At 40.3% G+C, this 60,948-nt stretch overlaps 1 protein-coding gene and 1 pseudogene across 1 annotated transcript; both read right to left on the bottom strand.

The window, feature by feature from the left end:
* Nucleotides 1-4,321: 4,321 nt before the first annotated feature.
* On the bottom strand, nucleotides 4,322-4,871 carry LOC132229386 (glutaredoxin-2, mitochondrial-like). The gene has a single exon (XM_059686050.1). It carries the CDS (start codon nucleotides 4,864-4,866, stop codon nucleotides 4,396-4,398), a length of 471 nt encoding a protein of 156 aa, XP_059542033.1. The 5' UTR covers nucleotides 4,867-4,871; the 3' UTR covers nucleotides 4,322-4,395.
* Nucleotides 4,872-44,830: 39,959 nt separating this feature from the next.
* LOC132229701 (phosphatidylinositol 3-kinase regulatory subunit beta-like) lies at nucleotides 44,831-52,196 on the bottom strand (annotated as a pseudogene).
* Between the last annotated feature and the right edge of the window lie 8,752 nt (nucleotides 52,197-60,948).

Raw genomic sequence — 60,948 nt, forward strand, 5'->3', positions numbered from 1 at the left:
GAGAGTGGGCATCCCTGTCTTGTTCCTGTTCTTAGGGGAAATGGTTTTAGTTTTTGCCCATTGAGTATGATGCTGGCTGTGGGTTTGTCATATATGGCTTTTATTATGTTGAGGTATAATCCTTCTATTCCCACCTTGCTGAAAGTTTTTATCAAAAATGGGTGTTGGATTTTGTCAAATGCTTTTTCTGCATCAATTGATATGACTATGTGTTTTTTTTCTCTCAATTTGTTTATGTGATGTATCATGTTTATTAATTTGTGGACATTGTACCATGCTTGCATCCCTGGAATACATCCTACTTGGTCATGGTGTATGATCTTTCTGATGTACTGCTTGATCCGATTTGCTAGAATTTTGTTGAGGATTTTGGCATCTATGTTCATGAGGTATATTGGCCTGTAATTCTCTTTCATTGTGTTGTCTTTATCTGGTTTTGGTATTAAGGTTATGCTGGCTTCATAGAATGTGCTTGGAAGTGTTCCTTCCTCTTGAATTTTTTGGAATAGTCTGAGGAGGATAGGTTTTAGTTCTTCCTTGAATGTTTGGTAAAACTCCCCTGTGAAGCCGTCTGGCCATGGGCTTTTGTTTGCTGGAAGCTTTTTGATTACTGCTTCAATTTCTTCCATAGTTATTGGCCTATTGAGATTTTTAGATTCTTCCTGATTGAGTTTTGGAAGCTTGTGTTTTTCTAGGAATATGTCCATTTCCTTCAGGTTGTCTAGTTTGTTGGAATAGAGTTGTTCATAGTATTTTTTAACAATCCTTTGTATTTCTGTGGGGTATGTTGTTATTTCTCCTCTTTCATTTCTGATTTTGTTTATTTTGGGTCCTCTCTTTTTTCTCTTGGTGAGCCTGCCTAGAGGTTCATCAATCTTGTTTATCCTTTTAAAGAACCAGCTCTTGGTTTCATTGATCTTTTGTATTGATTTCTTGGTCTCTATGTCATTTATCTCTGTTCTGATTTTTATTATTTCCTTCCTCTGCTTACACTGGGCTTTTCTTGTTGCACTGTTTCTAACTCTGAGTTGTAGGGATAGGTAATTTATTACCATTGTTTCTTGTTTTTTGCAGTAGGCTTGTAGAGCTATGAACTTCCCTCTCAAGACTGCTTTCGCTCTGTGCCATAGATTTTGGATTGTTGTGTTTTCGTTGTCGTTTGTTTCCATAATGTTTTTTTATTTCTTCTTTGATCTCTCTGGTAACCCCAGTCATTGTTTAATAGTATGCTATTTAGTCTCCATGTGTTTGATTTTTTGGATTGTTTTTATTGTAGTTGATTTCCAGTTTTATGCCATTGTGATCTAAGAAGATGCTTGATATGATTTCTATTTTTTTGAATTTGAAGAGACTTTGCCTGTGACCCAATATATGGTCTATCCTTGAAAATGACCCATGTGCACTTGAGAAGAATGTATATTCGGTGGCTTTGGGTTGAAATGTTCTGAAGATGTCAATTAATTCCATCTGATCTAGTGAGTCACTTAGGATTGATGTTTCTTTGCTGATTTTTTGTTTAGAGAATTTGTCCAATGGTTGATAGTGGGGTATTAAAGTCCCCTACTATGATTGTATTGCTATCAATCTCTCCCTTGATATCCTCCAAAAGTTTTTTTTTTTTTTATGTATTTGGGTGCTCCTATTTTAGGTGCGTATATGTTTACCAGAGTTATTTCTTCTTGTTGGATTGCTCCCTTTAGTATTATGAAGTGGCCTTCCTTATCTCTTTTAATGTCCTTCACTTTGAGATCTAATTTGTCAGATATAACTATTGCTACCCCAGCTTTTGTTTCATTTCTATTTGCCTGAAAAACCTTTTTGTGTTCCTTCAACATCAGTCTGTGTGTGTCTTTTTTTCTGAGGTGGGTTTCCTGTAGACAGCAGATATATGGGTCATGTTTTCTTATCCACTCAGTTACCCTATGTCTTTTGATTGGGGCATTTAATCCATTTACATTTAAAGTTATTATTGATAGATACTTGTTTGTCGCCATTTTTATTCTTTACCCCTCTGTTCCTTCTTCGTTTCCTATTTTTTCTTTTTACACCTGACCCTTTAGCATTTCTTGCATTGCTGGTTTGATGGTAATAAACTCCCTTAGTCCTTTTTTGTCTGTGAAGCTCCTGATTTTACCCTCAATTTTGATTGATAGCCTTGCTGGGTACAGTATTCTTGGATTCAGACCCTTCCTTTGTATGACTTTGTATATTTCATTCCATTCTCTTCTTGCCTGATGTGTTTCTGTTGAGAAATCAGTCACTAGTCTGATGGGGGATCCTTTGTAGGTATCTTTCTGTCTCTCTCTGGCCACTTTTAAGATTCTTACTTTATCGTTGGTGTTTGCCAATCTTACTAATAATAGACAAACATGTAAATTGACCATACCTTCACTATGCTAACCAGCCAATCAGGAGAGTATGCATATTAACCTAACAAAGATGGTGGTCAATTTGCATATGTAGGCTCCAAGCGGCAGAGTGAAGCCTGACAGCCTGGGGGCCAGAGACAGGTTGCTTGCCTCCATTTCGTTTACTTCCTTTTCTGGTGATGCCTGCTTTTCTTTCATATGCGGGCTGTTTCCTTGTCTCCCTGTGATCTCTCTTCTCCAGGTGTCTGGTTATGTAGTTCTCTCTCTCCTTATCCCAGGTGAAATCTGACCTTTCTGTGATGGGGTGCAGAGCTCCTTAGAATCCACATGCTCGCACCGCTTGGGGACTGGTGTTCCTGGGTCCGCAGCTGTTTGCTTGGTGCCGTTGTTGTAGATTCATGGGATTTTCAGGCTTCCGACAGCATCCACTCTCCCCAACTATCTTGCAGTCTGCCATCCCGTCGGCAGCCATCTTCCTTCTCTGAAGTTCAAGTTTTTATTTCCTCTTACCTGCACTACTGGGGTTTTGGGGATCTCTGTGGGGCAGTGTTGTCTTGGCCTTGGAAAATGCCAGGTATTCCCTGAGGAGGTGGGCGACCCCTTAATCACCTGGTTATCTTGGTCTTGGCTATAGGTCTCCTGGACTGTGTATTCATGGCACTGCCCTTCTGGCCAGAATCTGCCAGCAGAGCTGCTCTGAATGTTGACCCAGTTGCTTCTACCAGGCTCTGCTACACAGACAGGTGAGAGAAGCAGGCTTGCACATCTACAGCTCTGTTATTTCTAGTGGGTTTAGCTCCATTGAGTACCGACCACTTAGGCTAGAAAGTTGTTTTCTGACTTTTCACAATTTTCTGAGTGTGGCTTTTACTGCTGAGCAGACCACAAAAGAATGGAAGGGGGGCAGGTTCCCTCATTTGAAAATTTTTTTGTGTGGTGATGGTAGTTTGTGACATGCTGTCACCCTGTGCATCACTTCTCTGCCCCTTACCCTGGGCTCAGCCTCAATGTATGCTTGCCACCCAGGCCCCATTCCAGTTTCTGACCCTCCTATTTTCCCAGTGGGGGTTGCACCCTGACCTTTCACTGCTATCACATTTGCTATAGTGAGCACCATACTGGGATTCCCATCCCTGTCCTTTCCCCCATCCCATCTCCCTTGTTCACTTTGATATGCCCACCTTCAGATGTCTCAATGCACAGATCTCTCAGACATATGTCTGTGTTGAGCAGGGAATGCACTGTTGAGTTATAGCTGTCCAATTTGTAACTTTAAAGGGAGCGATATGAAGGTCCTCTCACACTGCCATGATGCTGATGTCACTCTGGGTTTATGTAAAACATAAAACAGACTTCTTTATCATGATATTATTTTTTTAAGTCCTATGGGATTTTTTTTCCTAGTGCTTTCTTGTTTCAATTTATTTTTCATATTTAAATCTTTAATTTGCCTGGACATTATTTTGGTATGACATGTAAGATAGAAATCCAACTTTATTGTTTTAACAAATTATTGTCTAGTTGTTTGCTAGTGAATAATTCATCTTTTCTCCACTGATCTGAAATACTATATTCCTGTAATTATTTTGGCCTGTTTTTGGGTAATCTATTCTGCTTTTCTAATCTCTATATTCATAATCCATATTATAACTACATAATAGTTTTGATGTCAAGTAGTGCTTAGTTCTCATTGATAAAATTCTTGGCTATGTTTGTTTTTTTACAATAATTTAAAAAATTAATTTATTTAGTACAAACTATCATCTTGGTATTTATTGGGTCATGTTAAATGGATATTTGGATTTAGGGGAAAATATATTTTTTTGTTCAAGTCTCTATTTTTATCTGTCAGTGACATTCCAGTCTTAGAAATTTCTTATTTATTATATTTCTGGTATTTTTTATTACTTTCACAAATGGTAACTTTTATTTCATTATGGGGTTTTTTTTTTTTGAGGTTTCCACAGTGATTTATTGGTCATTATTTTAAAGTTTTCATGAGGATTGTTCACATAGTTAGACAGCCTCAAACACTGTCACCAAAATGCTTCTTGCTTTTTTTCAAATAACACTGATGAGCCAGTGGAAGCAGTTTCCCTTCCTGGTGGAGCCTGTGGGTGTCGGTGGCACCTCCAATAAAAGTCCCATTGACAAGTATCCTTGGCATGGTTCTCTCGCTAGTTGTCTTGGAAAGCGCGTCTTGAAACTGGTTTCCATATTCAAGCAGGTCCAGTTCCACCGCTTTGTAGTTTATGCTCATGTTGTGAAAAAGCTTCTTTGCCATGTTGCAGTAGGAACAAGATGTTTTTGAGTAAATCACCACACAGTTGTCAGAAATGGTTTCCTGGATCTGATTCATGGGAGCAGCTGCCGGCTTCCCCCAAGTCCACGATGTGCTGTTGCCCATCCTCGAGGCCGCCCTGCCGAGCCGACCAGCCAAGCCACTCCCGCTCCAGGCGAGCAGCGTCCCCGCAAGGACCGCGCAGTGCCATATCATGGTCAGAGAGCCTCATCATGTTTTTTAAAATGTACTTATTATAGAAATTTCTACTCAGCCATTTTTAGCTATTATTTGTAATAACTTTAGATCAGCTGTTAGATTTCTTAGTAAAATAACAATATCATCTGCAAATAATAATTATTTTATTTTTAATTTTCTAATTTTAATTTCTTTTTTATTCTCTAATTGAATTTCTAGTATCTGTAGAACAATTCTAAATAAAAGTGATGATAAAGGACATCTTTCTTTTTTTGTTTCTGAATTTTTTAAAAATGTTATTACCAAAGAATTCATCTCCTCATCAATTGTTGCTTTTAAATACAAGGATGGATTTTGGTTATTTGATTTTATAAAACTTTAGTTATCTATGGAGATCATATACTTTTTTTTATTTTGACATTTTTATATGGTAAATAATATTAATAGATTTCCTAATATTGAACCATCCTTGAATTCTTGAGATAAGCCCACTTGTCTGTGACATATTATTATTTCAATATTTTCCTGGACTCTGTGGACTAATTGAGAAGTAAAGGTTAATCTGTCCAAGACTGATCTATGGAAATCTGGTCTTCAAGAGCTACTCTTTCAAGCTACATGGAAAGTAGTAATAGTCCAGTTTTTATGGCATCAATGCTTGTCAACTGCAAGGTCTAGATCAAGCTCCTGATTAGACTAAGATAGGAGCTGCTATTTTCCCTAAACTGAATGCTGATATTATTACAAGACTAGAGGCCCAGTGCAAGAATTTGTGCATGGTGGGGTCCCCTGGGGTGGCCTGTGGAGATCGGGCTGAAACTGATAGTCCCACACTGCTTGCCACTCCTGCCTACTGGTCTGTCGGTGCCTGGCCCATTCTCCAGAGATTGGAAGAGATTGGACCTGCAGGACTACTGAGGGAGTGAGTGGCTGCCGCCAGGCTGGTGGGCTCCTGGGACGGGTCAATCAGCTGAGTGGCACTCCCACTATGGGAGCACACTGACCATCAGGGGGCAGCTCCTGCATTGAGTATCTGCCCCCTGGTGGTCAGTGCTCATCATAGCGACCAGTCAACTAGTCGACTGGTCATTCGATCGCTTAGGCTTTTATATATTTGGATAGCAAGAAACTAGGAAAAATTTCAAGGCAGTAGGAGTAGGAAAACTGAGATAATAAAATTAAACAAAGCCAAAGAGTTTGCCAGTCTACAGCCAGCTTGTAAATAGCAAGCCCTTATCTTCCCCCAGTCAAGGACATTTGAGAGCAAATGGCTAATGTCTCTCCTAATAATGTAAGAGAAGATGGGGATGGGGAAGGATGAGTTCAGTCTTATCTTATCCCATCCCCTAAAAGAAAAGCCAGCAGTCTCAGGGTTTGACAAGATAAAATTTCCAAGTGCTTCTCACAAATTCTGAGAAAGCCATAACAAGGTAAAAGGGGGACCTTGAAAATTAATCTGTATCAAGATGTCTGGCAGAGGAATTTTAAGATTTAAAGACATAAAAGTATATAAGGTAGAAATTTCCCACCCCACTGGCTCTTGGGAATGCTGAGAGCCCATCTGAGTTTTATGCTGGGTGATATATTTGCTTTCCTTACTCCTTTAATAAATTTGCATGTTTTGCTTTCTTAATAAATTACTTTCTTACTAAATTCACTTTAACACAATACAGTTATCTGGAGTCACTCATTTAAATTCATTCCCATGAAAAGACAAGAACTGAGGAGGGGACAACTCTCTCCCTCTGACTCAGGGGGCTGACAATAACAGCTCTCTGGTGTTTTGATAGGTGACTGGAACAATATGACAAATCCTGCTGTTACCTTGCTCCTTCATATAGCTCTAGCTGCAAGGTTTGATTTCCAATTTCTTTCTCAACAGAAGAGATTCTGATGTTTTCCCTCCTAGTCCATGAACCTTGGGCTGGCAGAATAGAACTGAAGCCAAGTTTCCATTACACCATATTCATTCTTGGTCCCTGATCACATCAGGCAAGGGGCTGGTGCCTCTGTAGCATTGTGGCATAAAACTTCCTCTGCATAGGAGTCAGGGTCTTTCCTCTGGAGTATTATATCAGGCTCTGCCAAAGTTTCAGGCAGTGCTTTAGAGTGTGATAGATAATAAAGGACCACACATTCACTATAGATTCTGTCTATCTCAGAGTCCCCAGTGCATCCTGGCCTAGCAGGGACATTTTCCCTGTTTGCATGACTTTATGTAGGTCTTCTATGTTGGTATTCATGTGAAATAAGCCTATAGTTTTCTTTTATGTGATGACTAGAGGCCTGGTGCACAAAAATTTGTGCACTCGGGGGGGGGGGGTCCCTCAGCCTGGTCTGTGCCCTCTCGCAGCCCGGGACCCTCGGGGGAATGTCCACCTGCTGGCTTAGGCCCGCTCCCCAAGGGATAGGGCCTAAGCTGGCAGTCAGACATCCCTCTGGCAGCCTGGCAGTCCTTGGGGGATGTCCACTTGCCAGCGGGGAGCAGGCCTAAGCTGCAGTCAGACATCCTTAGTGCTGCTAAGGAGGCGGGAGAGGCTCCCACCACCACTGCTATGCTGGCAGCCATCAGCCTGGCTTGTGGCTGAGCAGAGCTCCCCTGTGGGAGCGCACTGACCACAAGGGGTCAGTTCCTGCATTGAGCGTCTGCTCCCTGGTGGTCAGTGTGTGTCATAGTGACCAGTCATTCCCAGTCGTTCTGCTGTTAGGGTCATTCTGCATATAATCCTTTTATTATATAGGATATTGGGCAAGTTTTGTTATCAATGTTATGCTGTTTGCATAAAGAGAATATGAATACTCTGAAACAAATTAAGTAGCACTGAAATTATCTATTCTTTCAAGTTTGGTAGAAATCTGTGAAACTGTCCAGACTTGGTTATTTTAGGGAGCAGATCTTTAATACTTTTAGATCTTCTATGTTAATTAATCTGAATGTATTTTTCTATTTTGGGCTAAATTTTGATAATTAACGCACACTTATTTGGGTGACATTTTAAAGTTAGCCTTATATAATTAAAAAAAAATTTACTCTGAATTTGCATTATCATTTCTAATTTTTATATTTGTATGTATATTCTCATCTTTCCAATATTTTTTAATGTTAATATTACTAAACCCAGCACTTGAATTTCTTTAGTTGTATTATTATTTTTTGTTTTTGTAATTTATTGATTTTTTTTATTTGTAGTAATTTCTTCTTTCTGCTTTCCTTAAGTTCATTCTGTCGTTGTTTTTTCAAGTTCTTAAACTGTATGCTTAATATGCTCATTTTTCATATTTTCTTTGTAACAATATAAGCATCTAATGCTACTATTTTCCTCTGAACACTGCTTTTATTTTTCCCTGTAGGTTTTTTGTTTTCTTTTTTTAGAGAGAGAGAGAGAAAGGGAAAGGGAGAGAGAAACATCAATGTGAGAAAAGCATCGATCAGGGATTGAACTCGCAACTTGGGTATGTGCCCTGACCAGAATTGAACCCATAACCTTTTGGTGCAAGGGACGATGCTCCAACCAACTGAGCCACACCAGCCAAAGAAACCCATAGGTTTTGATATATGTTGTCTTCTAAATATTCTACTATTTTGGTTTTGATTTTTAGTGACTGAAAATGAAGAATTTTTGTTGTTGTTTTGGAAAAAAAAAATTTTGTTAATCCTCACCCAAGGATACTTGAGGATATTTTTTCCATTGATTTTTTTTTTTTAAAGAGAGAGTGGCAGTGAGGGAAGAAGGGGAGAGAGAGAGAGAAAGATCAATAGGTTGTCCCCTGCACTTGCCTTGACTGGGCCAGGGATTGAATATACAACCTAAGGAATTGAACCCGAGACCCTTCAGTCTGCCAGCTGATACTCTAACCACCTTGCCACATTGACCAGGGCAAAAAAAATTAAATATTTTAGATGGTAGGTTTGTTTTTTTTCTAGCATCTACTTTTATTACTAATTTCTCATTTTATTGCATTATGATCAGAAAATATTATTTCTATTTTTATCATAAAACTAGAGGCCTATTGCACGAAGAGATTCATTCGTGCAATAGGCCTTCCCTTCCCTTGGCTGCTGGCACCAGTTTTCCTCTGGCACCCGGGACCCAGGCCTTCCTCTGGCTGGGCTCCGGCCAGAGTCTGCCCCTCCCCTCCCTGCCCCCCCCCAGCTGTCAGGCTTCATCGCTCCACTGATCCCAGGGCCGTGAGGCCTCGCAGCTCCACAAATCCTGGGACCCTGAGGCCTCGTGGCTCCGCCGATCCTGGGGCCGTGAGGCCTTGCTGCTCAGCTGGCTTCGGGTACATTTGGCTTCGCTCCACCGCTTGGAGCCTATGTATGTAAATTAACTTCCATCTTTGTTGGTGGTTAATTTGCATATCGCCCTGATAAGCCAATGGGAAGCGTAGCAAAGGTACGGTCAATTACCCTTTTTGTCTTTTATTAGATAGGATATGTATTGAGATCTACTTTCTGGATGACTAGAGTCAATTTTTGTGACTATTACTAGGTCATCTCTAAAAAAGTTATTCTCTGGTTTTAGGGTATAAAATTCAAGATATAGCAATTACCTCATTATTTGTGGTGTAGCTCATCTGTGTATGTGTGTGTGTCTTTTTGATATTATATGAACTGAGCCTTCTACTATAAGTAAATTTTTGCATATTTCTTTTTGTACTTCTTGTGGATTTTACACTATGACTATTAATGCTATGCTATATACAGTGCTTATTCATAATTCTTGGGGATTGAAAGCTCAATTATTATAGAGTGTGTTTCTTTGTGAAATCTATGATACTACCACTTAAAGCACATGTGCTTGAGGGAATATTTTTATGTCACAGCTGTTGTGCAATCACAGACCATCCAGGACCAGATAAAAACAAGACCTTGATATTTTTTTGAATTTATGATAATAGAACTAAATTTCTACTATAAAATAATGTGCTTCACCAGGTCTCAAAAAATAACTTCAGTTTATGTAGCATTATCTTTTAGAAAAATAATTGTATCTGTACATATGTGAACCTCCTTCAACAACACACATACACACAACAAAATAAAGTGAAAGGATTTAAAGAGCACATTACTCACAGCTGATAATCAAACCACAGTTGCAATTTTCCTTCCTTCCTTCATTTGGCCATCACCTCCTCCATTCCTCTCAATCCTCACCCTTTCTCTCTGTGTGTCTTGACATACATCCCTTGAAGAAATATGCTCTTTCTGAGGAGCCCTTGACTCCTGCTCTCTCACAACCAAGATCATTTGAAACTTGGGGCATTGTCACACGGGTGCCCTTGGACTCACTGAGTATGCAGTGTGATCCCCCAGAAGTAGAAAACAGTGGAATGATCTCTCTAAACCCTGACACATCACACATTCCATTTTTTACCCTTCAGAGTTTTCATTTATTTAAATTCTTTTTTCTCTCTCACTTTTATCACGTGCCACCCGTTTCTATACATGCATTTTGCAAAGGCAACAAAATCCGAGTCTGACAGGTCATCATGTCTCTCCAGATCAGATGAGCTCAGAGCAACTTCTTGGCCCTGACATTTATGCACAGTCACAAGGCCAACCTTGGAAAGCACAAATGGGGGAAATTTGGAAATAAATAGTGTTGTCTCATAACTCCTAATATAACTTAGATTAACACATTGGAACCTGGTGGTTAAATTTCTTGTATTGTGGTGAGCATGTGTCAACCAAGATCCTCAGAACACTGAGCTACACAGTGCATAAAGGGACCAGGAAAAACCTGATGCCACTAGCAGGTTCTAGTCTTGCCTTCTCCTTTCTGTTTACTAGAATATGTGAGGATTCATCCATACATGTAACTATTAGAGCAAGAGCACAGAATAGTTCTGGGTTGCCCCACCCAGATCAGGCCAGGTAACCATGGATTTTGAAAAAAATTAGTATGTTGCAGTTTTTGGTTACAAATGTGCTTCTAAGGAAAATAGTCTAATTTTAAACAACCATAAGTAATTGAGAATTGTAAATGTTTTACTCTTTTATTATGGGGTATTACATATTAACATTTTTATTTCAGAAATTTTAGCAAGATATGAAATTAAGAATGGATAAACATCTAGATTATTTTTAAAATTTCATGTTAACTGGTGGAAAGTAATAGCAGAAAAAGAGAGTGACAAAGGTCCGGTTTGTTTTACTTATTTAAGAATACTGGCTGAATTTTGACAATTACAAACCCGTAAGCTTGAAATCTATTCCCAGCTACATTCTAGAATAGACAAGCAAATGAATATTGGCTAGTAGAGATCACCTATGGAAAGAGCAGACAGACCCATCACTTCTTCTTCCATTGGAGTTGCAAGAAAAAACTTATAGATGGGGACACAGAGTGAGTATCTCACATCAGAATTTCCACAAAACATTCAAACTTTCTGTTGTGATAGCTGTCAAAATCCAACCTGAATGAGGAAGGATAGATGATTCTAAAATTTTTTAAATATTTTTGCCTAAATAATAGTATTGATAATGGCTTTTGTCAACTGGAATGAAGAGCCTAACCCACTACCTAACTGCCTACTGCACTTGGGAATGAAAGGAGCAAAGGGAGTAAAAGTGTAGGTGCTGGAATCTAACGACCTGGATTTTGAACCACTCATGCTCTGCTGCGACTTTGAAAGGTTTTTATTTTATTCATGAATTAATTAATTGTTTCAACAAATATTTATTAAGCTCCTAATGTAGGCTAGGTACATTTGTATGGTTGGAGGAATCAGCAGTGAATTGTAAATAGACAAATGAATGAAGTCCTGTCCTCTTGAAGTTTATATCATGAAGCTTATATCATGGGCAATAAAATAAATACATAAGCTAACTATGATGTATGATGGTGATTGGCACTAGACTAAGAGTAAACTTGCATCCTCATGTTTATTGCAGCATTATTTATAACTAGGGGCCCAGTGCACGAATTCGTGCACCTTGAAAGGGACTGTGGGCTGCAGATCTTGGCCCATCCTCCACACCCCTGCCCTGCCCCTCCCCCCTCAGCCTTCTGTCCCGCCTGCCGGCAGCCCCACTCCCTTTGCTGCTGCTCCCATGAGCTAATGTTGCTGGCCCTGCTCACACCCGCTGATGGTGTGGAGCGATTGGGGCTGGCACTGTCAGTGGATGTGAGTGGTGGCTGCTGCCCCAATCACCCCTCAGGAGCAGGGGGAGGTAGAGAAGCCCTGAGGGGTGATCGGGGCTGGCAGCTGCAGTTCGCACCTGCTGACGGGGCCAAGTGATTGGGGCTGGCACCAGGCGCAGGCAGTGGGTATGAGCAGTGGCTCCGGCACTGGTAGTGGGTGCGAATGGGGCTGGCACCGGCAGCAGCTGCAAGCACTGGACAGAACCCCAGTGCATGGGAGCAAGGGATTTTCATTAACCACCAGAGGCTCACCCCGATGACAGCAACCAGTGCCCTCCCTTGGTCTGGTGATCCCGCTCACCTGTTCCACCAACCCGCCATGGCTGACCCCTGCCATGTTCCATGCCCTGCTGCCTGCTTCCCATGCCCACCATGTTCTGCGCGCTCCCCCTGGTGGTCAGTGCACACTGACCAGTCGTTCAGCTGTTCCGCCGTTCGGTCTATTTTCATATTAGGGTTTTATATATATAGATAGACAAGACATGGAAGCCATGTAATTGTCCATTGATGGATAAATGGACAAAGATTTGTGGATATTAGCCTAGTGCCAAAGATCATATCTGTATCATCCCACTATTTGTGACCATATGGATGAGCCCTGAGGGCATTATACTTTATTCAAAATCAGACAGAGAAAGACTGTATCATCTCACTTCTTTGTGAAATCTAAATGGAAAAAAAAATTAACTCATGGAATCAGAGAAAAAACTGATGGTTGCCAAAGTGATAGGAAAAAAGTGGGTGAAAGGTACAAATTTTCAGACATATGATGAATAAATTCTGAGGATGTGATGTACAGCATGGTGACTATAGTTAACAACACTGTAGTGTATATTTAAAAATTGTTAAGGGAGCAGATTTTAAAAGTTTTCATCACAGGTAGAACAAAAAAAATTACAACCAGGTGCGGTCATGTGTGTGTTAACTAACCTTATTTTGGCAATCATTTAACAATATATACATATTTCAAATTATTACATTGTACACCTTAAACTTACACAATGTTATATGTTAATTATATATATCAAATCTTAGAGAAAATAAAGAAGTGAAAAGATGTGCAATAAAATGTCTTCTTCCTACCTCTATCTGTCATGCGCCCCATGTCCATAAAACTTTTGTTTCTTGTGCATCTTTCCAGAGTTTTTAACATAAATATATATAATCTTTCCTTTTATTGTTACACCAAAGGAACATGCTATATACTCAGTTTTTTCACCTTGCTTTTTCACAAAATTATATATTTGGAGATTTTTCCATGAAGTTCCAAATAACTGCATGTTCCATATTTTATTTAAATAATCCCCACTACTGGACATTTGGGGTGTTTCCAGTCTTTTGTTATAAACAATGCTGCAATAGAAAACCTTATATAGGTGTCATTTTGTGTGCATGCAAGTATATCTGCAGGATAAAGTTCAGAATAAAATTACTAGGTTAAAGGGTGACACGTGATTATAAGGTTGATAGCTGTTGCCAAATAGACCATCACTGGAGCTGTGCACTCCCAGCAGCAATGCATGACAGGACCTGCTTCCCTGAAGCTTCACACCAATGGAAAGTAGTAACAATGTCTGGATGTTTGCCAATGTTATTGATGAAGAATAGCATCACACTATAGTTTTTACTTGCATTTCTCTTATGCTAAGTGCAGCAAGCATCTTTTCATATGTCTAAGAGACAGTTATTTTTCCTTTTCTGCAGATTGTCTGTTCCTATCCTTTGCCCATTTTTCTATTGGATTGTTGGTCTTCGCTCTGTTGTAACTCAAAATGAGAAATGTTAAGCGCTAGAAATTATTTGGGGATCTAAAAAACCCATTGCATTTTTAATGTTGTAAAACTTACAATAAGCCTGCAACTTCAATACTAGTAAATTTGTCTTATTATGCTACAAAATGCACTCTTTGTTCAGAGGCTGAAATTAGAAATTTTGAACATGGCTTATATGGATGTGTATGTGTGTGTATAATGATGCCCTGCTTATAAAGTTACACAAGGCTATAAAACTTTACTTTAAACAAGGAAATCCAACTCAAATGAGGTCTCTGGAATATACCTATTCTGAGCTTAAAAATAAAGTTCAGATTAGTCTAAGCATTGCACACACTGAAGGGGATAACATTTCTAATTATTTTAAGCCCATTTGTTGAACTGTTTCCAGTCTAAATCATTAGTGTCAAACTACATTTCTACATTGGCTATTTAGATGGTGTATAGTTAATTACTGGTATATTTATATTAAACTCCATTTTATTGAGAATTTTTAAAGGAACAATGGACATTAACATCATGAAATAGAATGTCAGAGCTTGTCATCTGTCTCCCCTCATTTCACATAGGCCATTGGTATGGGCTGTGATTTCCACCCCTGGCTTTTACTTTTTCTTACCTTTGTAAATGCTTTCAGTGCTTATCATAGTGCGGTTGTAAGACAGGTCCCCTGAAGTCTATGTTGCATGGTGCTATACAAACCTAAATATACCCAGAGTCATTCTTACTTATTCCTTGGCTACTCCAAATTTTAATAGTCACTGGAAAATGTTTCTAAGAGAGTAAATACTGTATTTTTTGAGTTGATAGGCTTTAGATTCCCGTGGGTTAATTAAGGACTTTTTATTAGATGTCCTCTAAAGTTCCCTAAGATCCAACCATCTGTGAGATTGTGAGAGAATTAAAAGGTGGGTGACAGATTCCTCCACTCTCCCCAAGGACAGGGCTGCCCTGCTATGGAGTAAGTTAATATTTCTGCAGAGCTTTGCTACATTCTGTTTCCCGAGGTCATAACCATCTGGGTTTCAGTTACATTCCTAGAATAATGAGTCTATTACAGTAAATGAACATTTTCAAGTGCAACTGAGTAGCCATCTATTGAATGCACTGGCACCTAATAATTCTCTCCTTGGTGGGAGGAGAGAAGGAGGCATTTGAGTGACAGGAAGTAGCCTGTAAAACGGGATAGAGAAAAGGACCATGAGAATGGGAGGCAGCTCTCTCACAGCTGCTGTCAGAGCAAGGCGATGGCCGTTTTCTGCAGATGGGGAGGCTCCCTAACTCCAACCGCTTCAAGGTTGGTGCTCACCGGACCTCTGTAGTCACCTCATCTAAATCAGCCTCCTTTCTCCTTTTTGAAAGTCATTATTGATATCAAATGACAATTCAGTATCCTGACTTTATCGGATTCCAGCTACCACAAAACATGGAGTTGGATCAAGTAGCCTGTGTTGAGAGAGTAAGTTTTAGAAATAGATAGATTTTATATGTTAAAAACATAAATTTCAATAAAGCATGTTATATGTAACTGTATTGCCCTTTGACTTTATGGTATTTTCATATGGTTTTTATCAAGACAACTTTGTGAACATACACATAGCAGGTGTTCCTCTTAAAGAGGCAAAGAGAAAACTGGTTGGCAACTGTCAGAGTAGAAAGTCCTGGTGCAGAAATGCCCTGACAGGATATAAATAAAGGCCCCAAAGCAAGGATGGAAAAGAAAAATGGTGTTAAGACATCATCTACAAGTACCTATGCATGCTTTTCTTATCAGTAATTGCCAATCTTGCAAATTTTAACACAGTGGAAAGAACAATGTTTTAGAGTAGGATTACGTGTCTATGTCTGGCTGCACAGTCCTATATAATAAAAGCCTAATATGCAAATCAACTGAATGGCAGAATGACTGGTGGCACGACAGGTTGCCATGATGTACACTGATCACCAAGGGACAGATGCTCAAAGCAGTAGCTGCCCCCAGCCCTCAGGCGCCAGATCAGCCAAGCCGGGTGCCAGCGGGGGCTCCCCGATCTCCCCGCCAGTCATCCCACAGAGAGAGGCAACCAGTGGCAGCAGCAGGGCAATCGGGGGGCAGGACCAGCTGACGAGGGGGTGGCGCCACCCCCTGATTGCCCTACTGGTTGCCTCCAAGGCGGGTACCAGTAGGGGCCCACTGATTGCACCACCAATTGCCCCACAGATCAGCCCAGATCGCCAGCCAGGCCTAGGGACCCTACCTGTGCACAAATTTTGTGCACCAGGCCTCTAGTGTTTTATAAAAAAAGTTAAGTTTCAAGGAAACTCCATACTGTTTTCTATAGTGGCTGCACCAGTCTGCATTCCCACCAGCAGTGTACTAGGGTTCCATTTTCTCCACATCCTCACTAGCACTTGTCATTTGTTGATTTGTTGATGGTAGCCATTCTGTCAGGTGTGACGTGATACCTCATTGTCTTTTTAATTTGCACCCCTCTGATGATCAGTGACTTTGAGCATTTTTTCATATGTTCACTTTGGAGAAGTATCTATTTAGGTCCAAAGCCTATTTTTTAATTGTATTGTTTGTCTTTCTTCTGTTAAGTTGTATGAGTTCTTTATATATTTTGGACATTAACCCTTTATCAGATGTATCATTGCCAAATATGTTCTCCCATACAGTGGGCCCCCTTTTCATTTTTTTGATGGTTTTTATTTTTGCTGTAAAGGAGCTTTTTATTTTGATGTAGTCCCATTTGTTTATTTTTTCCTTAGTTTCCTTTGCCCTAGGAGATGTATCTATAAACACATTGCTATGAGAGATGTCTGAGATTTTCTGCCTATGGTTTCTTCTAAGATTTTTATGGTTTCATGACTTAGATTTAAGTCTTTTATCCATTTTGAGTTGTATACTCCATTGTATATTCTTGCCTCCTTTGTCAAAGATTAATTGAGTGTAATGGCTTGGGCCCATTTCTGGGGTCTCTATTCTGTTCCATGGATATATATGCCTGTTCTTGTGCCAATACCAGGTTGTTTTGATTACGGTGGCTTTGTAGTACAACTTGATATCTGATTTTGTGATTCCTCCAACTTTGTTCTTTCTCAAGACTGCTGTAGCTATTCGAGGTCTTTTTTGGTTCCAGGTAAATTTTTGAAGTATTTTTTCTAGATCTGTGAATATGCTGCTGTATTTTAATAGGGTTTGCATTAAATCTGTATACTGTCTTGGGTAGTATGGACATTTTAATTATGTTGATTGTACCAATCCATGAGCATGGTATAGTCTTCCACTTGTTTGAAGTTTCCTCAAAAAATTAAATATGAAATTGCCATTTGACCCAGTGATCCCACTTCTAGGAGTATATCCTAAGAAACCTGAAACACCAATCAGAAAGAATGTATGCACCCTTATATCCATAGCAGCACAATTTACAATAGCTAAGATCTGGAAACAGCGCAAGTGCCTATCAGTAGATGAGTGGATAAAAAAGGTGGTACATTTATACCATGGAATACTATGCAGCAGTAAAAAAAGAAGGGTCTCTTACCCTTTTAGACAGCATGGAGGGACCTGGAGAGTATCATGCTAAGTGAAATAAGTCAATCAGAAAAAGATAAGTATCACATGATCTCACTCATATGTGGAATCTAATTAACAAAATAAACTGATGAACAGAGAAGATCCAGAGACATGGAACTGAATTCGAATTCTCAGAGGGAAGGTGGGATAGGGTGGGTGGGAGGTAATCCACCAAAGACCTTATATGTATATATGCATAACCCATGGACACAGACAATTAGGTAGTGAAAGCCTGGGGCAGGGGGCGGGGGTTGGCTGGAAGGGGTTATTGAGAGGAAAGGGAAACATATATAATAATTTCAACAATAAATATTTTTTAAAACACACAAAAAATAATCAAGTTTTCTATCTTTTCTGTATCTGTGTAGACCACCCAAGCTCAACTAAGAAGTAGCTCCATTTGCAAATATTGTGCTTGGGGCTAGATGTAGTGTTGTTGCTACAGCACATTCTACTGATTTGTAGTCTTTTGTAGGAATCAGAAAGTTTATATTCATGTGGAATAGACAACAACATTCACTTGTAATTTGTCTCAGGACTATGCTAGCTTTCCTGCCCTCAGTATCAGTCCAAGGAAATATGGACCACTCACCCTCTGCAAAATATCACATTAATTCATTACACTGATGGCATCATACTCTTTGGACAGGTCAAACAAGTGATGGCTAGTATGTTGCAGGCATTAATAAGATATACGTGTTTCAAAAGGTGAGGATTAAACCATACAAAAATTCTAGGGTCATTTGAGTAGAGTTTTTAGGGGTCCAGTTGTGCCTAGATATCCCCTCCAACGTAGCAGATAAACTGCTGTATCTTGCTTCCCTACCACACAGAAGGAAGTGTTCTGCAGGCTACATTGTATGCCTAGGATATTCTCTATATCAGATGATACAGAAAGCTACCAATTTTAAGTGAAGCCTGGAGCAGGAAAGGGCTCTACAATGGGTCATACAACATTCAGTCCTGCTACTGGTACGACATACTGTGGCAGACCCTAGTGTCAGAGGCATCTGTGTGAATTTGTGTTAAACCCCAGTTGAGGAATCAGAAAGGCAGACCAAAGACAAACAGATCTGGAACAAAGACATGCAACTGGGGAGAAGGCAAAAGGATTAAGATTTTATATCACATGTTGATGTCCACCATTAATTATACATGCAGAAATAGGCAAATAATTCAGCCAGTTCAGAAAGCCTTTATCATTGGCCTCCTTAAAGCTGGTACAATGGCTCAAGTGCTTAAATTATCATTTAACAAGGCCAGCCTAGCTACTGCTGTCTCTAAACATCCAATCTGTCAGCAACAGAGACCTATGCTGGGCAAACATTATGACACTATTTCTTAAATAGACCAATCATCCTTTTGGTGGCACGTCTACTACATTGGACCCCTTCCATCTTGGAAGAGCAGTAGTTTGTGCTACTGGGGATAGATATCTTTTTTAGGTATAGTTCTCCTTTCCCTCAGAGCTTCAGTCAGCACCACTATTCAGGTGCTGTTTGCAGAAAGCCTGATCCCATAGGGTTGGAATCCCATACAGTACAACAGTCAACCAGGAAACCCATATCAGAGCAAAGGTGGTGCAAGAGTGGTCTCGGAACCATGGGATCCACTGGCTGTATCACAACCTTGCCTTAAAGAAACAACTGGTCTTGTAGATCACTGGAATCACCTTCTGAAGGCTGAAATGAAGTGCTAGGTTAGAGGAAACACTAAGGGATAGGTGCTACCCTTCAGGACACAGTGTATGTATTAAATCATCAACCTTTACATTATGCCATATCCCCAGCAAAAGGAGGTAAGGTTGCTGTTACACAAAGGAGGCAGAGGAATGTGTGTGGAGCTCAGGTGATCTATGGGGGTACCCTATTATAATCTGGAATGGGAAGGTGCAGTAATCCTGATGTGAAAGGGTATGATTATCAATGGCTCAGACTCCCTAGAAATGAAGGCTTGAATCACACCACCATGCCATCAAGGCCACCATGACAACCAATAGTGAGAGGAATGGGTACAGTAGAAGGGATGATGAGTACCAATACTGGGCCAGCAACCAACTGTATTGGTAGGGGGTTTGTTCATCCCAATGAACTCCTTCTTCTAAATTTCCTCTCAAGAATAGCCCACAGGAACCACAGAGTAACTGCTAGACAGGGCATGGAGAAAAGGTTATGCAGCAGCCATGATGATGTATGTATTAGATCTCCTTAAGGAAAATCTGTTATGGAGAGCATAATTGACTAACAACCTCAAACCATGGTCCTTTTGAACCTACAGGGTTATCATGACTGAGCATGGCAGGAATACTAAGAGTGGCCCATTCTTGCCAGACATGGAATCCTTCCAGCGTGCAACATTTACTCAAAGACTCACTAGCCTGGCTGAGACTGTCTCTGCTTTAGGAGGATCTGAGCTGATGTGGATTAGAAATATATGCAAAGACAAGAAGTTAGTTAATAGATAAAGTCAGTCTTAAGCTTTTAAAGTAAAGGGTTTTATTCTGTCTTATACTTGTGCAGTTACCAGTTGAGTCAGATTTTTAGTTTGTGGAGATGTAGTCATATGTTGTTAAGATACTAAGAAAATAATTTTTTGAGAACCATGCCAACCTAGCTTTGACATTCTTTGACTTTGGGTGAGTTGTTTAAGTCCTCTATTCTTGGTTCCCATGTAAGAAAACTAGGTGTATCAGCCAAAGTGCAGTCAGGAGGTATAAAGTATACAAGGTATTTATTTATTTGTTTGTTTGTTTATTTTATTAATCCTCGCCCGAAGATGTTTTTCCCATTGATTTTTTAGAAAGAGTGGAAGGGAGAGAGGAAGTGGGGAGAGAGAGGGGGGAAGAGAATGAGAGGAAACCATCAAGGTGAGAGAGACAAATCTATTGCTTGAGGCCAGGGATTGAACCTGTAACCCAGGTACATGTCCTTGACTGGGAATCAAACCCAGGAACATTAGATGCACAGGCTGACACTCTAACCACTTAGCCGCACCAGTCAGGGCTATACAAGATATTTTAACAGATAGAATTTAAAATAAAGAATCTTTATCTTGGCATAAATTTAATTATATAAATCAAAAGACAAAAGGAAAAAAAACATATGATATCATAAGGACAATGATTTTGTGAAGCATCTACCTTCTTCCAGACTGGAGGAATAAAGAGCAAAGGTTGGAATTACTAAATTTAGAAACTTGGAGGAAGGGCCCTGTATTAGTTTGATAGGGCTACCATAGCAAAGTACCACAGTCTGGGTGGCTTAAACAAACAAACAAAATGTATTGTTTCACAGTTTTGGAGTCTGGAAGTCCAAGATCAAGGTGTCAACAGAGTTGGTTCCTTCTAAGGTCTGTGACGGAAAATCTGTTCAGGTATCACTCCTACTTTAAGATGTTTTGCTGGCAATCTGTGGCATTCCTTGGCTTGTAGAAGCACCACCCCAATTTCTGCCTTCATCTCACTTGTTGTCATCCCTGTGTATGTATATGTCTATACTGAATTAGAACCCAACTTAATGACCTCATTTTAACTACTTACATCTGCTATGATCCCTCTTTCTAAATAAAATCACATTCTGAGGTACTGAGAATTAGACTTCAACATATGAGTTGAAGTTTAACCCATAACAGGCTTGTAGAGTCAAAATGGACCCCTGAGGAGGATGTGCTACTTGGCTGTGTATCTCTGAGTTTAGAGGAGGGGTCCTACTGACCTGAAATCAAGACCCCTGAGAAGGCAACACAAGCTGGTTGGTGCTTGTGGCTTAGAAAAACTTCAAACTTGTTTCAGCTGCTGCTTCAAGAAGAAAGTGTACCTTCTGCTTTGAAGAAGTGTTGTTAGGATGGCAATCAAAAGAACAGCAAGCAGACAGGAAGCCAACAGAACAGAGCAAATTCATCTTTCTACCCTGTCGTTCAAGTCTCTGCCAAGTAACTCCAGTGGGCATAGCCTACCATGGAGTGAGCTGAAAATCCAGAAATGATTTTGCAAAGTCCTAACCCCTGCATCATAGAGCAGAGGGTAGAAGGGGGGAAAATTTGGTGGTAAGACCCAATAGCACAGTCCATCCCTTTTGTTTACTCACCATCCAGACACCCTGCTACTATTTCCATTTCTGTTCTTTGCCAAAAACAACTCTGTTTCCACCCAACAATATGCAACTGTATTTGAAACAAAGATATTCTTACCCTCTACTCAAAATGAGTAAAAACAATGCCATTGCATTTATCTTGGGGAAAGGGGCATGCTATCCATCTCTAGGCTGTGTTAATTATTCCTCAATGCAGCAACAATCCAATATAAATGTTTTGTCATTTAAAGACTAGATTATAAAGTTTCCTTACATCAAAATGTGTATAAAATAATAAAGGGCATGAGGGATTCTCCTAGTCAAAATGGCAGACTACATAAGCTCTGTGCTTGTTTCATTTCATGATCACATCAAAATTACAACCAAATTATAGAACAGCCATCAATGAGAACTACCTGAAACTAGCAAGACAGGACTATATCTAAGGATATAAAGAAGAAGCCATGTCGAGACTGATAGGAGGAGTAGAGATGCAGAAAAGGCAGGTCCAACATGGTGTTGTGATTAAGGATTAAAAGGTATATCTCAGCTGCAGAGGTTCCTCTTGAGGACTGATGGGTCCCAATCCACACTGAGCTCAGTAGCCTGGGACACCAATGCAGGGAAGAAGAATCCTTTTAACATCTGGCTGTGGAAAACTGAGGATTTCATCTGAAAAAGACAAAGGGCTGCAGGAGATCAAAGCACTGCTCTAAAAGGACCCATGCACAGACGTGCTCATGAACAAACTCACTTGCTCTGAGTTCCAGTGCAGGGGAAGCAGCTCAAAAAGCACCAGGGACATATAGGGAACAATTAAATTTACTGCCCTGACCGGTTTGGCTCAGTGGATAGAGCATCAGCCTGCGGACTCAAGGGTCCCAGGTTTGATTACAGTCAAGGGCATGTCCTTGGTTGCAGGCACATCCCCAGTAGGGAGTGTGCAGGAGGCAGCTGATCGATGTTTCTCTCATTGATGTTTCTAACTCTCTATCCCTCTCCCTTCCTCTCGGTAAAAAAATCAATAAATATATTTTTTAAAAAAATTTACTAACCCAAGGGTGAGGACTGAAAGGACAGAGATTGGAGCAACTCTCTCTGGGGATGGAAACACTGGCAGGTGCCATTGCTCCCTTGTTGAGCTCTTCTCCCATCCAGCTGGCCCAGCACAGGTGGGCACAAATTTGTGCTCTCTGTTAACCTGACTAATGCCTTTGTCCCACCCTGGTGATTCCCTGAGACCCCACCCCAACCAACCAACTTACTCAGCCCAAGCCTCTTTAGTGGCTCCTCTTCAGAGTGGCCTTTCTCAGCTTGTGTTGCCAATTTTCCCAAAATTTCTCAGATGTCCACAAATCCCAAACAAGCAGCAACTAGCCTCAGTGTACCTTGTCACTCTTGCTAAGAGGTTCCACACACAATGTAATTAGTGACTGGTCTCTAATAACCCCATCAGGTGGCCTGAAGCCTGGCATAAATTGTGGTCAGTCGGCCATGAACAGCTTCAACTAAATGGCCATAAGCCTGGAAAAAGTGGAGACTTGCCTCAGCTCACATCGTGGTGCTCATAAAAGGATATCTAGCCTGGCCTAAGTGGCAGCCAGCCTCAGCTCACAGCATAGCCTCTCCCAAACCCAGCACAGTGGCAACAAACCACATATCACTTTGTAGATCCTACCAAGTGGCCCCAAGCCTGGCACAAATGGGGCCTGACCCTAGCCAGTAGCAGATCCCCTCCTAATAGTGCCACTTCTGGTCACCAGCTTCAGACCACAACAGAGCACAACATAACCAGCTCCACAAACTCCACACCCAAAGAGCAACACAGCTGGCACCAGAGTCCTCCTAACATCACACTCACTCCATGGGGTCAGACCCCACACAGCAGCTTATCTACGGTGGTCATGGTTAGCCATCACAGCCAATGAACCTGAGGGTCACCACACTCACCACTCACTGATGTGCCAACAAAAACAGAAGGGCACACACACAGAGGATTCCCCTGGAGAACCCAGCCCAAGTGAACAGGAATGCTGTATCACTGGACTTAATAGGGCACCCTCCACATAAAGCAATGGTTCTCAACCTTCCTAATGCCACGACCCTTTAATACAGTTCCTCATGCTGTGGTGTCCCCCAACCATAAGATTATTTTTGTTGCTACCTCATAACTGTAATTTTGCTACTGTTATGGATCGTAATGTAAATATCTGATATGCAGGATGTATTTTCATTGTTACAAATTGAACATAATTAAAGCATAGTGATTAGTCACAAAAACAATATGTAATTATATATTGTGAAATATTTATTTCTAATTACAAATATGTGTTTTCCAATGGTCTTAGGTGACCCCTGTGAAAGGGTCGTTCCACTCCCAAAGGGGTCACGACCCACAAGTTGAGAACCACTGACATGAAGGCTGTCTCTGTCAAGACCAAGACCCATAGCAGATCTGCCTAGTGCATAATAAAAAAGGCAAGGAGTCAACCAAAATGAGGAGACAAAAAAATATGTCCCAAAAGAAAGAATAGGACAAAACTTCAGAAAAAACAAAAACAAAACAAAACGGAGACAAGCAATCTATCAGATACAGAGTTCAAAACAATGGCTATAAGGAAGCTCAGTGAATTTAGGAGATGAATTGATGACCTCAGTGAGAACTTCAACAAAGATAGAATAGATAAAATCCTATATAATAAAAAGCTAATATTCAAATCGACCAAAGGATGGAACAACTGATTGCTATGATGCGCACTGACCACCAGGGGGTAGACGTTCAACACAGGAGCTGCCCCCTGGTGGTCAGTGCACTCCCAGAAAGGGAGCGCTGCTCAGCCAGAAGCCAGGCTCAAGGCTGGAGAGCCCAGAAGCGATAGTGGGAGCCTCTCCCACCTCCGCAGCAGAGCTAAGGATGTCCGACTGATGGCTTAGCCCCGGGGAGCAGTCAGTCGGACATCACTCCAAGGGATCCCAGACTGCAAGAGGGTGCAGGCCAGGCTGAGGGACCCCCTCCAAGTGCACAGATTTTGTGCACCGGGCCTCTAGTGGAGATATAAAACATAAAAAGTACCAGTCAGAAAGAAAGAATACAATAATTGAAATAAAGGATACACTAGAGGAATCAACAACAAATTCAATAAAGCAAATGTTCAAATCAGTGGTCTAAAAGACTAGGTGGTAGAAAATTCCCAATTGGAACAGAAAAAATAATTTAAATGAGGATAGCCCTAGTTGGTTTGTCTCACTGGTTAGAGCAATGGTTCCCAACATGGGGCACATGCCCCATAGGTGGGCAATTTTATTTTTAAGGGGGGCAATTAGAGAATGAGTTATTAACAGTGAATTATTTGCATTTCTTATGGTTCTAGGGACCTTGTATACAGCATATAAATATATATTGTGACATCAGCATATAAATATATATTGTGACATATTTATGTATTTCAGTTCTCTATTATATGTTTTGAAAGTTTATTTGCTATTTTTTCATATTACTTCATATTATTATTTTTTTTTAAATATATATTTTATTGATTTTTTACAGAGAGGAAGGGAGAGAGATAGAGAGTTAGAAACATCGATGGGAGAGAAACATCAATCAGCCACCTCCTGCACATCTCCCACTGGGGATGTGCCCGCAACCCAGGCACATGCCCTTGACCGGAATCGAACCTGGGACCCCTCAGTCCGCAGGCTGACGCTCTATCCACTGAGCCAAACCGGTTTTGGCAACTTCATATTATTATTATTATTTAACAATTTCTTAGTGATTTCTTCCTCAGTACTTCAACTGTCCATTTGTTCTTTTACTTTTCTCTTTCATAGATGGAAGCTTGTTTAGACCAAGTTAATGGCCTTTTAGGCTTCCTCCATGGGAATAAGAGTTCACTTTTTGAATAATAAGAATTATATGTCATGTGGAGGGGGGGCATAAGGATTTTAGAGATGCTTAGATGGGGCATGGTTAAATAAAGGTTGGGAATCACTGGGTTGGAGCATAGGCCCATGGACCAAAGGGTCATGGGTTTGATTCCTGATCAAGAGCATGTACTTTGGTTGCAGGTTTGATCCTTAGCCTGGGTTAGAGCATATTTAGGAGGCAATCAATTGATGTGTCTGTCTCTCATTGATGTTTCTTTCTCTCTCTCCCTCCCTCCCTCCCTCCCACTCTCTCTAAAAATTAATGGAAAAATGTTCTTGGGTAAGGATTAAGAAAAAAAAATAAAAATAAATAAATAAATAAATAAATAAATAAATAAATAAATAAATAAAATGAGGATACTTTAAGGCAGCGGTTGACAACCGCTCGGACCTCATGGACCACCAGTGGTCCATAGACCACTGGTTGGCGACTGCTGCTTTAAGGGCAACTGGCCCAACCTCAAGTGTAACAACATTTGCCTCAGAGGGATACCAGAAGGACAAGCGAGTGAGAAATGAATCAAAAAGCTATTTGAAGTGGGATCACAGGGTCAAATGGGAGTTCCATTTTCAGTTTTTTAAGGAAACTCCATACTGTCTTCCATAGTGGCTGCACCAGTCTGCATTCCCACCAGCAGTGCACGAGTGTTCCTTTTTCTCCACATCCTCTCCAGCACTTGTCGTTTGTTGATTTGTTGATGATAGCCAGTCTGACAGGTGTGAGATGGTACCTCATTGCTGTTTTGATTTGCATCTCTCGGATGATTAGTGACTTTGAGCATGTTTTCATATGTCTCTTGGCTTTCTGGATGTCCTCTTTTGAAAGGTGTCTATTTAGGTCCTTTGCCCATTTTTTGATTGGATTGTTTATCTTTCTTTTGTTAAGTTGTATGAGTTCCCTATAAATTTTGGAGATTAGGCCCTTATCAGATATGTCATTGGCAAATATGTTTTCCCACACAGTGGGTTTTCTCGTTGTTTTGTTGATGGTTTCTTTTGCTGTGCAGAAGCTTTTTATTTTGATGTAGTCCCATTTGTTCATTTTTTCTTTAGTTTCAAGTGCCCTAGGAGCTGTATCAGCGAAGAAATTGCTTCTGCATATGTCTGAAATTTTGTTGCCTTTGGATTCTTCTAGAATTTTTATGGTTTCCCGTCGTACATTTAAGTCCTTTATCCATTTTGAGTTTATTTTTGTGTATGGTGTAAGTTGGTGGTCTAGTTTCATTTTCTTGCATATATCTGTCCAATTTTCCCAGCACCATTTATTGAAGAGACTATCTTGGCTCCATTGTATGTTCTTGCCTCCTTTGTCAAATATTAATTGAGCATATTCGTTCGGGCCAATTTCTGGGGTCTCTATTCTATTCCATTGATCTATATGCCTATTCTTGTGCCAGTACCAGGCAGTTTTGAGAACAGTGGCTTTGTAATACAACTTGATATCTGGTATTGAGATCCCACCTACTTTGTTCTTTTTCAGGATTGCTGCAGCTATTCGGGGTCTTTTTTTATTCCAGATGAATTTTTGGAGAGTTCCTCTTCTAGGAATATATCCCAAGAAACCAGAAACACCAATCAGAAAGGATATATGCACCCCTATGTTCATAGCAGCACAATTCACCATAGCTAAGATCTGGAAACAGCCTAAGTGCCCATCAGTAGATGAATGGATTAGAAAACTGTGGTACATCTACACGATGGAATACTATGCTGCTGTAAAAAGGAAGGAACTCTTACCATTTGCAACGGCATAGATGGAACTGGAGAGCATTATGCTAAGTGAAATAAGCCAGTCAATAAAGGAAAAATACCACATGATCTCACTCATTCATGGACAATAGAGACCATTATAAACTTTTGAACAATAATAGATACAGAGGCAGAGCTGCCTCAAACAGATTGTCAAACTGCAGCGGGAAGGCCGGGGAGGGTTGGGGGGCAGGAGGTAGGGGGGTAAGAGATCAACTAAAGGACTTGTATGCATGCATATAAGCATAACCAATGGACATAAGACACTGGGGGATAGGGGAGGCTAGGGGACTGTCTAGGGCGGGGGGATAAAATGGATACATATGTAATACCCTTTGTAATACTTTAAGCAATAAAAAAAAGCTATTTGAAAAATAATGATATTTATGAGGTATTTTTATGTCTATTTCCTTCACTGGGTCTCTAACCTAGTGAAGGAAATAGACATACAAGTCCAGGAAGCACAGAGAGTCCCATAAATATGAACTCAAATAAGCCCACACCAAGACACATGGTAATTAAAATGCCAAAAGATAAAGACAAAAAGAGAATCTTAAAAGCAATAAAAAAAAAGCAGTTAGTTATATACACAGAAGCTCTCATAAGACTACTGATTGGTTTCTCAACAGAATTTTTCTAGGCCAGAAGGGAATGGAAACAAAAATTAAAAGATGAAAAGCAAAGACCTACAACCAAGATTACTGTACCCAGCAAGGCTATCATTTAGAATCAAAGAGGAGATCAAGAGTTTCTCAGATAAGAAAAAGGTAAGGAATTCATCACCACTCAACCAGTATTCCAAGAAATGTGAAAGAGACTTTCTTAAGTAGAAAGAAAAAGATAAAAAATGTGAATAAGAAAATATTAGAAAAAAAATATTCCCACTGACAATGGCAAACCTTTAGTAAAAGCAGTAGGTCAACTAACTATAAAGCTAGTAAAAAGTTTAAAGGGGGAAAGTAGGAAGATTGTGTGTAATTACAACAATAAAATAAGATATACTCACAAATATACACACATAAAAGAAGAAAAAATGCCAAAACCATAAACATGGAGTGGAAGGTAAAATCTGTAGTGATTTTGGAATATTCAAACTTAAGTAAGCATCAACTTAAAATAGACTGTTATAACTATAGCTTGGTATATATGATGCACATGACAGCTACATACCAAAAATATATAAGATTTATAAGAAATAGAGAAGGGAATCCAAACACAACACTATATAAAGTCATCAACATATAACAGAAGAGAGCAAGAAAATAAGAAAGTAACAGAGAACTACAAAAATAATAAGAAAACAATAAAATGGCAATAACTTCATACTTATCAATAATTACTTTAAATGAAAATGGACTGAATACTCAATTCAAAAGATATAGACTGGCTGAATGGCTAAGAAAAACAAAACCAAAAAACCCTCACATCTATACATATGCTGCCTACATAAGACATACTTTAGACTAAAAGACACACACAGACCAAAAATAAAGTGATGAAAAAATATATTTTATGCAAAAGGAATGAAAAAAAAAAGCTGGAATAGCTATACTTATATCAGACAAAATAGACTTTAAAACAAAGGCTATTAGAAGAGACAAAGAAGGGCATATTATAATGGATCAATCTCACAAGAAGATATAACTCTTAAAAACATCTACCCAACAACGTTAGGAACACCTAAATAAAAGGGTGAGCAAAAGTAGTTTAGAGTTGTGAGTATGGAAAACACAGAGAGTTTTCTTGTATTATTATTTATTAACTAGAGGACCAGTGTATGAATTCTTGCACCAGTGGGGTCCCTTGGCCTGGCCTGTGGTATTGGGCTGAAACCAGCTCTTGACATCCCCCGAGGGGTCCCAGATTGTGAGAGGATGCAGGCCAGGCTGAGGGACCCCACCAGTGCACTATTGGGGCCGAGGAGGGATGCAAGAGGTTGGTCAGCCGGGGAGGGACTGCAGGAGGGCTCCAGGGCTTGTCCGGCCCAACTCGTTCAGTCCTGATCGGCCAGACCCCAGCAGCAAACTAACCTACCGATTGGAGCATCTGTCCCCTAGTGGTCAATGTACATCATAGGAAGCAGTTGAGCAGCCTTAGCATATCATTAGCATATTGCACTTTGGTTGAACAGACGACCGGATAACCTGACACTTAGCTTATTAGGCTTTTATTATATAGGATTATTGTATTATTTTTTTGTATTACAACTGTAAACTTACTTTTAACCCTCTTTGCATATGTACTTCTTTATTCAGTCTTTTATTGATGGACACTTAGATGGCTTCTATATCTTGGCTATTGTAAATAATGCTGCAATGAACACAGGATTTCATATATCTTTTCTAATTAACTAGAGGCCTGATGCATGAAAATTCGTGCAAGAGTAGGCCTTTCTTCCCCTGGCTGCTGGCACCAACTTTCCTCCAGCACCGGCTTCCCTCTGGCACCCAGGACCAGACTGCTTCCCTCCTCTGGCCACTGGCAGGCACTCAGGACCTGGGCCAGCTTCCCTTGGACTGCCCACAGGCACCTGTGACCCAGGCTGGCTTCCGTCTGGCCCTGGGTTTGTCAGGAAGGACGTCTAGAATGACATCTGGAAGATGCCCAATCTAATTAGCATATTACTATTTTATTATTATAGATGGTTTGGATTTCTTCTGATAAATACCCAGAAGTTGGATTTCTGGGTCATATGGCACTCCTATTTTTAATTTTCTGAAGAACTTATATATTATTTTCCATAGTGGCTATACCAATTTACAATTCCACCAACAGTGCTTGAAGATTTCTTTTCTCAACATTCCTGCCAGCACTTGTCATTTATTGATTTATTGATGATAGCCATTGGACAGGTATGAGGTGATATTTCATTGTAGTTTTGATTTGCATTTCTCTGATGATTAGTGATGTTAATCATCTTTTCATATGTCTATTGGCTGTCTGTATGTCCTATTCAGGTCTTCTGCTCATATTTTAAATTAGAGTGTATGTGTTTTTTGGTGTTAAGCTGTATGAGTTTCTTATTTACATATCTTTATCTAATGTATTATTGTTAAATATATTTTCCCATTCAGTAGGTTGTCTTTTCATTTTGTTGATGATTCCCTTTGGGATGCAAAAACTTTTGAGTGATGTAGTGCCATTTGCTTATTTTTTCTTTTGTTTCCCTTGCCTGAGAAAACATATTCAAAAAAGTATTGCTGAGTGATGTCAAATAGCTATTGCCTCTGTTTTTTGGGGGCATTTTGTGGTTTTAGGTATTATATTTAAACCTAATTAATTTTTATTTTATTCTTGTATGTCGTGTAAGACAGTGGTCTAGTTTCATTTCTTGCATACAACTGTCCAGTTATCCTAACACCACTTATTGAAGAAACTGTCTTTACCCCATTGTATGTTCATTTCTACTTTGTCATACATTAATTGACCATATAGATGTGAATGTATTTCTTGGATCTCTACTCTGTTCCATTGATTTGTTTATCTGTTTTTATGCAACTACTATGATGTTTTGATTACAGTAGCCTTGTAGCATAGTTTGATATCAGGTAGCATACCTTCAACTTTGTTCTTTCTTATCAAAATTGCTTTGGCTATTCAGGGTCTTTTGTGGTTTTATATAAATTTTACAATGATTAGTTCTGTGAAACATGCTATTGGTATTTTAATAGGGGTTGTGCTGAAACTGTAGATTTCTTTGGGTAGTATGGACAGTTTATTGATAATTCTTTGTATACAAGAGCATGATACATCCTTCCATTTACTGGCATTTTCTTCCATTTTTTTTCTCCAATGTTTTATGTCTCATAATTTTCCAAGTACTACAAGTCTTTAACCTCCTTGATTTAATTTATTCCTAGGTATGTTTTTTGATATAATTATGAATAGGATTGTTTTCTTAATTTCTCATTCTGATTGTTCATTATTAGTGTACAGATACACAACAGGTTTCTGTATATTGATTTTGTTTCCTGCAAATTGGCTTAATTGATTTATTAATCTTAATAATTTTGGGTGAAGTCTTTAGGGTTTTTTATATATAGTATCATGTCATCTGCAAATAGTGACAGTTTTACTTCTTCCCTTCTAATTAGAATGACTTTTAAAGTTTTTTGTCTGATTGCTGTGGCTAAGACTTCCAATACTATGCTGCATAAAAGTGGTGAAAGTGGACATTCTTGTCTTGTTCCTGAAATTAAAGAAAGAGTTTTCAGTTTTTCACCATTGACTATGATGTTAACTGTTGGCTTTTCATTTATGACCTTTATAATATTCCTTCTATCCCCAATATCCAGAGAGTTTTACCATAAATGAATATGGGTTTTGTCAAAAATTTTTCCTGCATCTATTGCTATGTTTATATTATTTTTATTCTTTAGTTTGTTTATGTGGTGTATCACATTAAGTGACTTGCTGATATTGAACCAACCTTGCATCCCAGAAATAAATTCCATTTGACCATGGCATGTGGTCCTTTCAATATATTGCTAAATTTGATTTGCTATTATTTTGTCAAAAATTTTTATATATGTCCATTAGGAATATTGGCCTATAATTTTCTTTTTCAGCAATGTCTTTGTTTGGTTTTGGTATCAGGGTAATGCTGGCCTCATAAAATGAGTTTGAGAGTCTTTTCTATTCATCTATTTTTGGAGTGGTTTAAGAAAAATATGTATTAATTATTCTTTGAATGTTTGGTAAAATTTCCTTGTGAAGCAATCTGGACAGGGCTTTGGTTTTCTGGGAGATTTTTTTTTATGACTGATTTTATTTCATTTATACTTATCAGTCTGTTCATATTTTGGAAATATGATTCAGTCTTGCAAGATTATATGTTTCTAGAAATTTATCCAAATTTTCCAGGTTGCCTAATTTGTTGAAATATAATTGCTCATAGTATTTTCTTATAATACTTTGTATTTCTGCAGTGCCAGTGTTCACGTTCTCTCTTTTATTTATGACTAGAGGCCCTGTGCACAAAAATGTGTGCACTCGGGGGGGTCCCTCAGCCCAACCTCTTGCAGTCTGGAACCCCTCATGGGATGTCCACCTGCTGGCTTAGGCCTGCTCCCCAGGGGATTGGGCCTAAGCTGGCAGTCAGAAATCCCTCTGGCAGCCCAGGAGCCCTCAGGGGATGTCCACTTCCCAGCGGGGAGCAGGCCTAAGCTGCAGTCAGACATCCTTAACGCTTCTGAGGAGGCGGGAGAGGCTCCCACCACCACCGCTGTACTGGCAACCATCAGCCTGGCTTGTGGCTGAGCAGAGCTCCTCCATGTGGGAGCTCACTGACCACCAGGGGGCAGCTCCTGCATTGAGCATCTGCCCCTTGGTGGTCAGTGTGTGTCATAGTGACCAGTCATTCCTAGTCTTTCTGCTGTTAGGGCCAATTTGCATATTACCCTATTAATATATAGGATAGAGGCCTGGTGCATAGGTGGGGGTCAGCTGTTTTTCCCTGAAGGGTGTCCTGGATCAGGGTGGGGGTCCTGCTGGAGTGCCTGGCCAGCCTGGGTGAGGGGCTGATGGTTGTTTGCAGGCTGCCCACAGCCCCTTCAGGGTGGGGGTCCCCGCTGGGGTGCCTGGCCAGCCTGGGTGAGGGACTGATGGCTGCAGGCTTCCCAAGCCCCCCACCTTGCACCCTCACCCCATGAGGGTGTGGTCATCCTGGGTGAGGGGCTGATGGCTGTTTGCAGGCTGGCCACAGCCTTTTCAGTGTGGGGGTCCCCACTGGGGTGCCTGGCCACCCTGGGTGAGGGGCTGAGGGCTCTTTGCAGGCTGGCCACAGCCCCTCAGGGTGGGGGGTCCTGCTGGCGTGCCTGGCCAGTCTGGGTGAGGGGCTGAGGGCCATTTTCAGGCTGGCTTAGCCCCCCATCAGGGACCCTCACCCCATAAGGGTGTGGCCAGCCTGGGTGAGGGCCTGGTGGCTGTTTGCAGGCTGGCCAAGCCTCCTAGTGGGAACCCTCACCCCATGAGGGTGTGGCCATCCTGGGTGAGGGGCTGTGTGCAGGCTGGCAAAAGCTCCCAGCCACCCTAGCTCCCAGTGGAGGCTGGCTGGAAGCAGGTATCTGGGATTTATTTGTCTTCTATAATTGAAACTTTGTTGCCATGATTGGCAGCCACAGCCAGCTCAGGGCAGGCGGGAAGGTTGGCTTTCTCCATCACCTGGGCAACCAAGCCTCCTGCTTGCTCTAGCTCCATGGCTGCCAGCCGCCATCTTGGTTGGGTTAATTTGCATATAGTCACTCTGATTGGCTGGTGGGCGTGGTTTAGGGGCATAGCGAAGGTATGGTCAATTAGCATCTTTGTCTTTCATTGGTGTAGATTTTATTGATTTTTTACAGTGAGAAAGGGAGAGGGATAAAAAGTTAGAAACATCGATGAGAGAGAAACATCGATCAGCTGCCTCCTGCACACCCCACACTGGGGATGTGCTCACAACCAATGTACATGCCCCTGACCAGAATTGAACCTGGGGCACTTCAGTCCGCAGGCCGATGCTTTATCCACTGAGCCAAACCAGTTAGGGCTTGACACACTTTCTGACCTAGACTTCCAGAACACTCAAGGCTTTCCTCCTGCATTAACTGGCATTTATTGCTCAGTCTCCTTTTCAGGTTTCTCTTCTCCTTTTGGACTCTCAACAGTTCAGTGTTCTGGAACTTGGTCCTTGGTCCTCTTCTCTCCTCTATTTATATTCACCTCTGGGTGATCTGATAACTTAGGTACTATCTATATGCTGACAATTCCCAAACCATATTTCTACCCTAACTTCAGACTACTATATCTAACACCTCCAGCTGAATTTCTTTTTTTTAATTTATTTTTATTTTTATTGATTTAAGAGAGGAAAGGAGAGAGAGAGAGAGAGAAAGAGAGAGAGAGAGAGAGAGAGAGAGAGAGAGAGACTGAAACATCAATTATGAGAGAGAATCATTGATTGACTGCCTCCTGCATGCCCCCTATTGGGGATTGAGCCCACAACCCGGGGAATGTGTCCTAACCGGGAATCAAACCATGACCTCATGGTTCATAAGTCCACGCTCAATCACTGAGCCAAGTCAGGCAGGGCTCCACCTGAATTTCTAATAGGTTAAGACTCAGCCCATATTAGTGTTTATTGCATGTATTATTATATTTAAGATCGTTTTTCTTGAAATAAAAAAAAGAGAGAAGCCAAAAAAAAAAAAAAGACTCAGCCCACCATTAGTCTTCCCTATCCACATAATTAAATTGGTTCATTACAAAACAAAACAAAACAAAAAAAAAAACCTTAGGTGATATTCTTTACTCTCCCAATCCACATACTCTCATAAGAAATCATTTTTGCTTTGTCTCCCCTTTAAAATATTTCCAAAATCTAACCAGAAGTGGAATTACTGAGTCAAATGGAAGTTCCATTTTTAATTTTTGGAGGAAACTCCATACTGTTTTCTATAATGGCTGCACCAGTCTGCATTCCCACCAGCAGTGTACGAGGGTTCCCTTTTCTCCACATCCTCCCCAGCACTTGTCATTTGTTGATGGTAGCCATTCTGACAGGTGTGAGGTGATACCTAATTGTTGTTTTAACTTGCATCCCTCTGATGATCAATGACTTTGAGCATTTTTTCATATGTCCACTTTGGAGAAGTGTCTATTTAGATCCTTTGCCCATTTTTTAATTGGATTGTTTGTCTTCCTTCTGTTAAGTTGTATGAGTTCTTTATATATTTTGGACATTAACCCTTTATCAGATGTATCATGGCCAAATATGTTCTCCCGTACAGTGGGCTCCCTTTTCATTTTTCTGATGGTTTCTTTTGCTGTGAAGAAGCTTTTTATTTTGATGTATTCCCATTTGTTTATTTTCTTCTTTGTTTCTTTTGCCTTAGGAGATGTATCCATAAACATGTTGCTATGAGAGATGTCTGATATTTTTGCTGTTTATGGTTTCTTATAGGATTTTTATGGTTTCATGGCTTACTTAAGTCTTTTAACCATTTTGAGTTTATAGTTATGTATGGTGTGAGTTGATGGTCTAATTTCACTTTTTTACATGTAGCTGTCCAGTTTAACCAACACCATTTATTGAAGAAACTCTCTTTATTCTATTGCGTGTTCTTGCCTCCTTTGTCAAATGTTAATTGAGGGTAATGACTTGGGTCAATTTCTGGGTCTCTTTTCTGTTCCATTGATCTATATGCCTGTTTTGTGCCAATACCAGGTTGTTTTGATTACGGTGGCTTTGTAGTATAACTTGATATCTGGTATTGTGATTCCTCCAACTTTGTTCTTATTTCTCAAGATTGTTGAAGCTATTCAAGATCTTTTTTTCTTCCATATAAATTTTGGAGTATTTTGTCTAGATCTATGGAAAATGCTGCTATTTTAATAGTGATTGCATTAAATTTGTATATTTCCTTGGGTAGTAAGGACATATTAATGATATTGATTCTACCAATCCATGAACGTGATATGTTCTTCCACTCGTTTATACCTGCTTCTATCTCTTTTTCAATGTTCTGTAGTTTTACGAGTATAGGTCTTTTGCCTCCTTGGTTAAATTTATTCCTAAGTATTTTAGTTTTGTTGTTATTATTATTGCAATGGTAAATGGGATTGCTTGTTTAGTTTCTCTCTCTCAGAATTCATTATTGGTGTATAAAAAAGCCATCAATTTTTGGGTATTGATTTTATATACTGCTATATTGTCAAATTCACTTATTAAATCTAGTACTTTTTTGGTGGAGTATTTAGGGTTTTCTATGTACAATATCATGTCATTTGCAAATGATGAGAGTTGTACTTCCTCCTTTCCAATTTGGATGCCTTTTATTTCTTCTTCTTGTCTGATCACTGTGGCTAGGACTTCCACTACCATGTTGAATAAGAGTGATGAAAGCAGACATCCCTGTCTTGTTCCTGTTCTTAGGGGAAATGGTTTTAGTTTGTGCCCATTGAGTATAATGTTCACTGTAGGTTTGTCATACATGGCCTTTATCATGTTGAAATATGCTTCCTCTATTTCCACTTTGCTGAGATTTTTAATCAAAAGTGGTTGTTGTACTTTCTGAAATCTTTTTCTGAATCTATTGATATGATCATGTGATTTTTGTCTTTCAGTTCATTTATGTGATGTATCACATTTATTAATTTGCAAATATTGTACCAACCTTGCATCCCTGGAATAAATCCCACTTGGTCATGGTGTATGATCTTTTTAATACATTGCTGGATCAAATTTGATAATATTTTGTTGAGGATTTTAGCATCTATGTTCATCAGAGATATTGGCCTATAATTCTCTTTCTTTGTAGTGTCTTTATCTGTTTTTGGAATTAGGGTAATCCTGGCCTCATAAAAAGACCTTGGAAGTATTCCTTCCTCTTGAATTTTTGGAATAGTTTGAGATGTTAGTTCTTCTTTGAATGTTTGGTAAAACTCTCCTGTGAAGCCGTGGGGACCCAAGCTTTTGTTTGCTGGGAGGTTTTTTGTTTGTTTGCTTGTTTGTTTGTTTTTTACTGCTTCTATTTCTCAGTTGTTATTGGTTTATTCAGGTTTTAAGATTCGTACTGATACAGTTTTGGAAGATTGTATTTTTCCAGCAATTTGTCCATTTCATCCACATTGCCCAGCTTATTGACATATAGTTGTTCATAGTATTTCCTTACAATCCTTTGTATTTTTCTGTTGTCCGTGGTTATTTCTCAACTCTTGTTTCTGATTTTATTTATTTGAGTCCTCTCTCTTTGTTTCTTGATGAGTCTGGCTAATGGTTCATCAATTTTGTTTATCCTTTCAAAGAACCAGCTTTTGGTTATATTGATTTTTTTTTTTTTTTTTTTTTTTTAGTGTCTATGTTATTTATTTCTGCTCTAATCTTTATTATTTTCTTTCTTCTACTTTGGGCTTTTCTTGTTGTTCTCTTTCTAGTTCTTTAAGTTGTGTGGTTAAATAGTGCATTGTTGATTTTCCTGGTTTTCTGAGGTAGGCCTGTAGTACTATGAACGTCCCTCTCAGGACTTCTTTTGCTGTGTCCCAGAGATTTGGGGTTGTTGTATGTTCATTTTTATTTGTTTACAGGAAGTCTTTTATTTCTTTCTTGATTTTACTGGTAATCCATTCATTGTTTAATAACATGCAATTTAGCCTCCGCATGTTTGAATGTTTTGGGGTGTTTCTGATTTCTAATTTCATTCCACTGTGATCTGAGGAGATGCTGATATGATTTCAATCTTCTTGAACTTGTAAAGACTTGTTTTGTGTCCTAATATGTGGTCTATCTTTGTGAATGATCCATGTGCAATTGAGAAAAATGTATATTCCACAGCTTTGGGGTGAAATGTTCTATAAATGTCAATTAAATCCATCTGATCCAGTGTATCCTTTGGAGTTACTGTTTCTTTGTTATGTTTTGTCTGGACGATCTATCCAGTAAAGTCAGCAGGGCATTAAAGTACCCTATTATGACTGTATTGTTTTTGATCTCTCTGTTAACATTGTCCAGAAGTTTTTATTATATATATAGGTGCTCCTATATTGGGTGCATATTTGTTTACCAGAGTAATGTCCTCTTGCTGGATTGATCCCTTTAGTATTATGTAGTGACCTTTGTTGTCTCTTGCGATAGCCTTCATTTTGAAGTCAATTTTGTTGGATATGAGTATTGCTCCTCCAGCTTTTTTTCTTTTTCATTTGCATGGAAAGTATTTTTCCATCCCTTCACTCTCATCCTATCTTTTGTTCTGAGGTGGGTCTCCTGTAGACCGCATATAGTTGGATCATGTTTTTGTATCCATTCAGCCACCCTATGCCTTTTGATTCGAGCATTTAAACCATTTATATTTCATATTATTATTGTTAGGTCCTTATTTATTGCTATTTTAATTCTGTATGTTTCTCTTTCTGTTTCTTCTTCTCATTACAGCAGTCTTTTTAGCATTTCTTGTAATGTTGACTTGGTGGTGATGTACTCCTTTAGCCTTATTTTTTTTGTCCAGGAAGCTCTTTATGTGACCATCTATTTTGAATGATAGCCTTGCTGGATATAGTAATCTTGGTTTCAGATCCTTGCTTTCCATTACCTTGAGTAATTTATGCCATTCCCTTCTGGACTGTAGAGTTTCTGATGAGAAATCAGGTGCCAGCCTTATTGGAGCTCCTTTATAGGTAACAGTTTGCTTTTCTCTGGCTGCCTTTAAGATATCCTTTTTGTCTTTAATTTTTGGCATTTTAATTATGATGTGTTCTGGGTGTGGGTCTGTTTGGGTTCTTCTTGCTTGGGGTACTCTGTGTCTCCTGGACTTGTATGTCTCTTTCCTTTACCAAGTTAGGAAAGTTTTCTGCCATTATTTCTTTGAACACGTTCTCTATACCATTTTCCCTTTTTACCTCTTCTGGCACACCTGCTATTCAAATATTGTTATGTTTTATATTGTATCACAGCTCCCTGACGCTGTCCTCTTTTGTTTTTTAATTGTTTTTTCTTTTGGTTCTCTGATTGAGTGATTTTTTCAACCCTGTCTTCTAATTCACTTATTCAGTCCTCAGCTTCCCCTAATCTGTTGTGTATTCCTTCCAATGTGTTCTTTATTTTTGCTATGACATTCTTTATTTCTGTTTTCAAAGCTACTTTATCTTTACTCATGCTATTGAGCATCTTTGCCATCATTATTCTGAAATCTGTATTAGATAATTTTCTTATCTCCATTTCATTTATCTCTTATTCTGGAGAATTCTCTTATTCTTTCATTTAGGGGCTGTTTCTTTGTCTCCTCATTTTGGCTGCGTATTTGGGTTTGTGACTATGTATTAAGTAGATCCGCTATGCCTCTCAATCTCTAGTGCAGGACAGTGTCAAACACTATTTCTGATTAGTTATATCAAGAAAAGATTCAAAGCCTCTGCAAGCATGTCAAAATTGCAGCCCACTGGCCTCATACGGCCCACAATGAATATTTTTGTGGCTCAGTCAATATAATGGTATGTAAGAAATGTTTTAATAAAAATTTTGTAACTTAATTTTTACAATATCCTATTGTACATAATTATTAATAACAAACTACAATGTTCACTAATGACTGATTATTATAATCATGTTGCATTCATTTCCCTTATGCGATTTGCATGCTGCGGGCGCACCATTTCTCTCCACTAATACTGGCAGTGAATATTTTAGCAGCCGATTGCCAGGTCATTAGTCTTGGGCTGACTTGTTTGGTGTGTGCAACAGGAAATATTTTGCTTTCGGGAAACAAGAAAAATAGGTTTATTTGCGTTACACTTATTAATTCGTACAGTTATTCAGTGTCTGATAAGTTAATGTTCAAAAAAAAATTAATTTTTACTAAAATGTTCTATTATTTTATGTTAACAATTACTCATTTGTTTCAGCCCTTTGTATTCAGCATGTGTCTATAAAAATAAACCTACGTTTCTATGAAAGTTGAAGCTTTTGTTTTTTTGTGGCCTACATAAACTTAAACCATGTTTATTTGGCCCGTGTTAGCCTTTGAGTTTGACATGCTTGCTCCAGAGACTATCTCTGTCTATGGACTGATAGGATTTTCTCTTGAATTGCCCTCCGGCAATTGTCCACAGGTGTGGCAAGAATTGCCCCAATTCAATATATGGGGCAATTGCTTCTGCCTTGAGGCTAATGGTTATTCTCAGTCTCTTAATGGGAGCAACTCTGCATAGTAGGAAAGATGTTTTCCAATAGGGTGGAGGGTGGATCAACTGTCTTAACACAAGGCAAGGTCGCCTATATAGCAAATGTCTGTGTAAAAAAGATGACCTTCGCAGCGAAGGAATGACTCAGCACAGGAAACCGGGGTGTCTGCCTCTGAGCTCTAACCCCAAAGCCCCTAATCCTGGTTTCTCTTCATACAGCTCTAGTCCACTCTGCCCTCCCTCTGCCAGAGTACAAGGTTGGTGGCTCACAGGGAATTTTGTTCATTGGCCCTTTAAGCAGGTGTCTGAATTTCCAGCTATCTCTCCTTGCAGACAGCAACCCTGCTGCTTCTGACAGCCAGATGTTATGTGGGTTTCCGTCCCAGTTCTGGTACTCTCTGCTGGATGGCCCAACTTGGGGATTAGACCCCAGATTTCTCAGTGGCAACCCTCCATAGCTGTGATATCTCTCTGAATTTCAGTTGCTGTCAGTCAGAGCCCAGCCAGCCCTTTCGCACTTCTGCCCCTCCTACCAGTCTCTATGTCGTCTCCACTTTTGGTCCTCGGTTGTCAGGGTTTTCTCCAGCGAGTCTTCTATTGATTATTCAGGAAGTTTTTTTCTGTTTTAGTTGTAATTCCAGTTTAGTCCTGGGAGCATGTCCGTGCAGCATCCACTTATTATGCCACTATTCCACCTTTGCTTTTTAGAAATTTTATTTCTATAATTAGCTTGCTACCCGGTGTCCCTAATGTCACCTTTGCCCTTAGAGTGTGTGACTATTATGGCAACCTAACCATCCTTTCAAGATGCAACTCACAATATGCACTCCTCTGCTCAAAGCCCTGTTGCCAGTCCTCACAGAGGTCTTCCAGGCCCTATGACCTTACTTCACCACACTGCCTCTCTGAGCTTACATAATTGACCAGGTTCAGTTTGTTGTTGTCCTTTTTGCCTCTCCTCAACATTCCAGGCATCCTTAGTGCCTCTTCCATGGCAGTGCCTATCACTAGTTTTGATCAAATGTCACCTTCACAAGGAGAAGTGCTTTGGCTACTCTACTCACAATTATAAAGATAAGACACCTTTTCCTCATAGCACTTACCTTCAGCATACAAGTTGTTGTTCACAGTCTGCCTTCCTCTCGAGCATGCGGACTCCTCTGGACAGGGATTTTTGTCTGTTTTGTTTATTGATGTTTCTTATGTGCAGGAATAGGGTCTGGCACAGAAGTGTTTCAAAAATATGTGCCAATGAATGAATAAAAACAAAGCTATCATACAGCTTTTGGTCTCTTCTAATTTTTATGTATGCCTTCATTTTATGATATTTCATAAAATATTATTTTATATAACATTCCAATATTGCTGTAACAGAATCTTTATTAATTTAATTTGCCTATAATATTTTATAGCAGGAGTCTACCAATTTTTTCTATGAAGTTCCAGATAGTAAATACTTTAGGCTTTGGAGGTCACATTCTTAGCTTGCAGCCTATGTAAAACCTTGTAAAAATTTATATATTATGATTAATATAATAATTACTCCATCATATGAGCTGCTTCCCATTTTTTTTACTATTATGAATTCTTTTTTCTATTACATTTATTTCAATTTCTTTTCCTATTTCAGAGATTTCCTTACTTTTTAATTTCTTTTAGTAATTAAGAAGTAAAAGAATTATTTCTATAACATATTTAGCATAAATTTATTATTTGTCCTTTTAAAAATATTCACTTATTAATATTTATAATAAAACTCACACATGCTCATTATGGAGAATTTGGAAAACAAAAAAATTTTTAAGAAGAAAATACAAATCACTAGCAGATGCAGCACTCAGAGCAGCCATTCATAATGCTTTATGGACTTTTTCCAACCATTTTTTCTCAGCAATGTTTATATGCTTTAAAAAAAATCAGGATAATGCTATGTATACACAAGCTTTAGTCTTGAATTTTTCCCCTTAGTTATGAGAGCATTTTCTAATATCATTAATGTTTTCCAATATCATTTAAATGGCAGCATGATATAACATCATATAATAATTTATTACTATTATATCTATTTAAACTACTTTCATGTTTTAAGCAATGCTTTTGCTGAGTTTCTGAATCATTTTTATGATCAATTTCTAGAAGGGAAATTGTGTCTTTTGGTCTCTTTTTGACAAGTGCTTTCCCAGAAAGGACAGACTTATACATAGTTCTCTGAGCAATGCAGGGCATTGTACATTCATTAGCATTAAAGGAAATCAAGGGGTTGAGCCTGGGAGACAGGATGAGTCACCTTTAAAAGTACTGATCTTGCTGAATAAATTCTGTATCTTCTCTTGTCTTTTTTCTGCAGTACAGTTTTAAGAGCATAATCAAACAAACGCTGGTCTAAATCTTGGCTCAGTCACTTGGTAGATAGTTTGACCAGGAAGTTATTGAATCAATTTCCTCATTTCTTAAAGGAGAAAATGACCCCCTCAGGGGCTGCTGTGGGTTAGTGATCTGATGCAGGTGAAGTGCTCAGCACAGCAGTGCTCCTAGGAAGTTTTCAATGATTGCTAGTTATTCCTAATTTATTCTCTGAGTTGTTTGACACACACTCCTTTTTAATTTTTTAAAATTTTAGACTTGTTTGATGAATTTTCTGAGATCTTAAAATTTTCAGCTTCAAAATGTTTTTATTATTTTCAGATAGCTTTTTCCCTTTGGCATTATTCTTGGAGTTTACCTTGTTGACACTTTATAACAATCAGGGATTTATTTAAGTTCATTTTACTGGTGTTTTATAGTTTGTAATGAAGAAGGTATCAGTGTTGCTGCTCATATCCTAATCTCCAGCACCTCAGAATGTGACTGTATTTGGAGATAGGGATTGTATTTGAAGTCATATTGGTGGACCTTAATCCAACATGACTGGTGTCCTTATTAGAAGAGAAAATCTGGGCACAGGCATGTACAAAAGAAAGATCATATGAAAACACAGAGAGAAGACAGCCATCTATACACCAAGGAGAGAAGCCTGAGCAGATCTTTCCTCCTGGCCCTTAGAAGGAGCCAACCCTTTGATACCTTGATCTTGGATTTTTGGTCTCCGGAACAATGAGACAATGTGTTTCTGTTGTTTAAGTCCTCCAGTCTATAGTATTTGTTAGGCAGCCGAGCACATGACTGCATGCCTCCAGCCACCATACTCTCTCTTCCAGGATGACTGCAGAGCATGCACCTGGTTTCCCAGCTGTCACCTGCTACCCAGCAGCCAGAGTCATGATCATAAGTGTAGATCTCAACATATCACTCTTCCACACATGATCCTTCCGTGGTTTTTCAGGTACAGACTCCAATCCTAACCATGGCTCTCCAGGTTTCTACCTCCTTCTCCAGGACCCTCTTGTGCCTCTCTCCTCTTCCTCCTTTGTGCCTCTGTTTATTCTCTAAATGCTGCTTGCTCCTTCCCCCTCAGGACCTTTGGACATACTAGCCCCTAAACTGGGAGAGTTATTTTTGTCCCGTAACTATGTGTGTATTAGTTTCTAACCCATTCTTTCCATTTCAGCTCAAAACACTCCCTTCCTCAGGGAGGCTTTCCTCTATTATATTATCACATAATTCCTTAAATGTTTATTTCACATAACATAATTGAAATTACTATAAATAACAAATTTGTGAAAGTCATTATTCCTTTTCTGTTTTCCCTATAGATCTGTACTGTCTAATAGAACTTTGGATGCTGTTGAAAATGTTCCTATAATCTGTGCTAATATAGTCACCACCAGCCATGTGTGGCTATTGAGTACTTTAAATTCGGCTAGTGGCCACATGTGATATTGATGTAAATTTAAGTTCAAGTAGCTGCCTGTGGTAGGCTACCACTGAGTCAGAAACACAGCTATGGACTGCCAGATCCCACGCATGAGGTCAGTCTTTCTCTAACATTTGGCATTGGGCCGTCTGATTCAAATATCTGTGAAGGAATAAATGAATTTAACTAATCCTAATTTCATCAAGGAGGTGATGCATTTCAAACCGAATGTACTGCATAAAAAATATTACTTTAATTGGTCTCACATTCCCAGAAAGTCAAAGTCTGCTATTATTCTTCCTGTCACCTTTTCTCCTTCTAACAGAGAAAATCGGGTCAATGATAAGTAACTTTCCAGGGTCTACTCTGTAATGCAATCTGATTAAAATTAGTAATTTCTCATGTGGTACCTTGGTCTGGACTACAAGTACAAATAGTTTTTAGAATATAAGACTAAGAATGGAATTATTAATCTGATAGAGGCCAAATGAAAATTGAAAAGCAATAAGAGAGTTACCTAGGTAAAAACTCAAAAGAGCTCAGAAAATTCATTAAAGAAATAGACAAAGATTTTTGGCTTAATTCAAAGATTGATAAAAAAAAAACAAAACAAGTTTTGAATAGTAGGGCTGAGTTAACTCAGGTAACCAGAGACAACTTTAAACGGAGCCCAGCCTATGTGGCTCAGTGATTGAGCGTTGATCTATTAACCAGGGAGTGACCATTTGATTTCCATGCCCAGGTGGGAGGCTCAATCCCCAGAAAGGGATGTGCAGGAGGCAGCTGATCAATGATTCTCTCTCATCATTGATGCTTTTCTCTCTCTCTCCCTCTCCTTCCTCTCTCTAAAATCAATAAAAACATATTTTTAGAGAAATAAACAGAGTTTCTCCAAGCTTAAAAATGGGTGCTTCCCAGCAGAACTGGTATATAATCTCCATAAATATAGAGCTAACTTCTAATTAGCTTACCAGGTAAAATTCAGAACACTCAGTTACATTTGAATTTCAGATAAAGAATGAATAACTTATTTGAAATTCAATCATATCTAAAAATAAACTGCATTTTTCTGTATTTTTATATGGTAAACCTTGGCCCTATTTTAAATACATGGGAATAAAATTGCCACAGAAGATAACAGTGTGCCAAGTCAGAATACAGATGTCATAACATAGAGTTCAATGCTAAGGAAGTGACTGGGAGACTTTCCTCTGTCTTGGCTATCCCTTTCTGGAAACCCCATATTTTCTCTTGATCATGTTCCCAAATAACTAGACCAAGTTTTACCATCTTTTAGAGTTTATTTCTGTACTGAATCATGACTCTTTTAATCCTGAGAGTTTCTGTTCTTCATAAAGCAGCAGAAAAAGGACAATAGCTGAATAGCCTATGAATATAAGCTGTATAGTTTAAAGATAACAACTTTGACTTAATATACGTCATAGCCTTAGAATCTAGCACAGTGCCTGGTCTCGAGCTGGGAATCATTATGTTTTCTAATTCTTTGAAATGTTGTCATTCAGTTTATGTTGGAGATAGGGAGGGGCAGACTTGTCACCAATATTACTATGTGTAATTCATCTGTTTATTCCCATTGTTAGTAACAGTTCCTCAAATATAAGAGGATCTCTATAAATGCTTATCGTACTAAACTTAACTGATTTAAACCATATGATTTCTTCCTATTAGGGTAAGTTTTTCTTGAGAAACATTTTTATTAGTTTTCATATCATAGAAATTTGGATCTGCTAACTACCTCATAACCACAATTATTATTTTATTACTCTTTTATTCCTTTGGGTTTCTTGTTCATGGTACACAATGCTCTCTAGTGTGACAGATCTTGGCATTAGTAATTCCAAACCTCAACACTCTCTCATCATCTAGTCCCATGCAATTACATGAGTATTTGAGATTCTGGCTTAGGAAAGTCGATATAAGTGAAGCAAACAAGGTGGAAATGAACAGAGTGACATCTGGAGTAGAGCACAGCCAGGATTCATATCTAGCCTTTCTCCAGCTGGCCTCCTCCCTCCTTAATCATCACCCTTCTCTAAGTCAGCACATGAAGGATCCTAGGACTATTCACATGGGTTGTTAGAGTCTGTCCCCAGTTAACCTCCAGCCCCATCCAGGTAGGCAACACCAAGTCATATGCATTGGTCATTTCCCCAAGCACTATGGTTAAGGCTAAGCTTGGGTCTGATTTTGTATTTCCTGAAAAATGATGCCATGTGTAAACTTTTAAATAATCTTTTAAAATTTCTTTTTTTAAAATTTTCTACACAAAGTTTACAAACAATAAATTTAGATTGACCAAGACCCATTTAATTAAATTAAAGATAGAAGGAAAATGAGAATACTAGTTATCCAGGTGGTAGAATGTTTCAGTTTATGCACACTGTTTCCTGACTCTCTAAGATAGACTTTATGATTTTAATCAAAAGTATAAGCTTTCAGGATAATGCTAAGAGATGGTCCATTGAACTTCATTCTTAAAATATAAAAGACATTCATCATTCTACAATCCTTGCATTGTAAAATTTTATGTTTCAACTATAATTTTCAATCCCCCAAACTTTTGGCTACACTTCCACATTTTCTCAATAATGACTTCTCTTATTTGGCTAGTCATGTTAAATTTAGAAAGAGCTGGGGCACTGATAGCCTCTGCCCCAATTCTTCCTCTATTAGGTCCTTTCTGATGCTATCTTGGGCTTCTTTCATCATGTTGTGTATCTCCCCATCCCTGTGTTCCACGTTCTTAAGCAATTATTTATTTGGATATCCACCCAGGCAGATCCATCAGATCTTTTAAGTCAACTCACCTAAATCTAGAATCTAGACCCGTGGTTGGCAAACTGCGGCTCGTGAGCCACATGCGGCTCTTTGGCCCCTTGAGTGTGGCTCTTCCTAAGCCTTAGGAGTACCCTAATTAAGTTAATAACAATTTACCTACCTATATAGTTTAAGTTTAAAAAATTTGGCTCTCAAAAGAAATTTCAATCGTTGTACTATGGATATTTGGCTCTGTTGACTAATGAGTTTGCCGACCACTGATCTAGACCATTGGCTGCATAAGACGGGTCTTCTATTCCTGCATTAACAGGAGAGTGGATATTGTTAAGATACTTGTTGAGATGCCTCACTCTGTGTGAATGTTTTTTAAGTGGGAGGTAGAAGCGCTCCTTGTTCATAAAGAGCTATGGTTTCTGTGAAGAGAGAGGCCAAGCTTCCCCTTTCTCTCCTACACCTACCATTCTTGTGTGTGTGTGTGTGTGTGTGTGTGTGTGTGTGTGTGTGTGTGTGTTACACAATGGTTACATAGAGCAGGAAGAAATCAGGTAGAAAAATAGTTTGAAGATTTTCAGGTTTCACCAGTGAATAAACCACAGAAGAATATTTCAGGAATTATTATTGCAGCAGAGAGTGAGTGGTGGAAATATGATGTGGAGCTTCTATCTGATATGTGGACATAGAAGGTATATTCTGTTCTCTGCTTACCTCCCCCTTCCTGACTCTCATGGGTCCTCCTGCCCCACACTCAAAGTTACCTTCATGCCAAAATAGTCTCATGTTGGACCTTTAATATACCTTTTCCTCTGATTACTCCTACATTTTGCCTGGCTAGTCCTATTCATCCTTCAAGTCTCAGCTTAGGTATGTCACTCCAGTGGGAAGCCTTCCTTTAACTTCCACAATTGGGTCAGGAGACCCTCCTGCGTGTCCCCTCAGTGCTCTGTGCTTACCTCTACCTTTTCTTTGGCATATCATCTTGAAGAAGAAGTTCTTTGTTCTCTCTCTCTCTCTCTCTCACACACACACACACACACACACATTCAGATGATTACACTGAGACACACATATACTCTGGACAGATATGTCTATTTAGACACACACAAGCCAGCATACACATACACACAGGCTGTGAACACCTTCAGGGGAAATATTGCTTCTAGTGCTATATAACCAGGATCCTTGCTTGGAGTAAGTAATCAATAAATCACTTGGATAGATGTTAAGTGAGAAATGAGGTGCCAGAAATATGCACCTCTTATGGTCAACTGTTATTAAACATTTAATCACAAATTTTTCCATCCATTCTGATTCTAATTGAGAGTCCAGTGATCATAACTTGGACTTTGAAGCCAAATTTCTTCTCCCCAGTACACCAAATCAGACAATGTTGAAACCTCTTTGACCAGATAGCTGTCAAAAGCAAGGTAATTTTATCCTCTGATTTGTTCCTATCAAAGACTCTAACAAACAAACAAACACCAACAGTTCCCATTCCTGAACAAACATTACTTCTATTGATAGGAGTCCACAAGATCATAGGCAAGTCAGCATTTACCAACAAGTGAAGCAAGTTACTGCTAACTGTCCAAAATCAACCCACGATATTGATAAAACACCCTATCTAATAATAGACAAACATGGTAATTAACCATACCTCCACTAAGCTCCCCATTGGCTAATCAGGGTGATATGCAAATTAACTGCCATCCAAGATGGTGACTGGCAGCCAGGCAACTGAAGCAAACATGAGGCTTGGTTGCCCCGGCAATGGAGGAAGCCAATGTTCCCCACCTGCACGGCCCAGCTCTGAGCTGCACTCTAAGCAACAATGTTGCAATTATAGAAGCTAAACAAACCCAGAAACCTGCTTTCAGCCAGCCAGCCTCGGAGCTGGAGTCACAACAAAATTTCAATTACAGAAGGTAAATAAATCCCAGAATAAAAAAAAAGAAAGAAAGAAAGAAAAGAGAGACTGGGAGCTTCAGTTGCAGGCTTGGCTCACCTGAAAACAGCCCTCAGCCCCTCATCCAGGCTGGCCAGTCACCCCAGTGGGGACCCCCACCCTGAGGGGGTACAGGAAGCCTGAAAACAGCCCTCAGCCCCTCATCCAGGCTGGCCAGGCACCCCAGTGGGGACCCCCACCCTGAGGGGGTACAGGAAGCCTGAAAACAGCCCTCAGCCCCTCATCCAGGCTGGCCAGGCACCCCAGTGGGGACCCCCACCCTGAGGGGGTACAGGCAGCCTGAAAACAGCCATCAGCCCCTCACTCACACTGGCCAGGCACCCAAGTGGGACCCCCTCCCTGATCTGGGACACCATTCAGGGCAAAACAGCCGGCTCCACCCATGCACCAGGCCTCTGTCCTATATAGTAAAAGGGTAATATGCAAACTGACCCCTAACAGCAGAAAGGCTGGGAATGACTGGGCACTATGACGCACACTGACCACCAGGGGGTAGATGCTCAATGCAGGACCTGCCTTCTGGTGGTCAGTGCGCTCCCACATGGAGGAGCTCTGCTCAGCCACAAGCCAGGCTGATGGCTGCCAGTACAGCGGTGGTGGTGGGAGCCTCTCCTGCCTCCTCAGCAGCATTAAGGATGTCCGACTGCAGCTTAGGTCTGCTCCCTGCTGGCAAGTGGACATCCCCCGATGGCTGCCGGTTTGCCAGAGGGATGTCTGATTGCCAGCTTAGGCCCAATCCCCTGGGGAGCAGGCCTCAGCCAGCAGATGGTCATCTCCCGAGGGGTCCCAGACTGTGAGAGGGCACAGGCGGGGCTGAGGGACCTCCCCCCACCCCGGGTGCACAAATTTTTGTGCACCGGGCCTCTAGTATATATATAAAATGTCATGAACCACACACAATAACAAGGACTGAGAAATCTCAACCTCATGAAAGATATATATGTAATTATATATATCACTAGAGGCCCGGTGCATGAAATTCGTGGGGGGAGGGGTCCCTCAGCCCGGCCTGCACCCTCTCACAATCTGGGAGCCCTTGTGGGATGTCCAACTGCCGCTTTAAGCCTGATCCCAAACCAGCACCTGGACATCCTTCTTGCAACCCAGGACTGCTAGCTCCTAACCGCTTGCCTGCCTGCCTGCCTGATCACCCCTAACCATTTTGCCTGCCTTCTTGATCACCACTAACCACCTCTGCTTGACTGCCTGATGCCCCTCTTTCCTGCCTGCTTAATTGCTCCTAACTGCTCGCCTGATTGCTCCTAACTGTCTCTACCTCAGCCCCCACACCCAGGACCCAGGCTTCCCTCCTCTGGCCAGCCACAGGCAACCAGGACTCAGGCTTCCCTCCCTCTGGCCAGCTGCAGGCACCTGGGACCCCGGCCGGCTTCACCTGGGCTGGCCGCAGGCACCTAGAACCCCAGGCGACTTCACCCAGGCAGCCACCTGAGACCCTGGGCGGCTTCGTCCGGGCTGGCTGAAGGCACCCAGGACCCCAGGCAGATTTGTCTGGGCCCCAACTTTGTCAGGAAGGATGTCCGGAATAACATCCAGAAGATGTCTGGTCTATCCAGCTTAATTAGCATATTACCCTTTTATTAGTATAGACTAGAGGCCCCTTGCATGAAATTCGTGCACGGAGGTGGGGGGTCCATCTGCCCGGCCTGCACCCTCTCGCAATCCAGGACCTTTTGGGGGATGTCCGACTGCCGGGTTAGGCCCGATCCCACAGATCAGGCCTAAACCGGCAGTCAGACATCCCTCTCACAATCTGGGACTGCTGGCTCCTAACTGCTTGTCTGCCTGCCCAATTGCCCCTAAAACTCAAGCTTCTTCTCTTTCTATTATTAATATTTATATTTCTTCTGTATTTTTTGTTTTAAAAGTCAAGCTTCTTAAGAACATGAGGCATTTAACATTATTCCGTATTCCTTACAGAGAGCTAAGAATGGTAAACAAAGCAAATACTTAATACTTGTGGGCTTCTTTACAAACACTTTCCAACCAAGAATGTTTTAATAGGTGGTTTCCAAAAACTTGAACTGGAAAATCTAAAAGTAGAGTGCTCAGATTTCAGGCATCAGATGCTATTAGCAGGATTTATATCCCAATTAAACTCTAATTCTTAGCTCTCAATAGTCTGGACAAACTGCCCTTTGCTGTCCCCCAAATTTCTTATTCGTCACTTTCCCATTTCCTTTTTATTTATTTTTTTTTAGTTCAATGTTTTATATCCACATCAGTTTCAACGTACCATACAAAATCCACCTGCCAGCCTAGCCAGGCAGGCAGAAGGGGAGTCCATGGCAGTATAGAAAACCAGGATTCTTGTCCCAAAAGAGGAGAAAATGGGTTTTCAGTCAAGGAAACAAAATCAGAACCCAACATGATCAAGGAGAAGCCTTGAAACTGCATCAAGTGGAGGTGCTGTGGGCAGCAGTGCATCTTGGCTGGCCCAGCAGTGCCTGCAGCAGTCTTGGTTCCTGGGAAGCCTGGGGTCAGGTAAGGCCCAGCTCTTGAGGTTATTTTTAATAATTTTGCTTTTTGGGGAGGAGGGCTTCTGTGCAGCAGCTCCATGTGGGGGTAACCAGTGCAGGTATCACTTCAGGATTTGGAGGAGAAGTTGGGTCTGTGGGGTGGAACCTGTGGGACCTGTCCGGCCCCAAATGTCACAGCTGTTCTTGGAAGTGGCCCAGCGAAGTTCCTTCCCACCTTCTTCCTGCCCTCACCCCAAGTATATGGCTTAAAAATCAGGGCACCAGGCTGAGGCTGAACACCCCAGGGGCAGGTACACCAATTTGTGAACATGGAAGGTACAGAAAGGGGGAGCTTGGGGGAACTGTAGGAACAGGTGGGGGCAGCCAGAGCCAGGTGAGGGCAGTGCCCATGGGGAAAGGGGGCATGGGGTGGAGGAGGTATGCTCCTCTAAAAGAGACTTAGAGATACAGAGAATAAGAGAGACAGAGAAGACAGAGATGGGGATAGAAAGAGTGACAGGAAGAGAGACTCAGAGAAAGCAAGAGAGAGATTGAGACAGAGGAAGATTCACAAAGGGGAGGCTGGGCTCGCATGGGGTGTTCCAGTGTGATGGTAAGTGTGTCGTTGTGTTGCACGAGGGAGGTGTGCTGGTAATGCAGCACCAGCTCCTTCAGAGACCCATACAGGCTGTAAGGCTCCGCAAAACCCAAGCCAGTGGCCGAGCGTAGATGACACAGTGCTTGGTATCGCTGTCCACCACCACAGAGCAGCGGGAGGTACCATCCTGCTTGCTGTTCAGCATTTCCTCAGCCTGCGTGCGGTTGATCTTGCCCACATACCAGGTTCCTTCCTCAAGGTGGGGGAGGTCATCCTCATCCTCCATCAGTGCATACTGGTCTTCAGTCTCATTTTTGATTCCCAACCACTCATTGATTTTCTTCTGCCAGGCGCCTTTCTGGGTGAGCCATACCAGGTACTGATCTCGGATCTTGCATAGCTGCATGAGGTCTGGCTTCAGGCTATTCATGCGCTTATCTCCAAGGCCTGTGACCGCAGCTCCTGTTCCAGCTTCCTGCAGCCCTCATGGATCTCAGCAATGCGAGACTTGAGCCGTTCTGAGTTCAGCAGGATCCTCTGCATCTCTTGTTCATTGCCCCCACACTGAAAGTGCTCCAGATACTCCTTGCTGCACTTCTCTTGAGTCTGGCCCTGCTCTTCAAAGATCTTGATGGTTTCATTGAAGACTTCAATTGTGGTGCGCTTCATCTGCAGTTCCTGGGGGGGTGTGTGTACTCCTCCTAGAGCTGGTCATACTCACAGCTCTTGTCCTCCACTTCAAACCAAGGTAACAAACAAATAATTTCCCGCCAGAAGTCACGTCCAAATACTGCGAGACTGAGGACTATAGGGTTGACTATGTACATGCTCAGTAACAGGCTCATGTTCTAGTCTTAGGTGGCCCAGGCATCCTCCACAATCCCACAATCCTCTGGTCGCATACTTCTGGTTTTCCTAGCTCCTCCTTAAGTGGTCTTTCCTTCAGTCACGTGCAATGTCCAGGACCTCTGGTTGGAGAGGATTTTCCTGTTCTTTGACATTGGAAATATTGGAATCAGTGTACTGCCGCTGCCATGAACATGTCGGTCCCAAGTGCACTCATGAAACAACCGCCCATTCAGTCCACTGCTGGCGAAATCCTGGTTTGCAATGAGAAAGGTACTGTGCTGAGCTGTTTTCCAATTGGATCTTCCTCTTCCTTCCCCAGCACACTCCAAACCTACCCTGGGCCGACCGCCCCAAACCCGCAGACCCTTAAGACCTTCCCCCTATTTCTTTGACTGTCCCCCATCAATCTCGCACCCTATCACATTGTCTAGGTGTGTCCCTAACCGCTACCTGTTCGGTCGTCCATCCGGTTGTTCAGGACGTTTAGGAAGGGCTCTTTATATAATAGGACCAGTGGCCCGCTGCATGAAATTCATGTACATTAAAAGGGAATTAATTTGTCCCAGCTGGTTTGGCTCAGTGGATAGAGTGTCGGCCTGGGGACTGAAGGGTCCCAGGTCCGATTCCAGTCCAGGGCACATGCCTGCATTGTGGGCTTGATCCCCAGTGGGGAGCGGGCAGGAGGCAGCCGACCAAAGATTCTCTCTCATCATTGATGTTTCTTTCTCTCTCTCTGTCTCTCTCTCTCTTCCCCTTCCTCTCTGAAATCAATAAAAATATTTTTAAAAAGGGAATTAATTAGAGAAAATATTTTAATATTGCTACTTGCCCTTTCTCTATAATAGAAGTATCAGAGATGAAAGGAAATTAGTAAAATGTATATGAAAATAATATATAAATTTATTAATAAATAAACAGTAACAAAATGATATAACAACAACAGAGGCATGATATAAAAACAAAAACATGGACCGAAACCAGTTTGGCTCAGTGGATAGAGTGTCGGCCTGCGGACTGAAAGGTCCCAGGTTCGATTCCGGTCAAGGGCATGTACCTGGGTTGTGGGCATATCCCCAGTGGGAGATGTGCAGGAGGCAGCTGATGGATGTTTCTCTCTCATCTATGTTTCTAACTCTCTATCTCTCTCCCTTCCTCTCTGTAAAAAAATCAATAAAATATATTTAAAAAAAAAAACATGGTATGAAAACAACAAAAACATGATATAAAAAAACAAAAATATGATATAAAAACAACAGTGATGCAAACAATGACTGATAAAATGATTCAACTTATTCTAATATCTCCCTGTACACCACATTAAGAGTGAGAACACTTTTAGAATGCTTGACTAATTTCCCTTGTGATGAGGTACTTAGAACTTTAATGTCACATGCTCTTCGAACTCGAGAGAAAGCAACATATAACTGACCATGTGCGAAAACGGGTTCAGGTAGGAATATTCTTACTCTGTCTAGAGTTTGTCCTTGTGATTTATTAATAGTCATCGCAAATGCTGGCATCATGGGAAACTGTTGTCAAATTAATTTAAATGGGAGGCCAGTGTCAGATGGGGGCAAATCAATTCTTGGAATCAGAACAACCTCTCCCTCTGCAGATCCTGTTAATACTTCAGCTTCGATAATGTTAGGTCATAATCTTTTGATAATAAATCTGGTACCATTACAAAGACCCCATTTACTATTAAGATTTCTCAATAGCATGATGATTGCACCCACTTTCAATTTTAATTTATGACACGGCATTCCCAAAGGAGTAATACTATTAAGAAATTTGATGGAACTTACAGAAAGAGAGACTAAAAAAACAATCCCATTTACCATTCCTCAAAAAAAATTAAGCTACCTAGGAATAAACTTAACAAAAGAGGTAAAAGACCTCTATGCAGAAAACTACAGGACGTTGAAAAAAGAGATAGAGGAAGACATAAACAGATGGAAGAACATACCATGTTCTTGGGTTGGTAGAATCAACATCATTAAAATGTCCATACTACCCAAAGCAATCTATAAAGTCAATGCACTTCCCATTAAAATACCAACGGCATACTTCACAGATCTAGAACGAACTCTCCAAAAATTCATCTGGAATAAAAAAAGAGCCCGAATAGCTGCAGTGATCCTGAGAAAGAACAAAGTAGGTGGGATCTCAATACCAGATATCAAGCTGTATTACAAAGCCACTGTTCTCAAAATTGCCTGGTACTGACACAAGAACAGACATATAGATCAATGGAATAGAATAGAGAGCCCAGAAATCGGCCCAAACCAATATGCTCAATTAATATTTGACAAAGGAGGCAAGAACATACAATGGAGTCAAGATAGTCTCTTCAATAAACGGTGCTGGGAAAATTGGACAGATACATGCAAAAAAATGAAACTAGACCACCAACTCACACCATACACAAAAATAAACTCAAAATGGATAAAGGACTTAAATGTATGACGGGAAGCCATAAAAATACTAGAAGAATCCAAAGGCAACAAAATCTCAGACATATGCCGAAGCAATTTCTTCACCGATACAGCTCCTAGGGCATTGGAAACTAAAGAGAAAATAAACAAATGGGACTACATCAAAATAAAAAGCTTCTGCACAGCAAAAGAAACCATCAACAAAACAACAAGAAAGCCCACTGCATGGGAGAACATATTTGCCAATGTTATCACTGATAAGGGTTTAATCTCCAACATTTATAGAGAACTCATACAACTTAACAAAAGGAAGATAAACAATCCAATCAAAAAAGGGGCAAAGGACCTAAATAGACACCTTTCAAAAGAGGACATTCAGAAAGCCAAGAGACATATGAAAACATGCTCAAAGTCACTAATCATCTGAGAAATGCAAATCAAAACAACAATGAGGTACCATCTCACACCTGTCAGAATAGCTATCATCAACAAATCAACAAACGACAAGTGCTGGAGAGGATGTGGAGAAAAAGGAACACTTGTGCACTGCTGGTGGGAATGCAGACTGGTGCAGCCACTATGGAAGACAGTATGGAGTTTCCTCAAAAAACTGAAAATGGAACTCCCATTTGACCCAGTGATCCCACTTCTAGGAATATATCCCAAGAAAACAGAAACACCAATCAGAAAGGATATATGCACCCCTATGTTCATAGCAGCACAATTCACCATAGCTAAGATCTGGAAACAGCCTAAATGCCCATCAGTAGATGAATGGATTAGAAAGCTGTGGTACATCTACACAATGGAATACTATGCTGCTGTAAAAAAAAAAAAAAAAGGAATTCTTACCATTTGCAACGTCATGGATGGAACTGGAGAGCATTATGCTAAGTGAAATAAGCCAGTCAATGAAGGAAAAATACCACATGATCTCACTCATTTGTGGATAATAAAGACCATTATAAACTTATGAACAAAAATAGATACAGAGGCAGAACAGCCTCGAACAGACTGTCAAACTACAGCAGGAAGGCCGGGGAGGGTTGGGGGGGCAGGAGGGGAGGGTAAGAGATCAACCAAAAGACTTGTATGCATGCATATAAGCATAACCAATGGACATAAGACACTGCGGGGTAGGAGAGGCCAGGGGATTGTCAAGGGCAGGAAAAAAAGGAGACATATGTAATACTCTTTGTAATGCTTTAAGCAATAAAACAATAAAAAAATAAATAAAATAAAAAAAATGCTAGGGTTCTTCACCAGACTTCTCCAAACTCACAACCAACTCTGTGGACCACCAAGCCAATTTTAGAAAAATACCTAAAATTAATGCCATATTTCTCTCAGTTCTTCTTTGGCTGATGGTCTCAGTCTTATGCTTGAGGCAATGAGGTTTAGTAGAAATCTCTAGATTTGGAAATGAATAGATCTTGGCTCCAATTCTGACTTCCCACTTCCTAGCTGAGTGACATTGGCAAGTTATTTAATTTCCATGCTAAAATAGTTACTCCTATTCAAGCCTCCGCAGCACTTTGTACAGATGGCTTCTAATGAATTTTGAGTATGCCGTACCATCACTCACTCTGATTAATCAAAAATGGGGACCAAATCCATTCTAATGTTCTCATACAGCATTTAATTAAGGATACTGTCAACCGAACTCCAAGAAACAGGATCAAATCAATCTGCAGACTTGACCTCTATCATACCCAAGGATCTTGGCCAAACCAGCTGGAAATACAAACAACAACAAAAAACACACAAAGAAACAAAACATCCCCCCAAACCAACAACCAAAAGCCATCAGTAAGCCATCAAGGTCTACCTTAGAAAGCCAAATGGTATTCTCTACTTTCTTTATTGGCCTTGTACCTGGCCTAGGTATTAATTCTGGTACACAGGATACATCGGCTATTGCATATTACCTTGGCCCACAAGGAAGTTGAGAACAATTCTATCATCCATAACTATACTGGCCAGTGAGTTGAGGGTCACCTGAATGTATTGCAGGGTATCACTGATGGCTTCAGCTAAAGTCAGGAACAAATTCCATAGCAACGTTTCTAGTAGAATGAGCCTTAAGACAGGGATAACCTCCTGTCGAGTGTGCATAAATGAGTCAGCACCCCTCCAGGAAGCTCCCCCTGTACCCAAGGATACCCTTGTTTTGGAGCAATCTCCACAGTTATCTGATGACTACTTGGTACATTCGTGATGCTTCCCTAAACACCTGAAAGTTGCTTAAGACCCTCCCTATGGTGCAAGGCACCATGTTTTCAGGGAGAAAGGCAAGTTTGTGCCTGGCTTCCACATGGGGATATCCTGGGAGCATATTTGATGCCCTGTTTACAATTGTTGGGGCCTCCCAAATGGCACCTACATCTCTCAGAAAATACAGGTTGATGGTCCCTAATGTGGCCTTATGGCCACCTGGTAGGCCTCAGAGCTCTCAGTTCACTTAGAATAATTGAAACCAGTCCTTATTTTGAAAATACTGCCTAATGGCAATTAGTTCAATCTGTCCAACATGCCTACACAACAAGCCAGGTGGCATTTGTCCTCCCCATAGGATGACTAATAGCTACAAGGGAGGTGGGAGGTTCTGGAAGTTGTGACAGGTTTTGCATGGAAGTACAGGAGCTGAAAGTACTGATTTTTCCAATAGACTTCTCAGTAGATTAAAGGAAATGGCTATCAAATTGTGATCAGAGTCACCTAGTGGGGATGGCAAAACCAGCAATCAGTCAAGTTTAGGGAGCTCACAACAGTTTGGGAGAGTTTTACTATGCCATTCTCCTCTGAGAGGAAGGCTCAAAGAATGACTCTTTTTTCAAATGTTATATCTACGGCCATGTCAAACCAACAAAAGAATCCAGGTGGCTAAACCAGAATTAAATGTGAATACTTAAAGCCTCCCTTTGGCTAAGGTGCCACCTGAAGGGTGTGGCAACCAGGTTGGCCTGGGGATGCTGTTAGGGCAAAGAAAACATACCCAGCACTAGTCAGGGCATCAGAATACTGAATTTTCAAAATAAATCTATACAACACTCCCCAACCCCTCATTCTGATCATTACTCAGTAAGCAACTATAATTAATTTTATGTCTTAACTTGACTGGAACACGAGACCCCCAAATATTTGGTTAAGCATTATTCTGGATATGTCTGAGAGTGTTTCCAGATGAGATTACCATTTGAATCAGTGTTCTCAGTAAAGCAGACTGCCCTCTGAGATGTTGGTGGGCTTTCATTCAATCTGTTGGAGGCCAGAATAGAGCAAAAGTCAGGGTAAGGTAGAATTCACTCTGCCTGTTTTCAAGCTAGGACATTAGTCTTCTGCCTCTGGACTAGAACTTACTCCTGGTTTGCAGGCCTTCTGACTCAGACTGGAATGATATCATTGGGTCTCCTGGTTCTCCAGCTTACAGAAGCAGATCATGGGACTTCTCCAACTCCATAATCATGAGCCCATTCCTTATAATACAGCTCTTTATATATGCACACACATACACTATTTTTTCTGTTTCTCCAGAGAACTCTAACATAGCCATCAAGAGGAAGTGATTGCTTTCAGTGGACAGCCATATTTAGTGACCAAACTGCCTTACTAAAATGTATTGACCAGGATGGGGTTGGAGAGGTAGGGTCAGAAATCTTCTGAGTACATTTTTTAAATAGGCTGTTCCAACAGTCAATAAAAAAAGAAAGAAAAGAAAAGGAAATTTGATGGCAAAATTTTCCTTTTCAGCATCATCTGTTGAATCAATGGAATCATCACTCAAATATATGTGAAAATCTCCATCGAGTATATCCAAAATTTCTTCATTTAATTTTTGAACATGCTCAGTTTTTGGACAAAGAATTGCATGTTTAGATATATTTTTAATATTATCTATACATATACTATTTCTAAATGTAGCTTCAATAATAGATCCATTACAAATCATTTCACAGGGGATTTCAGTAATATCCATTCTTAAGTGAAAACTGCTATTAAGTTTGCCATCTCCAAGTTTTACTAACCATTCACTATAAGCAGAATCCTCTGATCTCATATTTGTTGTAAGAGACAACTTTTTGAAACATCCCCAAACATTACAGTACTTTAAACTCATTTGTACTATGGCCGATCGTATAGCATGTGGTACAATACTGAGACCTAGTCGAAAATCCCCTCCAAGAAGGAGAATTTTTCCACCAAATACAACATTCAAATTCATAATTTCTCTTAGTAATCTGTCTATGGCGTTATAGCATGACTGGATGCCATGATGCATTCATCATTAATGAGAAGTTGGACCTTTTTAATAGTTTTAGGAACTTCACTGTTTATATCGAGACTAGAAATTGAAGTTTCATTTAATGGAATTGGTAATTTATATTGGGAATGAAAGGTTCTTCCACCATTAAGTAAATTTGCAGCAATTACTGTAGACGCTGTAGGTAAAACAGTACCACCACGACCTCTAATATAATGTATTAAAACTTTATAAAGATATGCCTCCATGCTCCAAGGGCTGGTTCCTGCCTCAAACCTCACCCTCACCGGAAACAGATCATGGAGGGTGCAGCCATTGCTAAGGTGACCCCTGCAGGACTGACTTCCTTCTGGTTGGTCAAGCCTTGGTCGTGACGGGTGTTACACTCAGGGTTTTTATATAAATAGATAATATATATTATATGTACTATATAATTTTAGCACAACATACATGTGTAGATAGATAGATGATGGATGGATAGACAGTTGGATAAATAGACAGATGGGTGGAATGTAGAACATATTAGGGGAAAACAGCCTGTTTTATTTCCTTTGATGTTGTTGATGATATGAGAAAATTTGCTGTACACTTGTGCTTTGGGTGAGGTTGTATGGAAGCTGTGGAGAGAAATCAGTAATTGGAAAGGTCAAGCAGCACATTTCAGGTCCTTTGGCAAGCTTACTTCATTCTGGGACGAATGGGTAGGAACAGCCAATTCAGGCAGGGGCTGGAGTAAGAAGAAATGAGCTGATCGCTCCCTTCCCCACCCAGTGGCCCCAGACTTCATCTCAAGAAACCTTTAGTGCCTCCCAGTGCTTTCTGAAAAAGGCATTGTGTTTCTTTTATTTTCCATACCCTCTAAGCCTGGGCCTTGGGATCCAGAACTCTGTGCAAGATAATGATGATGATAATATCACCCGAAATTTATATTGTACTCTGCAAAGCGTTTTCATACTACAAGTTTCACTTGGCCCATGTGTTTAAAGATAAGCTGCCTCCATGCCCCACACGAAGGCTGTGGCGGCCAATCCCCCCATCTTTACTGCACCTCCCACCTCCGAGGCCATTGTCCATGACAGTGACTCCCCTCTGCCATGCCTGGCCTTCCAAAGACAGTGTCCCAAAGACCCACACATTGAAGAGCTTTCTGAAGCTTATTTTCTTGCTCTAAAAGAAAGTTCTTTGTTTTTGATAGCTCAGAATTTCCCTTCAATGCTCATTTTTCTCTCTATAAGGTAAATCTGAGGATCCCTGCTCCTCCAAGTGTGATCTGGGGACCGGCAGCATCAGCATTGCTTGGAGTTTGGTGAAAATGCAGTCTCTAACTCCATTTGTGGGCTTACAGATATGGGACCTGCATTCTCACAAGGTCCCAGGGGACTCACGTGTTCACTAAAGCTTGGAAATCTCTGTTATAATGGTCCTACATACAAAAAGTGTTTCAAATACATTTTTTATATTTTCAAAGACATTTTTTGTATTTTGTTGATAAAAGAATTGTTGGTCATAATTATTCACCCCATAAATTTTGTTCGTTAACTTTGCTAGCTTACAGAGTACTGACATTTCAGATGCTTTGAAACTTGTAGTAAGTTGGGCAGAGGGTTTTTGCTATTGACTATCACCCACTTCTAATACTGTATTGATTCTGAAGCTCAGAATCAGTGACTGGGCCTGAGGGAGTGTCAAGAAGTGGGAGTATTAGGGGAAATTGTGGAGTGTTTTTGCATATTGTTTGGGACAAATACTTTAATTCCTGGGTGATATTGATAAATCTAGTGTTAATGTATTCAGAATAATAATATGCACTAAGAGAATGAAGCTTTGTTTACAGCAGATGGGAGATTAAATTATGATGGTCTCCTATATACACAGGTTTCACAGTACATCTACAAAGAGGAGGGGAGCCATTGTTTTATTTGTCAGGGTGCATTTAAACTTTACCAGAAGAATTAGAAAGGCGGCGCTTGAATATCAAGTATAACTGATAGAGTGGAAATTTACAATGGCGACGTTCCAGCGCTTGGTGGGGGAGCCACACAGAGTTGCCTC

The sequence above is a fragment of the Myotis daubentonii genome, chromosome 3 (assembly GCF_963259705.1).
Source record: "Myotis daubentonii chromosome 3, mMyoDau2.1, whole genome shotgun sequence".
NCBI classification, from domain to species: domain Eukaryota; kingdom Metazoa; phylum Chordata; class Mammalia; order Chiroptera; family Vespertilionidae; genus Myotis; species Myotis daubentonii.

What these genes read in the sequence shown, in the direction of transcription:
- LOC132229386 (XM_059686050.1), bottom strand. Translation starts at nt 4,866, where the DNA reads ATGATATGGCACTGCGCGGTCCTTGCGGGGACGCTGCTCGCCTGGAGC.